The sequence below is a fragment of the Schistocerca americana genome, chromosome 2, assembly GCF_021461395.2.
Source record: "Schistocerca americana isolate TAMUIC-IGC-003095 chromosome 2, iqSchAmer2.1, whole genome shotgun sequence".
Taxonomy (NCBI): domain Eukaryota; kingdom Metazoa; phylum Arthropoda; class Insecta; order Orthoptera; family Acrididae; genus Schistocerca; species Schistocerca americana.
Genome location: NC_060120.1, coordinates 1,103,875,730 through 1,103,947,818, shown reverse-complemented (window position 1 = coordinate 1,103,947,818; position 72,089 = coordinate 1,103,875,730). Strand labels below are relative to the sequence as shown.

Sequence of the window (72,089 nt, the reverse complement as noted above, 5' to 3'; positions counted from 1 at the left end):
ATAAAAATTTGTTTTGCGTGTGAAAAAGTGCGTACTAGGTTGGGTACCTTTCGTGTAACTGTCGTAATTTTGGGGGGATATATTTATTGTGATTAGTGTGTTGCGTACTGGGTATAAATTGAACTAATGCAGACACGTAATCAAGCTAAAAGTAGGCGGTCCAACAACTTAAGCAACATGGACAAAGGGGACAATTTGATTTCGAATATTAACGCGTCGGTCAGTTCCGAAAATGCAATGGGGAATACTTCAGACGAAATGCAAAACAGGACGAATGGGCTTACACCAGAGCCAGAAATTAATTTGCCTCCTACTAACCAAATTGATTTGGCAGAACTCATGAAAGCCTTATTGCAACGAAATAAAGAAAACGCAGAAAAATCGTTCCGAGAACAAAAAGAATCATCTGAAAAATCGTTCCGAAAGCTAGGCGAACAAATGACGCAGAAATCTGAAAAATCGATCCGTGAGCTAGGCGAACAAATGACGCAGAAATCTGAAAAATCGATCCGCGAGCTAGGCCAACAACTAGACGAAAAACTAATCCAGCAGACAAATAAAGTCGACAAGTCGATGCAGAGAGTGTCCGATGATATCTCACAAAGAATAAACAATCTGGAAAGTGAAATAAAAAGTGATATTATGAAAGAATTAGGCCATACATTTGAACAAATCGATGACCATCTGCAAGCCTTAGAACAGGGCAAGGTGAGTCGCGATGGGGAATCTAAAGAGAGCGAAGAACAGCTACTTAGGAATTTCCAAGCGCTGAGAGAAGCATGCCAAAGAGAACACCAGCAGGTACTCTCGTGGGTCCAGGAGGCGGAAACGCATTGTCCCGCATTCGTTAGCAACACAGTAGCGGACAACAGTCAAGCGATTCACGCACTCGAACAGCAAGTAGAACAATTGAAGCAGCCTGGGGCGGAGGACAACAGACAAATACATGAGAAGATTGCGGCGTTAGCGGACATCGTAGGCACGATGAAGGTGATGGAGAGCGATAACAATACTGCACAGGTAGCGGCCGCAGAGACCGAAGAAGTGCGTTCGCTTCTTAGATTTCAGAAGGGACAGTTCGAAGTGAACAGGCGGCACAGTGCTGTAACAGGCGAATTACAAGAACGCGTGGCGCATCTGGAAAGCCGCATTGGGTGTGATTCCGAACTCGCCAATAGCACTAAAAATAGCCGTACGAACAGTGCACAAAGGGACTCCGGCCACGAGGGAGATTTTGACGACAGGGAAGAATGTATTTTGAGGGGCAGACATGAGAAAAACAGAAACATTGAAGGGCCTCGCCGGGAGGAAATGCGGGGATTTGATTTCAAACATTTCCTTACGGTGAGAAAGTTTGAGATATTTCGAAATTCGCAAAAAGGAATACATCCACGAGCATGGCTCGAGCAATTTGAATTCTGTCTTCCCCCCGACTGGGCAAGTTCACATAAGATAGAATATATGTGTGGCTATTTGGAAGGCGAACCGGCGATTCGCATGAGGTCGGCAGCGCGTCACTGCAACTTCATTCGGGAGTTTCGACAAGCTTTTCTGTCCGCCTATTGGTCGGAAGCGGCACAAGATAGGGTCAAGCATGGCATAATTATGCTGCCAAATTTGAACCAGTTTCGGCAGCCCAGCACGCCTGTTCGAGCACATGCTGCAGGCAAATCAATTTTTATACGACCCATACGGGCCTGCGGAAATAATTAGGATATGCATCACCAAATTGCCGATGCACTTGCGCCACGTCATTCTTGCGGGATGATGCAAAGAGGACGTGGAAACGTTTAAGACACTTTTCCAAGAGTTGTGATACAGTACAGGAGAATGCCCGCCTAATCAGACACAAAGTTATTACGGAGCACAGCAGCGCGATCGCAGTCGTGGCCGTAGTACTAATCAACAGCATGACTGGTCGTCGCGACGCGAACGGAACAATAATCGGGACCGGCTCTATAGAAACAGTCGCGAACACAGGTGGAACAACGGAAATGATCGAGGACGTGGACAGGATCGTGAACGCAACAGTTCCGGCAACCAGAATCGATACTACGGTGAACACGGTGGGCATAGGACTGTAGGCAGAGCACCTCATGATGTTGAAATTCGGCCGGCTAACCCTAGACATAATCCAGCAAATGGAAATGAACAAAACCGGCAGTGACAAACGATCAGCGCAGAAGGCGCCCAATCGGAACAAATGAGCGACATGGCAAATGAGTGCATACGGTATATAGAAAGGGAAGATATTAGAGAGGATTTGTTGCAAGAAACTAGGAGTGCTAAAATTTCTGGTATAAATCCAGTCGTGACAGTTGCATTAAACGAAATATGTTTTAAGTATGTCATTGACACTGGAAGCCCTTTCTCCATAATGAGCGAGGCAGCACTTCAAAAATGCGAAGGGACTGGGACGTGGCCCGTTTTTCAAGTTCGAGGAATAAAGGTGAAGGGCGCAATCTACGGTAAGAGCGTAGAAATCTGGAGGCAGACACGGCTTAATTTTACCTGCCAGGGAAGAGAGTTTGAGTACAACTTATTTGTGCTCCCAATGCCGAATGTGGCAATGATTATGGGAAATGACTTCATGAATGCCCACCATGCAGTAATTGACATGGGTGGAGGAGTAATGACAGTTCAAGTTGGGGATCAGCCAATGAATTTAGTATTTGATGAATGCATATTACATGCCGAGTCAGAAATTAGTTGCCTAAAATTTCAAGCTCAAACCGAGTCGCAACCCAGACTGGAGCTACTCGTGAACTATGTAAGTGAGTCGTGCTCTACGTCTTGTGAGCAGGGGAAAGATGTTTTTGCTGATGCACTGAGAAAGAGCATCGCGGGTGTCAGAACCACGGACAGGGAAAAGGAGAAATTATATTGCCTACTTAGGAGTCATGAACGGGTATTTTCTGAGGCTCCGGGGGCGATTAAGGGTTTTACTTACCAATTGAGAGTACGTGACCATCAGAAGTTTTCTGTTAGACCATACCCTATTCCCGTGGCGTATAAAGCCCAGGTGGAGAAGGAAATAAACAAGATGTTACAACAAGGAATAATTGAGCGGGCAGTAAGCTCGTACAACTCACCCTTGCTTGTCGTACCAAAACGCGACAACTCGGTTCGTTTGGTACTAGACTCAAGACAGATAAACACAATTATTATGTCGGAAACGGACAGGCCCGAGAGCCTTGAGGAACTCTTACAACGTTTCCACGGGGTAAAGGTACCATCATCTGTCGACCTCCGTTCGAGTTTTTGGCAAATCGTGCTACACCCATCTTGCAGATTATATACAGCGTTCCTGTGTTATGGAAATTGTTTCCAATTCCGGCGTCTCCCGTTCGGACTAAACGTCTCATCATAAGGGCATTAAATAGCATTTTGCCTGATGATTTGAAACAGCGAGTGACAATTTACGTGGATGACATATTAATTGGGGAAAAGTTGTGGGAGGATCATAATGACCTTCTGAACAGACTACTGGATGTTTTTGAGAAAGCAGGTGTAACAGTCAACTTAGATAAGTCACAGTTCGGACGAGAGAACATAAAATTCTTAGGCCATATTGTCTCAGCAAATGGAATACAACCTGACCGGGAGAAAATTGCGGCGATAGCGGAGTGTGCAATGCCGACAAATAAAAAACAGTTGCGAGCATTCTTAGGCCTGTGTAGTTTTTATAAGCGATTTATAAATTTTTGTGTGCTTGGTACACCCCGTCTATTTGGACTAACAGGGAAGAACGCTTTGTGGGTCTGGGATCAAGAGGCACAGGATGAATTTTATAAATTGAAAAAGGCATTGGTATAGGCTCCCATCCTCGTGCATCCCGACCTGACACAAGAATTCTGTTTAATGACGGACAGTTCCTTGTCAGGATTAGGTGCGGTACTGTTTCAAACGGAAGGAAAGGATGATATTATAACTTGGAAAACAATCTCGTTTGGGAGCAGGGTGCTCTCTCGATGTGAAAAAAATTATTCCGTGACAGAACTCGAAGCACTGGCGATAGTTTGGGCATTCTCAAAATTTAGGTATTTCTTATTTGGGAAGACCACCAGGGTGTACACTGACCATCGGGCACTATACCTACAGGAATATAATTTCACTGTAGAATACATTCCTGGACAGAAAAATGTAATTGCTGACGCTTTGTCGCGCATTCCTATAGGTTTGGTTCACAAAGAAGAAGGGGAACTCGGTGAAAATAATTTTAGCATCCTATACTTACAGAATGTAGCGTTCGAGAACTTTGTTACCACCTCTTTAGGGAGTATAGTGGACGAACAGGATAAGGACGCAGTATTGAAAGATATGAAGAAGAAGTGGGAGGACAAGGAGAATATAGGAATACGCCAGTCCTACTTAGTGCGCAATGGAATACTATTGAAGAAACGAGCCCCGGACGACTCCAGATGGGTGTTGGTGATTCCGGAGGAACTCGTAAACAAAATTATATGGTACATACATTTGAGTTATGGTCACTTCGGAGCACAGAAATGTTGTGAAAAACTGAAAGAGACATGCTATTTTAATAACATGCTACGGCGTGTTCTTTGTGTACTTAGAGTGTGCGGACCTTGCAAGCGAGCAAAGGCGGCCATAGTGATGTATGCTGCATCCTTGCACCCGATAATACCAAGCAAACTTTGTGACCCCGCGGCCGTGGATCTATTTGGGCCACTAATACGATCTTAAGCAGGTTTTGCATATGTTTTCGTAGCGGTGGAGCTAACCTCCAAGTTTGTGTGTCTGACTCCGTTGAGGCGAGCCACAGGAAGTGCAGTAGCAACTGCATTTGCAAAGCGGTTTCTGCATGAAGTCGGGCGTGTGAAAAGGGTTATCTCGGATAATGGACCAAAATTTAGATCGCAATACTGGCAGCGGATGCTTCGAAGGAGAAGAATTAAACCTATATATATATTTCACCCCAGCTCGAACCCCAGTGAGCGTATTATGCATGAATTAGGAAAATTATGTAGGTTATATTGCAGTCGTTATCACCGATCGTGGGACATATACCTAAAAGGATTTCAGAACATAATTAATGAGTTGCCTAATACGTCAACAAAGCTTCCGCCAATCACTGAGCTAAAAAACAACGAGCCCCCGAGAAAAATCAAAGAGATGGTGCCTTGGCCACTAGAGCCGAGACTACGCCGGAACGCAATTGTTGACTTAGCTTTACGCAACATCAAGCGTGCAGCAGAAGCCGGAGTCAAGGCGTATAAGAAAAACGTGAGAAAAACAGTGTTTCATGTAGGACAAAAAGTTCTTATCGGGTCACACAAGCTGCCTAACAAATGGTCAGGTGTCTGCAAGAAATTTTTTAATCTCTTTAACGGCCCATATCGGATAAGGAAGATTCCCCATGAAAACGCCGTAGAAGTTGAAACTCTTCGATTGAAGAAATCAAAAGGGCTACACCATGTGCCAAACGTAAAACCATACATTGAGTAGAAAGGACAGTGAGGAGTAGAGAGGACGGTGAAGAGAAACAATTGATTAGCTTACATTTGTGATAAATGCATTTTGAATAATATGTTGAGAAAAATAATGATAAAGATGTTTCTATGTGATAGATTCAAGTGACGTTTTTAGTTATTTTTCTTTCCTTGATATATTAGAATTTAGGTTGGTTCAAATGTGAAGATAAAAGGTTTCTTTGTGAACGAGTGAAATGCTGTTTATGTATTTTTGTGTAAATTGAAGAGAGTCGCTCCTGAGAGAAGCAAGATCTGTGTTGAATTAATGCAAAACTCAGGGGAATATCCGATTTGTGGGTATTATGGGTCTGGCAAACCCAGGTCCCCAGCTGTCAGTAGCCTTGTTTCCGATATTCTGCTTTCAGTACTACTATCTATCTATTACTATTCTATATCTGTCAGTGTAAATGAGGATCTCTTACTATAGTATGCGTGCTGTATGAATATTTTAAGATAGGAGAACTCTGAGAAAGGAATGAGTAAGTTTAGAATCTTGAAAACAGGATACGATAATACGATTGTTTAACCATTGGCTTCCCAATATGCGATGATATGTTTATATTGATGATATATGTCTTTTTTGTTCTTTATAGCTGAGTATGTGAAGTGCTGTCTGTGGATTTCGTCAGTATATTGATTCCCGTCAAGGTGAAAGAAGAATTGTGGTTTGTGTAATTTACGTGGCCCTGAAATATTATTGTGGTAGTCAAATACGAGCAGTTTTTTCAGCAAATGGAGAATGGAACGGAAATATGGATCCTTTTTGTAGTCTTGATTGATGTTGAGCCAGAGCCTAAAAAATTATTCTGCGTTAATACTTGTCCTAGAAAAGCGACGTTTATCTGTTTTGCTGATGCTGTGAGCATTACAGCTTACTGTTTTCGCTGGTGCGGGATGCACTGCAGCCTATATGATTTGTACTGAGGAAATTTCCCTCTTGAAGGTAGAGGAAGATTAAATAATTTTGATTGTGGGACCGAGGGAAAGCTTTGTTTAAGGTAATAAGGATGAAGCAAAACATTTGTCATTTAAACTACAGGAGGATTCGGATATTTTGTGTCAGTTGTAAGTTCAATAGGATGTTAAGATGAAACTGTTTTACAGAATAGAGGAGACCACAATTTTGCCATTCATGAGCAATGAATCCAGAATAACCACCACAGGCGAAATAACTGATTTGGAAGCGAAAGGTAACTTAAAGAAGGAACGAAATCGCAGCAAAATGGGTAAGAAAATGTAGTATAACTTGTATAATGAAAATATTTTTACCCTTCTCAGAGTCATCTGTGTGATTAATTCTTGTGATAACGTAATTTTAGATGAAATTGTCTTACTGTTTTATGTGTGAATATATGAGTATGATAAATGTATAATTGCGAGTCTCTTATCAGGTGTGTCAACTAGTATAAATGTTTTGGAGTGTAAATAACCATTGTTCTTTTTACTATGTATGTTTAACGAAAGTTTCTCCATATTTATCATGTGACAGGACATATGCCGCAAGCGTCAAGAAGAGGACGAATTAGAACAATGTTGTAGTGGTGTAAACGCTGTGTTGAAGTAGCATTGAAGTAGCTTGTTGGATTAACTAGTAGTGGATAGAAGTAGAATTTTGAGTAATACATGTTTATGGGTAGTTAGTTTGTAGTATAGACAACAGGTGTGCATGTGTGTGTGTGTGTGTGTGTGTGTGTGTGTGTAAATAACATGTGAACCCTATGCTGCCCTGACATATACTTGCACAAGGCATAATCCTATTCATTTTAGTGAATTAATAAGTAGCATTTGACTTATTAAAACGGAAGTGAACCACATTAATGATATGGATTTAGATATTATATTGTCAGTTCATTTAATTTTTATGTTTATAGTGTCAAGTCATTTCACTTTTATTTTTTATATTGTCAAGTCATTTAACTTTTATTTTTATATTGTCGATTCATCTAACTTTTTTTATTTAAAAAAAAATAAGTCTCACTTTTGTTCTTAAAAATTGTGAAAGACAATACTAAGTGGTATTATGTATGACATTTTGGAATCACGTAACTATGATGAACAATTTCTGTGAATGCAGTTGAGAACGTGAAAGCGAACCGGCTAAGCTCTTACGCGACGGCGGGAGCAGCGAGGAGGAGGGCTAGTTGTAAACTGGCAGGTTTCCCAGCAGGACACACTGTCAACCGGGCCATTTCAGGAGCGCGGCCACAACAAAAGAAGGGTACGGGACAAACACTTTCCCTTGCGCCCGGAGCTAATGGCCGGCTGCACCAGTGCGACCCTTCGTGGAGGTGATGACCTGAGATGGCCGTGCGGTCCACCATGCGGAAATCCATCTGCTGGCAACGCACCACACGCACGCGACCGTGACGAGACGGCCGCGGTGAAACGACAGAAGACAGGCGATAAAGGGGCGTGGAGCCTTTTGACACATACTGTCCAGAGAAATTGGCAGACTTCAACGACGCCTATCAACATTTCCTGACGGATGCCCACTGTCAAGCGACAGTAAATCATGGTTCGATGTTCTCTGGTCGCTAAGGGTGGCACAAAGAAGAGCCATTAAGTGTCATCCTTGCCCAGGAATATCAACCTGGTGTGTCAAACGAGGATACCGCACGAATTTGACAACACAAACATGGAACCAAATCGAGATGTACGTGACACGGGCCACCAAGAGAAACTTCATGAGAGGGCAGAGACGGCGGGATTGCACGCAACAGATGGACAAAAATCCCTACTGACAGCTGTGGCGACGAACCCCCCCCTCCCCCCCCCCCCCCTTCACCTTATATTGTGCCTCGGAACAGTGGAACTACTGAGTGTGTCAGTGAACAGTGATTATACGGTTCTTAGTTCAATGCATATGTGTGTTTCTGTCAGAGAAACTTTGACACGTGTGTTTTGCAGGGGTTCGATTTATTGGTGTTTATCAGACTGACTCTTGTATTTTGCAGGTGTTCTATTTATTGTTTTTTTTTAGACTTTGACTCTTGTATTTTGCAGGTATTTTATTTATTGGTGTTTTTTTTAGATGTTGACTATTGTACTTTCAGAGCTGTTTTATTGATCAATGTTTGTTCTTGTGTGATGTATTAGATTTGTGATATTTTGTTCCGTGAATTCATTCCTGTGGCATTGTTTCGTTTATCAGTCAGATAGCTATTCATTCTCATTGGACTGTGATCGATTAGCCTTTGCATGGGGCATATTTATAGTGAAAACCCCATAAGGGTAACAATCACATAATTATTGTAGTTTTAGTATAATGACACAGTGCTCATTGTTTGCTAACCAACTGAAATATAGTAGAGTGATTAAATTAGTGGCACAAAGTTATTTTAGTTCTACAAGTTATTTTAAATTAGTGCCAAAAAGTTATTTTAATTCTACAAACTATTAGTTTTATAAGATATAGATTTTTTTTGCGATAACCACTTTGTAAAACATGTTTTTTCTCTTATCTTTTCTTTTTTTTTTGCTTTTGCGGATTGTACATTGTAATGTTCTGCTTTATAATACTGATGTTATTTTCATGGTTTTTTTAATTGCTGTGGCACCTTTGCTATTTTCATAAATTTTACTTGTTAATAAACAGTCATAAATTTTCTTGTGATCAGTTGACTTTTGCAATGAGCAAATAGTGGTGAACTCCATAAGGGTAACAACCAGAAATTGTTTTCATATTAATGACACAGGAACCATTGTTTTTACTTGCTGACTGAATTAGGTCTACACTATCCTTTAAATAGGTGTCACAGATCTTTTTTTTTTCTCTTTGAAATTGGTAGATTCTAAAGATGTGTTGAAATTATTGTGTTTTAGCAAGTAGCTGGTGACCGTTTGGCTTTTCTTTACATTTTTGGTTTAAGTTGGGTGTGAGAAGCCTGCTTGGGAATGTCCTAGCATGGCCAGAAAATTCCCTGCGCAGTCTTTTCCCGGAGCGTTGGGGTTATGAAAGGTCTCTGTTGGATTCCTTTCATGTTTGATTCTTTAAATCTGTTGTCGTTTACGGCATAAATTCCTCTTCTAAATTTACTGTGGCGTTTCTGACTATCTGGGAGGAGACAGAGTAGTGGAACGTGTTACTTTTACACATAAACGAGAACGATCTGTCACACTACTACACTTTAAAACACAGTGTATATGTAATTCATGTCACACAATCTCATACCGAACCTACATCCGCTTTCTTTTATATACTGTACATGATAAGATACTGTCATCCCCCATCCCTTCTGTGTGAAAGAATGAATGAGCAAATGTATTTCTAGATGCATGCTTGAGGATAGCAGACGAGCCTGTCGGCTAGAGAACAGTAGGACCAACGTCGGAACAGGTAGCTACGCTTTCTAAAAGCAGAGAGGTTTCTATTCTTCGTATGGTCCTGTCTGTCCCTTGTCATGTTGGTATAGGAAGCTGCCCCTCTGGCCACTTCCGTTTGTATTTGTGAGCCACCCTCAGGAAGGGACCACGGCAGTCTGTCTGCGGCGAGCGTCTGAAGTGGTAAGATCTCCGGTTAAGCGCGTGTCTGCTAAGTCCGTAGGACAATGGATTTCTTAAGTTCAGCCTAATTGAAAATTTCAGGTTTAGCTCTAAAATATCTAATGTTATCTTAAATTGCAACGCAGTGTATTTCGAGTGTGAAGTTCAGAATATCTTCCAGTAGTTACTTTGTCACTACTTTGTGAGTAAAGTGGAACCACGTGTTGATCAGTAACTCTAACTACGATCATCAATCTTAAATGCGAATGTGCGTGACATTATAACGTCTCGCCTTGACAATATTTTTCAATATAGCAACTTTTCTTTATGTTCAACCCACGTGGGGTGTCCTTTGTGAGACCAGTACCACGTGCTTATACAAATGTTTGACCCATCAGGTTAATAGTAAGACGATAGTAACCAGTTCGAGGTTTTTCTTTTGTAAATTGCTTTTCGATCTAATTTATTTTAATTATCAAAATTATTGTGGAGTTACACTCTTTGTGTAAACCAAGTTGACCACGTGAAGCATGTGGTGTAATCATCAAAGTAGCCGTCAGCTATTCTTTTCGGGAAGATTTCACAGAGAGTTAGTATGAATTTAGTATACCAGTGTGTGGTAATTACATGACGGACAGGATTGCGCTACGAACGTAACTTCTTTGGGTGAAAATTGAATCGGTTGGTTGTGGTTAATTTCCTCTTGCATATGTTTCAACATTCTTCGTGTGTTATTTTATGAATGCAGTGTTGTATGCAGTCTCCCAATCTTGACTCCATATTTAATGTGTTCCGTAAGATTACAAACTCACATTTTCCAGTCCTAAATAAGGCACCAGCTTAGTTATGATTCAAGTTTAATATGCTGAAATTTCAATGATTAATGTTAAAATAAATTTCCAAATGTAAAATTATTTATTTCTTTTTATTTAAATTCTCCTATATATATATATATATATATATATATATATATATATATATATATATATATATATATATATATATCACCGGTTGTCGTATGCCTATAAAAAGATTACAATTAATGTTAGTCTGGTTGGGAATTTGGTATGCTAGACTGGATACTTGGTGAAACAGGTGCTCAGTAATGCAAGGTTAACTTCCCCAGACAGCTCACAGCTTTTAACCCACTTTTGTGGTCTTGAATAGCAGCACCGCTTGCAGATCAAATTAAAGCAACAACGTTACATTGGAACGTGAGGATAGATGTATTCGTCGTCAAGGCTCTGGTTGACCACATCCGACCACCACGAGGGATGATCGCCACGTGGCACACCAATCACATTGCCACTCTTTGACACTGCTCCTGCCATCTGAGAACAATTTACTGACTTCATGAAACACCCTCTGTCATCCAGCATCTTTGGTCTGGGACTAGCAGCAACTGCACTAGGCAGTTACCATCCCTTGTGCAGGCTGCCGTTAAAACCACAACACAAACAGTAGAATCTGGAGTGCTGTCGCGACCGGCAAGCATTGACTTTTCATGAATGGCGACGCATTATGCTGGGCGTTGACGGTTCAAATGGCTCTGAGCACTATGGGATTTAACTGCTGTGGTAATAAGTCCCCTAGAACTTAGAACTACTTAAACCTAACTAACCTAAGGATATCACACACATCCATGCCGGAGGCAGGATTCGAACCTGCGACCGTAGCGGCCACGCGGCTCCAGACTGTAGCGCCTAGAACCGCACGGCCAGTCCGGCAGGCCCTGGGTGTTGAACAGCGGTTCTGCACTATCCTGGATGACCATGGTCGGTAAGTACGATGATGATCTCTGGAGAGTTCATATCCCACAGATGTATTGCACGGGCAAAGTGGTTATACTCTTTGTGTCATGGTGTGAGAAACCGTAGCCTATGACTTCAGGTCACGGATCGTAGCATTTGCGGGAACTCTGACGGCAAAGTGGTGCGTCGCGGAAATCCTGCTTGTTACCTCTCATGCGACTACCGTAGTACGACTTTTCAACAAGGACAGTGCTTGTACACACAGAGCACGTGTGTCTACGAACTGCCTGCGTGATGTTGAGACTCTCTCGTGGCCAGGAGGCTTCCCAAATCTGTCCGTGATAGAACATGTGCGGGGCCAGCGTGGACGTCAAATCCGCCGCAGGGCCAGTACACAGGGTTTCAAGGACGAGTTACAACAGCGTGAAATGTAATCGCAGTCGCGAGTATGGACTACCGTCAGCTGTATAATGGAGTGACGACACCGAAAATTTTTTCCGGACCGTGGCTACAACCCGGATTTCCCGCTTATTCGGAGCGGTCGCCTTAACATTTGGCTACCCCAACACAACTCACGGCCAGATTCAAACTTTCATATGTCGTTAACCATGTGTCAACAACCTATACTCGTACATTCGTTACGTATATTCCCGTACAGGGGAGACATTTTACTTGAAGTTTTTGTATGTCCATCCTTGTGACTGGAGGTCTGGGGGACTAAAGTCGTTCACTACTGTAAGAAAATAAAATACCAACAGCGTTCCTTATGGTATCACTTATTGTGTACCTACCAGTTTTGGCGCTTCAGTGCCCCACCTTAAGACGTTAGTTGATGCCGAAGGGGTTAATAACATCCGTATACGTGATGCACCAGTCGCCAAAGTAACTGGTTTACGCAGCCTTACTATAACTGTGCTGCCGTCTCTCCAACCATCAGCTGTCAACTGTTGAGAAAGTCGATGGTCGGAGAGACGACATCACAGTTACAGGTAGCCTGCGTAAATTAGTTATATTGGCCACTGATGCATCGTTATACCGATGGTGTTAACCCCTTCAGCATCAACTAAGGCCTGAAAATGCTGCACAGAAGAACCGAAACTGGTAGCTTGACAATAAGTGACATCATAAGGGCGGCTGTATGTGTATGATTTTCTTACAATTTTACTTGAAAGTTGCTTGCCCGGTGTCGGCGGATAAATACGTCATTGCACTGCCTGCTTTGTTGAGAAATGCACTGCAATGATCTTCGGACATGCGTGCAGTCGCAGCAGTGCCTGTTCCTCCGGACATGCAAGACTGGAAATGATGTTTCTTTAAATTTATGGATTGCGCATTCCTGCCAGTTTTGCGAGCCCATGACATATGTGCACCCATGGCCAATGACATTTGTCAAATATTTTTCGTTTCGAGAATAGGTGAGGTTGCAGAGTTAGGCGGGACACCCTGTACGTTTCACCGTATTCCACTAACTGCAGTCAATGAAAAGCCCAACAGGTTCCTCCTAGCATGACTCATAATCAAATCATACATCCGAAAGTTTATCAGATAACCTCTCCAAGTATGACATCACCAGAACCGACAAGTCCACCTGAAAATGGTACCTGACACACTTAAGATGTGTAATATACTAATTATCGGGCTACAAGCTCGAGGATACTATTAACAAAAGAGAATAAATTGCTTTTATTCTCCATGATAAGAGGTTTGAATGCTGATGTCCACAGTATTCCACCACTACAGACGCAAAACTTTATTTTTGTATGGTGCTTTGTAATCTGATTGTGGCAATGACGTTAAGGATACACATTCGCACATCCACGCTTTTGCTATTAGCATTATTCTCTTGCTGGACATCCTTTCTTCACCACACGTCTGTTTATCATCTGAACTTTGTAACATACTACGGTAGCACGGGAGTGTGAAAGTGAGGAGATGATGAAAGATGAGGGGATGGAATAGTCTTCTGGGGATGCTGTGAGTGGGAAATTATTTCTTACGCAACGAGAATTATTATACAATTTATCCATTGCACAAGTCTTGCGCACTTATTTGTTTGTTTTCTGTAATTCTGGTAATAATAGGTTTCTTGTTTATCCTGACTTATGAGCGATAAGGTAACTTCTTCCTACCGCTAACTCCTTCCTGCCGCCGTTATTCATCAGAATAAAAACTGATAGTTATAAGAGTAAACCACATAATAGGAATTTGTGGACGTCTGCAGAAGTGACAGCATATTTGAAAATGAACCGTGATCATTACATTATAGCTGAAACCTAGCTGTGGGAAAAGGATGCCATGAAATTAACTGGAATAATACTTTCTGAGGCACACTCATATATTTTGCATGAAACCTAGGAAGAAAACATTGTTCTTCTCCAGCTACTGACCTCAAGATGCATTTTATCAAGAGCGTAACCAGTGTTGGAAGGTTGGAGTATGCAGCAAGGGCAGGTAATGATGAGATGGGTTCATCTGATGGGAAAAGACACGATGACATGGCAGTGTCCATCGAGACAAACTGAGAGTGTCGGCGTAAATAATTCACTAGTTACAAGACAATGGCGGCCTTATAGCTTCTGTTTTCAAATCGGTCCATTGTATGGCTCTCCAACCGCATAGACTAATTGATGAAAAGTATCCGAACACCTGGCTGAAAATGATTTAGAAGTTGTTGGCGCCCTCCATAGGTAACGCTGGAATTCAATATGGTGTTGGCACACCCACAGCCGTGATAACAGCTTCCACTCTCTCAGGCATACGTTGAATCAGGTGCTGGAACGTTTCTTGGGGAATGGCAGCCCATTCTTCACGGAGTGCTGCAATGAGGAGAGGTATCGATGTCGTTGAGTGAGGCCACGCACGAAGTCGGCGTTCCAAAACATCCCGGTGGTCTGTAGGATTCAGGTCACGAGTCTGTGCAGGTCAGTCCATTACAGGGATGTTATTGTCGTGTAACCACTCCGCCACAGGCTGTGCATTATGAACAAGTGCTCGACAGTGTTGAAAAATGCAATCACCATCCTCGAATCGCTCTTCAACAGTGGGAAGCAAAAAGCTACTTAAAACATCAATGTAGGCCTGTGCTGTGATTGTGCCACGCAGAAAAAAGATGGGTGCAAGCCCCCTCCATGAAAAACTCTACCACACCATAACACCACCGCCTCCGAATTTTACTGTTGGCACTACACACGCTGGCAGATGACATACACCGGTCATTCGCCATACCCACACCCTGCCATCGGATCGCCACATTGTGTACCGTGATTCGTCACTCCACACAACGTTTTTTCACTGTTCAATCGTCCAATGTTTACGATCATTACACCAAGCGAGGAGTAGTTTGGCATTTACCGGCGTGATGTGTGGCTTATGAGCAGCCGCTCGATCGTGAAATCCAAGTTTTCTCACCTTCCGCCTAACTTTCATAGTGCTTGCAGTTGATCCTGATGCAGTTTGGAATTCCTGTGTGATAGTCTGGATCGATGTCTGCCTATCTCACATTACGACCCTCTTCAACTGTCAGCGGTCTGTGTCAGTCAACAGACGAGTTCGGTCAGTACGGTTTTGTGCTGTATGTGTCCCTTGACGTTTCCACTTCACTATCACATCGGAAACAGTGGGCCTAGGGATGTTTAGGAGTGTGGAAATCTCGCGTACAAACGTATGACACAAGTGCACCCAATCACCTGACCACGTTCAAAGTCCGTGTGTTCCACGGAGCGCCCCATTGTGCTTTCTCACGATGTCTAATGACTACTGAAGTCGCTGATATGGAGTACCTGGCAGTAGGTGGCAGCACAAACGTATGTTGCTGGGGGTGTCCGAATACTTCTGATCACGTAGTGTAGCTCAGGGTTGCGCCAGAAGCGGAGGTGGGGTGAAGGAGCCCCCAGCGACAGTAGCCTTGCACAGGACAAGGAAGAGCGCCTCCCACAGCTGGTAAGACGCGGCCACACAGCGCCAAAAACAGCCGACGCACATTTTGTGCTGTGCTCTTGGAGCCGGGCTGTAGGGAATGTCCCTAAGCAAAACGGTCATACCTGGCACTCTTCTGCTCTCACCAACAATCTCTTAGCAGCGTTAAGGGAAACTATCGCAACAATCATGCTGAATTAAATAAGTGTGTTATCGGTGTCGCACTTAATGGGAGAAAAGTGAAGGGTTGGTGTTGGGAGGTGCGGTGAGCAGTATTGTGAGGTGACATCTGTTCCAAACATTTTCATACGGGATACTCTACCTGTGCTGCTAGAACATGTGCCTCTACAAGTACGACACAACATGTGGTTCATGCGCGATGGAGCTCCTGCACATTTCAGTCGAAGTGTTCGTACGCTTATCAACAGATTCGGTGACCGATGGATCCTGCACGTTTCAGTCGAAGTGTTCGTACGCTTCTCAACAACAGATTCGGTGACCGATGGTTTGGTAGAGGCGGACCAATTCCATGGCCTCCACGCTCTCCTGACCTCAACCCTATTGACTTTCATTTATGGGGGCATTTGAAATCTCTTGTCTACGCAACCCCGGTACCAAATGTAGAGACTCTTCGTGCTCGTATTGTGGACGGCTGTGATACAATACGCCATTCTCCAGGGCTGCATCAGCGCATCAGGGATTCCATGCGACGGAGGGTGGATGCATGTATCCTCGCTAACGGAGGACATTTTGAACATTTCCTGTAACAAAGTGTTTGAAGTCACGCTGGTACGTTCTGTTGCTGTGTGTTTCCATTCCATGATTAATGTGATTTGAAGAGAAGTAATAAAATGAGCTCTAACATGGAAAGTAAGCGTTTCCGGACACATATCCACATACCATATTTTCTTTCTTTGTGTGTGAGGAATGTTTCCTGAAAGTTTGGCCGTACCTTTTTGTAACACCCTGTATATCCAGGAATGGTCAAAGTTAGAATGCAGCCATTGTTTTATAAACTCATTCTGTCAATTTTAGAATATTTAATGCCGCAAGAATAAAAGTTTGATAGCGTATACAGAAATTTCATTGTGTATGAAACGGTTTCTAGTTATCAACTGATAAAGTATTTCATCAGTACAAGCAAAGAATAGCTTTATACTATTAGATTATATCCACCTTTTTGACTTAACAATCTGAAATGACCTCTTCATGTTATTACACTCCTGGAAATTGAAATAAGAACACCGTGAATTCATTGTCCCAGGAAGGGGAAACTTTATTGACACATTCCTGGGGTCAGATACATCACATGATCACATTGACAGAACCACAGGCACATAGACACAGGCAACAGAGCATGCACAATGTCGGCACTAGTACAGTGTATATCCACCTTTCGCAGCAATGCAGGCTGCTATTCTCCCATGGAGACGATCGTAGAGATGCTGGATGTAGTCCTGTGGAACGGCTTGCCATGCCATTTCCACCTGGCGCCTCAGTTGGACCAGCGTTCGTGCTGGACGTGCAGACCGCGTGAGACGACGCTTCATCCAGTCCCAAACATGCTCAATGGGGGACAGATCCGGAGATCTTGCTGGCCAGGGTAGTTGACTTACACCTTCTAGAGCACGTTGGGTGGCACGGGATACATGCGGACGTGCATTGTCTTGTCGGAACAGCAAGTTCCCTTGCCGGTCTAGGAATGGTAGAACGATGGGTTCGATGACGGTTTGGATGTACCGTGCACTATTCAGTGTCCCCTCGACGATCACCAGTGGTGTACGGCCAGTGTAGGAGATCGCTCCCCACACCATGATGCCGGGTGTTGGCCCTGTGTGCCTCGGTCGTATGCAGTCCTGATTGTGGCGCTCACCTGCACGGCGCCAAACACGCATACGACCATCATTGGCACCAAGGCAGAAGCGACTCTCATCGCTGAAGACGACACGTCTCCATTCGTCCCTCCATTCACGCCTGTCGCGACACCACTGGAGGCGGGCTGCACGATGTTGGGGCGTGAGCGGAAGACGGCCTAACGGTGTGCGGGACCGTAGCCCAGCTTCATGGAGACGGTTGCGAATGGTCCTCGCCGATACCCCAGGAGCAACAGTGTCCCTAATTTGCTGGGAAGTGGCGGTGCGGTCCCCTACGGCACTGCGTAGGATCCTACGGTCTTGGCGTGCATCCGTGCGTCGCTGCGGTCCGGTCCCAGGTCGACGGGCACGTGCACCTTCCGCCGACCACTGGCGACAACATCGATGTACTGTGGAGACCTCACGCCCCACGTGTTGAGCAATTCGGCGGTACGTCCACCCGGCCTCCCGCATGCCCACTATACGCCCTCGCTCAAAGTCCGTCAACTGCACATACGGTTCACGTCCACGCTGTCGCGGCATGCTACCAGTGTTAAAGACTGCGATGGAGCTCCGTATGCCACGGCAAAGTGGCTGACACTGACGGCGGCGGTGCACAAATGCTGCGCAGCTAGCGCCATTCGACGGCCAACACCGCGGTTCCTGGTGTGTCCGCTGTGCCGTGCGTGTGATCATTGATTGTACAGCCCTCTCGCAGTGTCCGGAGCAAGTATGGTGGGTCTGACACACCGGTGTCAATGTGTTCTTTTTTCCATTTCCAGGAGTGTAAATTTAGCTTGTGGAACGAATAGCGAAATAAAGCTAGGTAATCTAAGGAGTTTTTTATACACCAAAAACGTTGGCTTCACTCTGAACACTAAGAAACCCCAAAAAATTCAGGCCCATTGAGAAAATTCTATTGGACAAACAACAAAAATATCAATAAAAATGCTGTCGTAATATTCCTCAAATCGGAAAACAGAAAATAAATTCAGAAAAAGGTTTATTCAGTTGTGATATTATCTACAACATTGAGGAAATTTCCATCAACTATAAATTATAAATTTTTTTCCCGTCTCTCCTAAACAAAAGGTGAGATACTGTAATGAGTACGTCATGCGACAGGAGGAGGGGGATGGATTTCTGGCAACGTATTGTAAACATGTTTATTTAGCATCACGAACTAGGGATGAAAACCGTGTGCCTGCGTGTTAGAAGTCTTTTTCTGTAGACCAGTAAGCTATACGACATACCGATAGACAGAACTTCGTGGAGTGCGTTTCGGCAATGCTGTGCAAAGAGTTCGATCCACCTGGGCCAGAGCACAGTACCGCAAATGAACGTGTGCCAAGGAAATGGTACAATCTTTCGTGAACGCCCAGACAGACAAATATACCCATGTTACGTAACGGTGATCAGGCCACATTACTTCCCTTTCTGCTCAGCAATGGAAGTCTGCAGTTAAGTAGAATCACAGACAGACGTTTCCAGAAGTTCAGAATAACTCTGTACTGTATAAAAAGCATGTGTTTCACATTCCAAGAGGAGGCAAATGACTCGTCTTGTTTCTCACAACCTTTGCACATGCCTACGATTTTCTGCATCGTAGTAAGCAACTTTGCCTGCTACGCTACATTGTTATCTCCTTTTTTGGTTTATGAGATTTCATTCGGGCAGCATGTGGTCGGTAATGTTTTACTCTGCCTGACCTTTGATTAATGTGACTATTTCTTAATCGGTACTGCAGTGAGAAGCAATTGACATACAACGGTTGCAAGTGTTGAAAAATACTAACCAACAAAATTTTACTTTTTCCGTAATTGCCATGATAATAGCTAACTTTATGTTCTCGAGTGTGCCGATAACGAAAATGTTAACGAAAATGCAAGTTTAGCTTTCGTTTTGAAGTTACAAGCTATAAGTTAACGTTGTTGCCTCTATAAGCTTATGCCTGTTTTTACCTTGGTGTTACCCCTCTGTGGAACATCAGTGAAGCCGCTACCACTTTGCCTGATGTTTGTAGTTTTCTGCTGGAGATACCCTGATTAGTGTTCAGAATATTCGCCACAACGTTCTTATAGTTTCCTGCACTCTTATTTTCTAGAAAGTTTGTTGACATTGGAACAAAGGCATCCCAAGCTAACTTTTCATCAGCTGCCAGGATAGTGTTTAATGCTGATCTTTGTACAGTTTGCTTAACTGGGGACGCACGATAATCCCCTCTTTTATTTTCGTCTCACTGTGGCCGAGAGGTGCTAGGCACTTCAGTCCGGAACCGCTCTGCTGCTACGGTCGCAGGTTCGAATCCTGCCACAGGCATGGATGTGTGTGATATCCTTAGTCCTTAGTGCTTAGAGCCATTTCAACCATTCTGAGACGTAGAAATTTCTCTCGCAAATGGAGAAATGCTTCACTAGTTTTGTTCGTGGTCTTAACGAACTTTCTCATTAGACTCAACTGAGCCGTGGTAAAAATTACTGTTTTGAAGAGCGCGCCGCAGCACGTAGTGTGAAGCAGTCGCCCTCCGTTTCTGGCGGTGGCGCCGCTGTGGCAATCGCAGCTTTGGTGTCTCCCTCTGGTGGGAAAGCGGAAAGGTTGCCTGTTCACGTGCATTTAAGGGGCGCTATCAGCCCGGCAGTGGCCCTCCTTTTAGCGAACATTATAAAGTTGACCCCTCTCGTTCCCCTCCTCAATCCCTCCGCTGCCAGAGGTGCTTGCGGTATAATCCACACATGACATCTGAGTGCCGCGAAGACCCCACCTGCCCGCACTGTAGATAAGCCCACTTCTTACGGCAGTGCCCCAATCTCCAGTCCCCCCCCCCCCCCTCCTGCAATACCTGCAACCTCCCTCATCCTACTTACTCCCAGAAATGTAAAGCCTGACCCCCTCCTACCACTCCTGAACTCACCGTTCCTGTCTGCCCTCTGGACGCACACACCCCTCCCGGCAATTCCCTTCACCCACCCCCTACTGCTGAGGACATCATCAGATTCCTCACCATCGTCCTTCAGAATGTTCATCCTTTTCAGCACCCCCACACCCTCCAACAGATCTCCCTCGAAGCCCGTTCCGTTTTCCACCTAAAAATGTACGCCACCTACTCCAACAACCAGGCCCATTTCACCTTCTCCCATCTTGACACCCTCGTTTAAATCCCTGTCATGGTGCGACAGCACCGTATCCTTTTCAACAACATCCACTCCCTTCCCGCTAACAAGAACTTCTTCCTGCATACCCTTGCCACCCACCGCGTGAATGCCTTCCTCCTCAGTGAAACCTTCCTCCAACCCCACCACACCGTCCACACTTTGCCCTACCTCCTTCACCAATCTGATAATCCCCTCCCAATTGCGAGTGGTGGAGTTGCCATTGGTCACCACCACCAGATCCCCGTTCGACTCCAACCTCTTCTTCCCGACCCCACTGAACACCTGATCCTCAGTCTCTTCTTGCCCGGCCTTACCGTTACCTGCGCCACCATCTATGTACGCCCTAACGCCCCTATTCCCTTCGACTTCCTCTCCCACATTGACCGCACCTTCTCCTCCTACATGATCGCCGCCGACCTCAACATCCATAGTCGTTCCGCCGCCCAGTTATGGTGGTGGCATCGGTTCCTCTCCTCCCTTCAGGGCGACCTCATCCCCATCCCTCAGCACACGTGTCCTGGATCCAACTCCACTGCCGATGTTATCCTCTCCTCCCCAAACCTCCTTCGTCGCATAACGGTGGATGTCCTGGAGCCTATTGGTAGCGACCATCTCCCTGTCCTCCTCACCATCTCAGATAGTCGTCGCTCCCGCCCCGACCCTCGTAATGACCCTCCCCCTAAGTACATCCATGACTATTCCCGTGCCATCTGGAATGCCTACTGGGATACCCTCTCCACCCAGGTCGATAGCCACCCCTTCACCCACCACCACCCTGACGATGTCACCCATGCCACCTCCTTTCTCCAGCAGACCTTGTCTGAGGCCGTGGAGGCCCACGTCCCTACTGTCGCCATCCAACCCCACCGTCCTACCTTGACCCCACAGGCTGTCCTCCTCCTCCATGAATCCCGCCGTCTCTACCATGCCTTCCTCCGCACGCGTGACCCGGACACACTATGACGCCACCGGCAACTCCAGCAACACATTCGTAATTTGCTCGCGGCTAAGAAATGCCAGGACTGGCGACAGACATGCGCCCATTTAAATGCTACCCTACCTATCAACTCGTCCAAGTTCTGGACAGCCTTCTGTCGCCTTACCAGAACTAAACCCTCCCCCTACTATCCTCTTCTCCATGATGATCACCCCTTCCCTGACACCCTTAGTAAGGCCAATCACTTTGCCTCCTACCTCTCCCATGTATTTTCCATCCATGATGAACCCCAGTTCGATTACTCCCTCTTCCCGGATGTCTGCGATTGAACTGACACCTCTGTTCCTCCCCTCACACCTGGTTTCCAGTACTTGGACAACATTGCACACACGGAACTCAATGCCCCTATCACTACACAGGATCTCATAGCTACACTCCGCACAAAACGCAACACCGCTCCTGGTCACGATCGTGTCACCTACCGTCACCTTTGTGAAGCTCCTGTCTCTTTCCTCTCCACCCTGGCCAGGCTCTACAATGTAGTCCTGTCCACCAGTTACTACCCCGACCTGTGGAAAACCTCCCATATCCGAATGTTCCTTAAACCTGGCAAACCGCTGTCCGCCGTCTCCTCCTACCGTCCCATCAGCCTTACCTTGGTCTTCAGCAAGGTCCTGGAATCTATCCTCACCCGATGCATCCACCAGCATCTCCGCCAGCACTGCCTCCTTCCCGTTACCCAGTGTGGCTTTCGGCCGTCCTTCTCTTCCAATGACCTTCACCTCACTCATCTCCTTTCCGACCAGCTTAATTCCCGTCGCTCCGCAATCTTCCTCTCCCTGGACCTCGAACGAGCTTATGACTACATATGGCATTCCGGTCTCCTCTTCAAGCTACAAACCTTCGCCCTTCCCACTAACTACGTCCGTCTGATCGGCTCCTTTCTCTCCCGACGTCCTTCCTATGTTACCATCCATAACACAGATTCCTACACCTTTTTCCCCTCTGCCAGTGTGCCCCAAGGCTCCGTCCTCTCCCCCCTTCTGTACCTTTTGTACACGCCGGACATGCTGCCGCCGTCACCCCCCCGTCCACCTTCTCCAGTTTGCCGATGACACCGCTTTCCTTGCCCTTGCCCCCACCCTGCAGCGCTCCCAACACCATCCCATCTTGACCGGTTCACCGCTTGATGCAACCAGTGGTTGCTCAAGGTCAATCCCTCCAAAACCCAGGCGATCATTGTAGGCAAAACCACCCCTTCCTTCCGCCTCCTTGATTTCTATCTCACCATCTATGGCCATCCTATCGCCCTCACTCCCACCCTTAAGTACCTTGGCATGACCCTCGACCATCGCCACTCCTGGACTCCCCAACTCTGGACAATCCAAGCCAAGGCACACTCCCGACTCCATCTCTTCAAGCTCCTTTCCGGCCGTACGTGGGGTCTGGACCCCTCCACCATCCGCCACACCTATAAATCCCTCATCTGCCCTATCCTTTGTTACGCCCATCCGGCCTGGATCTCCGCCCCCCCCTACGTTTTATAAATCCCTCCAAATCCTTGGACGACATGCTCTCCGCCTCACCTATCGCATCTGTCTCCTCTCCCCCACGTGGATCCTGTACGATCTCATCCCCTTCCCCCACCTCCTCCTTTTCCTTGAAAGGGTACGGATCCTGTACACCTCCCGCAAACTCGTTCTTCCTCATCCGCTTGTCTCACCCATCCTCTCCCACCCCCGCCCGCTGCTGCGCCTGTATTCCCACGTCCCACCTGGTCTCCATCTCTCCACCCTCCTTACCGTCTCCCAAGGTGGCTTCCGCCTGCTCCCCCTCCCTGATGATGTCCTCCTCCCCTCCATCTACCCCTCCTATCAACTTTGATCCTCCCCCCCCCTCACTTCCTGTGTCCTTTCCTTTAGGTACCCTCCCTCCCTTCCTCGTACACAGTTAGTGAACATTCGCGCGCCGTAGATCAACGCCTCGTGTTCTGTGTGTAACGTCGTTTTGTGCTTAAGTGGTTCAGTGTTATTCATTTTGTGCACCTAGGTTCACGTGTGACAATTTTCGTTTCTGTCTGTGTCTAAGTGTCTGAACAATTTTATCTTGGATTCTACGCTCGTGAACGGCACCTTGTATTTTAAAAAGTGTTTGTCTCCGTTTATAAGTCCACCATCTTTTTTCTCTAATTGTCTTCATTGTATCTTTGTGTTTCTCTGCGGCCCAAGAGCGGCGTAGTATGCTGCTGCAGGCCTGCCTGTATGCAGGTTTCAAAATTACAATAAAGAAAAAAAAAAAAATCTCGGCAGTGGGTCAGTCGGAGTGAGGTTAGGTCAGTCTCGCGTCTCGAGTTACTGGTCTGTCCCTCGTTCGCATTTGTGCGACAGTTAGTGTCTGTCTGTCGCCGGAGTGCTAGTATGTCCGTCGTTTGGATAAAAGTTTAAGCCAGAAAATGAGAGTCTTGCCACTCCGCCAGTAATAGAACTCAGCTAGTGGTCGCCCGGTCGGGGCTGAGTTCCTGCATCTGAGTCTGCGCGTTAGACCGCCAGTCTGCTCGAGTTGCTCAGGCAATGGGCATTGGGGGTTCGGTCGGTCGGTTGGTCGGTCGCGCACTGAGACACGGGATGACTGGCCCGCCTTGAGCGTCGGCGCATGTGAGGTCCCCACATGAGGCCAGTGAGCCGCGCCGTATGGAAAGGGGTATTGACACGAGAGCAACAGGAGTGAAACCACGACATCGGGCTGGCCGGGGCGAGCTGCGACGCCTTGAGACGGGAGGTCGGCGCGCCTTCCTGCGTCCGTTGAAGCGGCTCGTAGCGGACGGTTCGGGAGAGCGTTGGGGGTGCTGCGCCAGGTCTTCGCCAGAAATCGCAGTTTATTAGAAGTGACTGGAGATATGTTGTTTCGTTTACTTGTTAAATTCTACTTGTTTTCTTGGTGGGGTCACCAGCTGCTTTGTTTTGGGGTCGTCCCACCATTCTTCTCCGTTTGCCCACCCGCGGGAAGGTGGTTATTTGTGAATTGGGTAGTCCGTTTTTCCCTTGTGGAGTTGGGGAGGGTTACAGCAATCTGTGGTTCGGGTTGTTCAGTAATCCCCCTGTCAATCTTCCATACGTTAATGGCTGCCTCTGTCATGTTTGTTGTATTCGGTGTTAACGAATTTATAGAATTAAGGTGTAAAGGCCGAATTCCTGAAATATATTTTTATTTTGCCTATTATCTTGCGAGGTGGTATATGTGTAATGTAGAACATGTTGTACATTTTATGTAAGTCTGAATTTCATTGGTTTTATTTACATAGTCATTTTTAAAACGTTGGCACCCTTCCACCATAAGAGTCCTTTTAAAAACAAATTGCACTTTCGGTGGCAAGTAATTTCTTAGTGTCAGTGTTTGTACCATTTCCATCCCTCTTACGGGGTGCATAGTTAATGTGTTTGTGTGAGTTGTTAAAATTTTTAGTTTAAAGTAATCTGGAGTGTTCCAGATTGCACCAGTGTAGTCTTTCAGAGGTTGTGAGCGGTCGTGGCTACGGGCGTGTTGAAAGGGAGAGGCAAGCTTCTCAGCCCGAAGGCTCATAATGTCAGTACTGTTTTTTCTGTCTCTAATTAAAATTGTAACTTGATATTTAGAGGGTGCTTTTCTGCTTATAAATTTTAAAATCTGTTTTGAAAAGGCTTTTGTGAATAAAATTCCCATTTGTTAACAGTAATTTCATTTTCATCAGTTACTCCCAGGCAACTACTTCTACGCTCACCTAGTGTGATTAAATGTGTTTATGTTCTTGATGAATCGCTAGTAAATAAAATAAATTCTTTAAGAAAAGATTTTGAAACTAAATTCACTGTTCACCAACTTTATATGAGGAGCAGGGTAAATTATGTTCTTGGATTCGACAAGTGCTTCTTGCATAACATTGTGTGGTCCTAGTTCTAGTGATTGACGTTTAGGCCAATCTTTCTTTTTATAATGAAGTGCTTTGTTGCGGTTGTCCTAGCGGCACAAGAAGCAACAGAATTTGATGTAGCACTGTTGTAGCCCAAGTGATACGCCTATGACTTTCAGGTCCCTGGAAATCTGCCGTTTAAACTTGCCGTAGTTCAATAGCAATAACAACTGTTTCATGTTATGTTTATTTCATGTAAGGCGCATATCCAGTCGAAATCGATAGGAACACATCGCTATTATGCAGTGGCACACACTTGAGCTTAATTTGGAAGAGTCGACGAACAACTACCACTGATCACTTTTATAGTCAATGTATAGCTGTCTTTAGTCCCTGTACATTACTACAAAATATGGCGGTTACGAAACGCAGTCTTATTTACCGTCCTGTCAAGACAATTACTTTGTTGTAGACTTGACGCCAACAGCTTAGCTTTCGGTAATTCCAGATCTTATTTTGTAAATCTCTGTACACTCATCGTTACACAGAAAACTAGGATCTTTCGAAGAACTGGACGTTGAAGGTGACGCTGCAGCACTAGTTTGACTACCGCCCTCGTCACTATCACAGTCAGGTGGGACACGAACTGCCAGGCCGTCTCCGTGAAGCAAGGGTCGCACGGCCGATGGTACGTTAGGATATGCCAAGGGACACTTTTTCTTCTTGGAAATACCGTGTGTTAATGAAGTTACAGCACGGCCGACGGAATGTTGGGATATGTCAAGGAAGACTTTTTCTCCTGGAAACACCATGTGCTAATAGAGTAAAAATCATTCACATGGTTTGATGCTTCTGGCTGTATCATGGGTATAACAAAGCCCGTGGAAGATGTTTTACGATTCAGCCGCGAATGAAGGCCCCAGTTTCGCAACCGAACTACAAATTATAGGCCTTCCGAATGTAAGGGACAGGATGATAGGACATCTGTTAAGAAATGAGGGAATGACTTCCATGGTACTGCAGGGAGCTGTAGAGGGCAAAAACTGTAGAGGAAGACAGAGATTGGAATACATCCAGCAAATAATTGAGGACGTAATGTTGCAAGTGCTACTCTGAGATGAAGAGGTTAGTACTGGAGAAGAATTCGTGGCGGGTTGCATCAAACCAGTCAGAAGACTAATGACCAAAAATATGATTTCGATGGAAACCTGTCCGCATATGTAGCAAAAATTGTCAGGACCTTACACATTTGCGAGGCACACTGAATCACAGGAACTGGAATGACCACATGCACCAACTGCACTTGAGTAACAAGTTCTTCCAGTATACGAACGGAAGATACCTCGTAACGACTGAAACTACGCTTTGCGGTATCGTCCACTATCCATGTTTCCGTACTAGCAGACACGCGCGCCGACTGTTATGCAGCCGAGGGCGCAGCCACGAACGATTACGCCACTGCCAAAGAGACGCAAGCATCACCTTTTGCCAATTGAATAACACTTAAGACTTTCATAGTGGCCAGGGTTCGATTTTTCTGAATATACACTGTATTGAAGAGTGACGTATTTATGAATCTTGTGTATCTGTATATATTTCTAAATTCAGATCTAATGTTAGCAACTGACGCTGGAACCTACACCAACAAAGTTATGCATTATTTTTACAGTTTGATATTAAACCTAGAATAAATTAATATCTTAATTCTCTGTTCATGAACGACATCTGTTCCGTTCTCCGGTATCCACTAAAGAACCACACAGCGTGCAAGGAAAACATAACACGCTTAAATTAAAGATGCTCGGCTTCTCCATACGGCTTCCAATTCCCCTTGTTGCTACGAGGCGAGGCTAAAAATAGCGACAAAATACACACAGCTATTCAGGTTACCTTCCATTCAGAAGGCTATTGCACGCAGCGACTGTTACATTGAATTGTAAATAATATATTTCAGCTATCAGTCGTCCTTTTGTAATTTTATTGGCAGATCTAGATTTCAGCTAGAAACTAGCCATTCTCAATGCTAAGAATACAATAGGTACATAGTTAGATGATGTCATAAAAAAGTTGTTGCAATAATGGCTTAACTCATATGGTTTGTATATTACATACCACTATCATTTTTGATCAGTGCACGTAATACCTGTTGGTGTGGCATTGTTAGCCAGGAGGCCCCTTCTGTGCAGAGTTCGGCGGCCAGGTTGCAAGTCTTATTTCAGGGGACGCCACACTGGGCGACTTGGGGTGTCGGCGATCACGAGCGGAGAAAATCTCCAACCCGGCGGGGAATCGAACGCGGGGCCCCTACATGGTAGGTAAGCACGTTACCACGCAGCTAAGCGCCGGACATGCTACACGTATATAATGTTTTGACTAATGACGTATAGTAGTATTATTTACAGGCTACGTCAATGAGAAGTAGAGATGGGAAAAACCGACCGATTAAAACTGATATCGGGTTTCCGGGTTCGATTCCCGGCAGGGTCAGGGATTTTCCCTGCCTCGTGATGATTGGGTGTTGTGTGATGTCCTTAGGTTAGTTAGGTTTAAGTAGTTCTAAGTTCTAGGGGACTGATGACCGTAGATGTTAAGTCCCATAGTGCTCAGAGCCAGAGCCAAAACTGATATCGGTATTTTAGTTCTGAAAAACCGGCACTTTTAGGTATTTGTTTTGATTTCAGTTGTAGCACGTGCGCCGCGCGGGATTAGCCGAGCGGTCTGGGCGCTGCAGTCATGGACTGTGCGGCTGGTCCCGGCGGAGGTTCGAGTCCTCCCTTGGGCATGGGTGTGTGTGTTTGTCCTTAGGATAATTTAGGTTACGTAGTGTGTAAGCTTAGGGACTGATGATCTCAGCAGTTAAGTCCCATAAGATTTCACACACATTTTTTTATAGCACGTGCTTCCTATTTTTTACTAAAAATCGAAATATCAATCAGCCGTAGCTGCAGTGCTAATTTTATTGGTTTTTGAAGAACCCTTTTAAAAAAAACAAGTAATTTTTTCTCGCACGAAGTTTCTATTGCTTCGAAATATTGCGTTACTACACGAAAAGCGAAAAGCGATAAGTAATATTTTAAGAACAATGCCAACAGAAACGAACACAAACGTATGGGAAACTACTGGTACAGCATTGCTTAGACAATAATGTACGTGTTACCACGCGGCGCGTGCATGCAGTGTGTGAAACTTGCCCCATCTGGTCTGTGTGAGTGTTTTACGATATCGTCGTCGGACGTTAGCTGTGTTACAAAATGATAACATCCCTTGTGCCGAAGTCTTTAACAGACCGCAGTACCAGTGAGGTACAATGCTCAGTTTCCTTCAAAACATCAGCAATGGGAGGAGCCGCAAAAACTTGCGACACTATACAAGGAGAAAGCTTGTAACTTAACAATTCATTCATAGTTTACTATAAAAACTGAAAGTACCTGATCTGTTGCCTGTGTCTATGTAATATGCCTTTTTCTGCTTCTAGCCCTTGAAAAGGGACATATTAACACGGAATATAGAGATCCTCAACATCAGTTTTCACCATTTAGCAGTGACTATTTCAAATGCCCAAATAGTGGTATAATCCCTCATTGCTACATAATTTTTGAGAAAAGTCTCAATAAAAGAATCAATGGAAGACTACTGATGATTTTTTGTTTTATTCAAACACCTATCACATTACGAGAAAAGCAGTGAAAAGTGGATGGAATAAGTTTTCTTTCTGTTTAGCAAGCATTCTGATTCTGTGTGACGTGAATCCAAGGGAGCAAAATTAATCAGTCTTTGTTCGATTTCTACATTTAATACTGGTAATAAAAAGATTTAAAATCGGTTATTTCAGAAACAGGTTTCTTGTGGGCGTAAAACTGGCGTTGGAAAAGCCGATATAACGGAAAATCGGTTGTTTCAACAACAACAGCCGTCCCTAATGAGAAGCCACGGCAGTAAAAGCCACCGGTTGAGACGACAGTGCAGAACACTGCAGCGGAAGGAGGAGGTGCAGTACGTCAGGCGCGGAAGCGCTTTCGGAGGAAATAGCCGTATTCTTGGGCGGAACATGAATGCGGAATTGTAGGCGGGGCGGCCAGAAGAAGCGCCTGCGACGGTGGCTGCCGGGGGCCGCGGCCGCCATAAAGGGAGCAGCTGCGAGAGCGGGGGCCGTTACCGGCGCCCCTTCTCAGCCCCCACCTCATGCCGCACTCACGGCTATCTCTCGCTGCGTTATTAAAGAAAGCTACGCGCCGAGCCGCCACCCCGCCAGGGAATTCCCCGAAACAAGGGCCGGCGACGGCGAGAACTTTTGTCGACTTGCTGGCGCGTCGCGTCGCGTCCCACGGATTACACATCGGCAGGCGTCTACATTGTCTCACGTCCGCATCGCTAACGGAGTACCGCCCTATTGTCCCGTCTCCGTTTAATCCTCCTCCTCGCGCCAGGAACTTACAAACTCGGAAGAGCACACTGCTTTGTGTGTTTCATCCGGAAAGTGTCTCGGCCTTCGCTCCAAGCTCGATACAACATTCTTCTGTATCTACTTGCAGTGTGAAGCCGAACCGTACCGACAAAATTTCGGAGGTTATTCAGGGATATTTCTGAATATTATGGTATCTGCTGTTGCTATACATCTATAAACATACTCCGCAAGTCCACAGCACGGTGCGTGGCGGAGGGTACCTTGTACAGCTCCTGGACATCTCCTTTTCTGTTCCACTCGCAAACTAACGAGGGAAAACGACTATCTATATGGCTTCATGCGAGCCTTTATCTCTCTTATCTTATCTTCATGATCTGCACGCGAAACGTACTTTGACAGCAGGAGAATCGTTTAGCAGTCAGCCTCAAACGCCGATTCTCTAAATTTTCTCGATAGTGCTCGTCGAAAGAAAAGTCCCCTTCACTCCAATGATTCTCAACTGAGTACCCGAAGCATCTCCGCAATACTCGCGTGTTGATCGTACCTGCCGGTAACAAATCTAGCACTCCGTTCAACATTAGTCAACAATGGGTCACTGTATGCGGTCTCCTTTACAGACGAACATCACTTTCCGAAAATTCTTCCAATAAAGCGAAGTCGACTGTTCGGTCTCCGTACTACAGTCCTTACATGCTCATTCCATTTCATATTACTTTGCCATGTTACGCCCAGATATTTAATCGACACGAATGTAACATGCAGCGCACACTACTGATACTGTATTCAGACATTATGGTTTTTTTCCCCACACATTTGCACTAACTTACATTTCTCTACATCTAGAGCCAGCTGTCATTCATCACATCAACTAGCCTAAGTCACACCAACTTGTCCAAGTCATTTTGTATCCTCCTACAGCCACACAACGACGGTATCTTCCCATACACCACTTTAACACCAGCAAACAGAGGCAGACAGCTGACCGCCAGATCATTTATGTATATGGAAAACAGCGGTCCTATCACAGTTCCCAGGGGCAATCCTGAGGATGCCCTTATCTCTCACAAACACTCGCTGTGGAGGACAAATTATTGGCTTCCATACGTTGTTGTTGTCATTGCTATTGTTGTTCTAGTCTTCTATTCCAAAAATGGTTCGATGCAGCTCTCCACGCTACTCGATCCTATGCGCACACCCTAATTTTTGTACAACTTCTTCAGCCTATATCCATTTGAGGCTGCTTACTGTTCTCAAGCCTTAGTCTTCAACTACAATTTTTACTTCCTGTATCCCTTAAATTACGACAGTGACAAGTCCTTGAGGCCTTGAGATGTGTCCCATCAACCGAACCCTTTCTCTAGTGCAGTTGTGCCACACATTAACCCAATTCCCTTCTCATTAGTTATTCGATCTATGCCTTTTATCTTCAGCATTATTCTGTAGAACCACATTTATGAAGTTTTTATTCTCTTCTTCTGAACTGCTTACCGTACAAGTTTCACTTCCTTACGAAGCTACACTCCAGACGAATATATCCACAAATTTAAACTTATAAAAAGTTAAAATTATATTTGATGTTAACAAATTCCTGTTTTTCATACTTGTTTCTCTTGCTGTTAACAGTCTACATTTCATTTCCTCTCTGATTTGGTCATTATCAATTATTCTGTTGCCCAAACAGCAAAACTCATCTACTGCTTTTAATGTCTAATTTCCTAATCTGATTCCTTCAGCATCTCCTGATTTAATGCGACTTCATTCATTGCCCTTGCTTTTCTTTTCACCTTGCAATCTCTTTTCAAGACACTATCCATTCATTCAACTGTTCTCCCAAGTCCTGCCCTATTCTGGCAGGATTGCTATCTAGGAATCTGGCAAACCTCAAACTTTTATTACCTCAAGCTGAACTTAAGTTCTCTTCCAAATTTGTTTGTATTCGTTTACCGTCGGTTCACTCTACGTATTAAAACAACACCGAGGATAGCCTACAAGCCCATCTCACTCCTCTCTCGAGCACTGCTTGCGTCTCGTGTCCTTCCACTTTTATAAATGGAGTCTATTTATTCTACAAGTTATTTTATTTTTTCTACCGAATGAGACAGCGCAGTGGTTAGTACGCTGGACTTTTCTTCGACGGTTGAAACCCGCGTACGGCCATCCTGATTTATGGTTTCTGTGATTTCCCTAAATGTCTTAAGTCAAATGCCGCGATGGTTACTTTGAAAGGGCACGCCGCTTTCCTTCCACATCCTTCCCTATTACGAGCTTGTGCTCAGTCTCTAATGACCTCGTCGACTGGACGTTAAATACTAATCTTCTCCTCCTCCTTCCTTGTCCTCACTGCCCACAAAATCTGAAGGAGAACACTGCTGAAAGCTGTCTTTAAATCAATAAATGCTACAAAGTTACGTGTGTCTCTTTTGCATCCATGTTCTAAGACAAGTGTTGTCTCGCATGTTCTTGCAGCTCTCCGGAACCGAAAATAATACTCCCTTAGGTCAAATTCTACTGGTGTTTCTAGTCTGCTGCAAATAATTCGTGTCATCATTTTGTAACCATGGATTATTAAATTGCTTAATACAGTTTTCGCTTCCATGCACATGTCTTGTTGTAACGTATTTGCTTTCGCTATCGATGTTTTTGGAGATACTAAAGTAATTCATACATATCTATCATAGAATTCTAAAACATTTTGTTTATCAATCAGTTCCTCTGTTCTACTTCTTCAGTGTATTAATCTGTTCCTCTATTCTACTCCGAGAAAATCTTGTCATTAGTGTATCTAACATTCTATCTGTTACATTATGAGTCTACTAAACACCAATAATAAGTAAGGCGACTTAAATTAAGCAGACGTAAGACCAAAAACAGTTTACAAGTTACAGACACTTTCAAACAGAAGCTATTGATAACAAACACGTGCTTCTACTTTAAAAACATGAAGAATTGTTATGACATTAAAGAAACTCAGGGTAATGAAATTTTGGAATACATTTTTCTGGGTAACATATGTAATGTAAGCGCGAGATAAGACATTGCAAACGTGAAGCGCTAGTTGTTGTCGTTGTTGAATGTTGAATGCAAGCACGCAAATTGTGTTCATTGTTTTGTACAGGTGCAGTATGTTAGTTTGTGGGATCGAGTTCCATGCCTGTTGTCATTGGTCAGACAATACAGGGACCCTAAATGCTGTTTGTCTATGACGCTGGAGTTCACGTCAGATGATGTTACATATGTCTTCGACTGCAAACAGAGATGGCCAAGGCAACATGTCGAACTCCGTAGAGCATGTTGAGTTACTACAGCGATACGTGGAAGAGCGTTATCCTTTTGGGAAACACCCCCTGGAATGTTATTCATGAATGGCAGTACAACTGGTAGAATCACCAGACCAATGTACAGATTTGGAGTCAGGGTGCGTGGGAAAACCACGAGAGTGCTACTGTTATCGTACGAAATTCCACTCCAGACCACAACTCCAAGTGTAGGTCGAGAGTGTCTAGCACGAACACAGGTTGGCTGCACGTTCTCTGCTGGCCTGCTTCTAACCGACACACGGACACGGCCACCGTTGGCACAGAGCTGGAACCAGCTTTCATCAGAAAACGTGGCAGACCTCCACCCGGTTCTCGAATCAGCTCTCACTTGACACAACTGAAGTCGCAGATTGCGGCGGTCTGGGATCAGTGGAATGCAAGTTACAGAGTACCTGGCTCAGAGCTCTCCTTGAAGTAACCAATTTGTGAAATTGTTTGTGTCACTGTGGTGACAACTGCTGCTCAAAGCCGGCCGGGGTGGCCGAGCCGTTATAGGCCCTTCAGTCTGGAATCGCGCGACCGCTACGATCGCAGGTTCGAATCCTGCCTCGGGCACGGATGTGTGCGATGTCGTTAGGTTAGTTAGGTTTAAGTAGTTCTAAGTTCTAGGGGACTGGTTACCCCAGCAGTTAAGTCCCATAGTGCTCAGAGCCGTTTGAACCAATTTTTTGCTGCTCAGATTGCTGCTGCAGGTGCTGTACGCCACGCCAGAGCCATACGCCGAACACAGCCTTCCCTAGCCACGTGACCGTCCGGAGGCCGGTCTTCTTGGAACGGTGCCTTCTCGTGACCGTCGCTGCTGGCAGTCACGTTCAGTGGCTATTCCTGCCAGATCTTCCTGTAATATCGTAGCCCTGATACACGACCTCGTTTAAACTCAGTAAGGTGCTGATAATAACGTCTATGTCGCCTTAAAAGCATTCTTCACTGACGTCATCTCACCGCGTCCAATCTCAAAGTTAAATAACGCCTACGATCATTACAGCGTGTATTTAAATCATCTGCATCCTCGTAAAGGCGATACTAACGTCACTCTTATACAACTAGCGCGAAATTTGAGTAGACGTAGGAACACGCCTAATAACTTCCGTTTATGTCACACAACTCTTTCTTGATGTTGTGATTCCTTTTTCCGTAAGTGGAAAATTGTACATACCGTAAAATACTGCAGCTGAAGACTTAGCAATATCTTCCAGATACCTTATATATATATTATACAGCACTTAAATGTGTACCAGCATCATATTGTCTGTTCTACAAGATTATGGAATAGGAGGCAAACTTTTGCAAGCAATTAAAGGTCTTTACATGGATAGTCAGGCAGCAGTTAGAGTTGACATGGTTCAGAGTAGTTTCAGGGGTAAGACAAGGCTGCAACCTGTCTCCACTGTTGTTCATATTATTTATGGATCATATGTTGAAAACAATAGACTGGTTGGGTGAGATTAAGATATGTGAACACAAAATAAGCAGTCTTGCATATGCAGATGACTTAGTTGTGATGGCAGATTCGATTGAAAGTTAGCAAAGTAATATTTCAGAGCTAGATCAGAAATGTAAGGACTATGGTATGAAGATTAGCATCTCCAAAACGAAAGTAATGTCAGTGGGAAAGAAATATAAACGGATTGAGTGCCAAATAGGAGGAACAAAGTTAGAACAGGTGGACGGTTTCAAGTACTTAGGATGCATATTCTCACAGGATGGTAACATAGTGAAAGAACTGGAAGCGAGGTGTAGCAAAGCTAATGCAGTGAGCGCTCAGCTACGATCTACTCTTTTCTGCAAGAAGGAAGTCAGTACCAAGACTAAGTTATCCGTGCACTGTTCAATCTTTCAACCAACTTTGTTGTATGGGAGCGAAAGCTGGGTGGATTCAGGTTACCTTATCAATAAGGCTGAGGTTGCGGATATGAAAGTAGCTAGGATGATTGCAGGTACTAGTAGATGGGAACAATGGCAGGAGGGTGTCCACAATGAGGAAATCAAAGAAAAACTGGGAATGAACTCTATAGATGTAGCAGTCAGGGCGAACAGGCTTAGATGGTGGGGTCATGTTACACGCATGGGAGAAGCAAGGTTACCCAAGAGACTCATGGATTCAGCAGTAGAGGGTAAGAGGAGTCGGGGCAGACCGAGGAGAAGGTACCTGGATTCGGTTAAGAATGATTTTGAAGTAATAGGTTTAACATCAGATGAGGCACCAATGTTAGCACTTAATAGGGGATTATGGAGGAACTGTATAAGGGAGTCTATGCTCCAGACTGAACGCTGAAAGGCATAATCAGTCGAAAATGATGATGATGATGATGATGATGATTAAATGTGTACATTTTAAAGTATTTACAATCTCTACAGAAAACACAACCACATCTTCCACAATAACAAAAACAGAAAACGGCAGAAACTGCTTATGGTGCTATGTAACAAGCATTCACTCATGCAATTTTAAAACTGGTAGTCAGATGGCCACACCGACAAGGAAACCCCACATGTTCCTAGGTACACTATTGTCATAGTGAACACTCTGCCCTGCTCATAATTTTCAGTCAGGTAGCTTAACCACCGAACTGTTCGTGCTAACGTCACTGGGCACAACGTTGCTAGGCAAACGCTTCCGAGATGCGTGTCGTCGGAGTCTGTTGTTACAACACAGTCGACAGACATGAAGCAGTTTTCCACTCTCCCTCTGAGATTTCTGATTGCTACAATACATAACTGTAAGCAATCTACGTCCACGATTTTGGTTTACACCCGATGCTAAAACCACCAAACTTGTATGTGTATTTCTGCCATGAACCTAGCTGCTATTTTTTTTTATTGGCTTTCGAAATGTGCTCATAGACCCATTTCAACACCGAACTTGTTGTAATATAGTTTGTTTTAACAATTCAAAGTATATACTAGTTTAAGTCGTTTCTTTAACGAAGGAAAGGTTTCAACATAAAACAAATTTTAGATCCACAGTACAGTGAAACGAATAACAAAAGGAAATGTAACGCAGGATACACAGAGGTAGTATGCTATAAAAATTCTGCTGGTAACACAATTAGACAGGACAAATCACCATTTGTAAACATTTGGGATAATCCCTGTTCAGTCCATATAAATGACTATGTATCTCCATAAGCAATAAAATGTTATTTTGTGTATCGTGGAAGAATAGTTTGAAAAGCTGCGGTTAGAAAACTGAATATATGTGTAGGCATGCAAGTACCATCTAGACAAAAATTGAGAACGATATGAAAGAACCACCAGATCTGAGCATTGCAGCCATACGTATAGATACCTCAGTATTCAATCACATAGGATGTACGCAACGACTATCGTGGTGTCACCGCCAGACACCACGCCGGCCGAAGTGGCCGTGCGGTTAAAGGCGCTGCAGTCTGGAACCGCAAGACCGCTACGGTCGCAGGTTCGAATCCTGCCTCGGGCATGGATGTTTGTGACGTCATTAGGTTAGTTAGGTTTAACTAGTTCTAGGGGACTAATGACCTCAGCAGTTGAGTCCCATAGTGCTCAGAGCCAGACACCACACTTGCTAGGTGGTAGCCTTTAAATCGGCCGCGGTCCGTTAGTATACGTCGGACCCGCGTGTCGCCACTATCAGTGATTGCAGACCGAGCGCCGCCACACGGCAGGACTAGAGAGACTTCCTAGCACTCGCCCTAGTTGGACAGCCGACTTTGCTAGCGATGCTACACTGACAAATACGATAGTTAGCATAGCCTTCAGCTACGTCATTTGCTACGACCTAGCAAGGCGCCATTATCAATAGATATATAACTTGTGATGCCTGTACCGTCAGACCGATGTACACCACTTCTGGATTAAAGTTAAGTATTAAAGCAACTGCGTCCGTTTTTCTAAGTTCTCAGTTCCTTGTAATGTTCCAGACCTCACGCCAATCTGCGTGAGCTTAAAAGCGTTCATTTCGGCCTCCTCTAGCAACACGGTGTTGGCTCTTCTGCCAACACTTCATATGGCAACGAAGATTTAGCGTTTGTATTGCCCTAATTTCCTTGTGTCATGGCTTCGCCACAATCTCCAGATGTACTGTCCGAATTTTATCGCTTGCAGAATCAGCAGACGCAGGCCTTATTGGATGCCCTTGGACAGCTCGTCCAGGGTCAACGTGCAATGCAAAACGATGCGGCCGCCGCCGCTTCACCGCTACCGCAGCCACAACACGCAGTTGCACCACCTTTTCGTCCTTTTGATGTGGCACTGGAAAGCTGGACGGAGTGGTCACGCCAATTTGGATTCCATCTCGCCGCCTACAGAATTCAAGGTAATGAGCGGCAGCCTCACTTATTATCGTGTGTCGGCATCCAGACGTAGCGTGTGATAGTGAAATTGTTTCCCCAACGCGGCATAGCAACTCTGTCCTACGACGAAAATTTGTCTGCATTAGATGCATATTTTAAAGAATCAGTCAATGTAGTTGCAAAAAGGTATACTTTCTTTCGTACAAAACGTATGGCCGGTCAAACTAATCGGGAGTGGGTTGCAACTTTGCAAGGCCTTACTAGGGATTGTGCTTTTGAGTGTGAATGTGGACTCCCTTAGTCAAATACTATGGTACGTGATGCAATTGCACAGAACGTTTCTGATGTTCGTATCAGGGAACAGATTTTGAAACTAGTCAATCCCTCCCTTCAACAAGTGATGGACATATTGGATAGGCAAAACACACTTGACTTTGCTCAGGAATCATTTGAAACTTCGCCAGCCGTGTGTCACGTTAACCGGCCCGCCGGGCGAGCTGCACGGAACAGTAAACAGCCCTCGCGCCCGTCCGCATGGCTGCCACCAAGCTCTCCGCTACGTGTGCCGCGCAAGCACGCAAATGCAGTGCTAAAATCATGCCCGCTGTGTGCTACTAGACATTCGCGTGCGAATTGCCCGTCACGCCAAGCTATTTGCTTTTTCTGTAATAAACAAGGACATGTTCAGAGTGTTTCCCAGAAAAAGCTCCGATCGGACACTCACAACCATTCCAGGCCCTTTGCTTCGCGCCGGAATCGAACCACGAATACTCAGGCTTGTGAACCTTCGCCCATGGACATTCATGTAGTTCATTACACTCCGCCCAGTGCCACTCTCTCTAACAGTGACTGTGTTCGTCCCACAAATAGTGTGCGTCGACATCGCAGGAAATCGCGTCAAGTCGCAAGTGAAACTGTACCAGTGTCTGTTCACGTTGCACGAGACAGTCGCTCTTGTCGTCAGCAGGACAATAAACTTTTTGTAGACTTGGACTTTAATGGCAACGTGTTCCCATTCCAGCTCGATACCGTAGCTGCAGTTTCACTGATCAATCACGACACGTACAAACAACTGTGCACACCTCCGTTGCGTGCCGCAAATGTTAAGTTAACTAGCTATTCCGGTCAGGATATCCCTGTGTTAGGACAGTGCAGCCTTCTTGCAACATACAAGAGACAAACGAAACTTGTGTCATTTTACGTCCTTCGTTCTTCTTCTGCAGTGAACTTGTTTGGCTTAGATTTATTTCAGTTGCTTAACTTGTTTTTAGTCAATCGGGTCCTATCAGTGAACCAATCTGTGCCTTCAGACAGTGTTTCTCGTCTATGTGAAGAATTTGCAGACATTTTTGCACCGGGCCTAGGTTGCGCTAAGAACTATAAAGCACATTTGGAACTGAAAGTAAACGCACAACCGAAATTTTTCAGAGCGCGCAATGTTCCCCACGCATTGCGTGATGAGTTCGCACGAACATTACACGATTTGGAATCACAAGGTGTAATTGAACGTGTGAAGGCTTCTCTCTGGGCCTCACCCTTAGTAATTTTGCCAAAACCTTCTGGAAAATTGAGACTTTGTGTGGACTTCAAGGCAACAGTGAATCTCAACTAGTGATTGCAACTTTTCCTTTACCCCGCCCGAAAGATCTTTTTGACAAACTGTGCCAGGGCCAATATTTTTCGAAGTTGGACCTAGCAGATGCGTACTTGCAAATACCGGTGGACGAAGAATCCCAGCGCGTTTTTGCGGTTAACACGCATCTTGGTTTGTATCGATTCAAAAGACTGCCAGTCGGGTGTGCATCCGCCCCTGTATTGTTTCAGCAATACCTGCAAACTGTTTGTGCGTCGGTCCCTACTGCAGCAGACTATCTGGACGATATTGTGATCTCCGGAAAGACAGAAGAAGAACATTTAGCCAATCTCCGAACATTATTTCAGGTCTTGCGACAAAATGGTCTTCGATTGCAGAAGGACAGATGAGTGTTTTTTGCTCGTGACTTACCATATTTGGGACATGTAATCAGTGCCCAAGGCATACATCCCAGTCCCGAGCACCTCCGTGCCATACAAGACTTGCCTTCGCCGCAGAATTTGAAGCAGCTACAGAGTGTGCTGGAAAAAATGAATTATTACCATCGCTATGTGCGCCACGCCTCTTCCATTTCAGCTCCGCTTCATCGCTTACGCCGTAAAGGTGTTCCGTTCGTCTGGACGACGGAATGCGAACGCGCCTTTCGCCAGTTGAAATCGGCGTTGCTTTCTAATACTTGCCTTACGCCATTCGATCCCCAGAAACCCCTTTTGATGATGGTAGATGCATCGGATTTCGGGATCGGTGCTGTGCTTGCGCACAAAGATGGTTCGCACGATCGCCCTATTGCCTTTGCGTCCAAATTGCTATCGTCTGCACAAAGAAATTATTCACAGATCGAGAAAGAAGCTTTGGCTCTCGTATTTGGTGTTACTAAGTTTCATGATTTCTTGTATGGTCGTCACTTCACCGTCATCACGGACCACAAACCTTTGACATCGCTTTTTCATCCGAACAAGCCTGTACCTCCACGTACAGCGCAGAAATTCATTCGCTGGTCAATTTTCCTCTCGCAGTACCGCTACGATATCTTGTATCGGTCCACTGCTAAGCACGGAAATGCCGATGCGTTGTCCCGTTTGCCTGTTGCTGGGGACAGAGCATTCGATTCTTCCGAACTTGCTTGCATGTTCATTGATGCGGAAACGGATGACGTGGTCGAATCGTTTCCGATTGATTTTCGTCGTGTAGTTACAGCCACAGCTGCTGACCCTGTCCTTGCTACCGTTTTGCGTTTTGTTGCTACGCAATGGCCCTTGTCAAAGTCACGGATCGAGGATCCGTTGGTTCGCCGATTTTTTGCTCACAAGGAGAGACTTTTTGTACGTCATGGTGTTTTGCTGTTGCGTTCTGATAATGATCAGTCCCGGGTCGTGGTCCCACGTTCGTTACAGTCCTCTGTCTTACCGCTTCTCCATCAAGTACATTGGGGTATAGTGCGAACGAAACAACTTGCTCGTCAGCACTGTACTTGGTTCGGATTCGATTTTGCGAATGCGAAAATGTGCTCTTCTTGCCTGGCGTGTGCCGAACAACAATCTGCACCACCGCGGAAATTCTTTGCATGGCCGAAAGCCACTTCCCCTTGGCAACGCCTACGCATCGATTTTGCTGGTCCCTTCTGGAATGCTCGATGGTTGGTTGTAGTAGATTCATTCAGTAATTTTCCTTTTGTTGGTCCGGACTTTCAAGTCCCAGATGTTGAAGCTTAAAGAATCGCATTCTCGGGAGTATGCGTTATTGCTCTTCTTGTCCTCGTATCGCTCTCAGCCCCGAGATGGTCGCTCGCCGGCTGAGTTGCTCCACGGTCGTCCTCATCGAACCTTGATGTCTTTGCTGCATCCGCCGCATCAGGTTCCTGTGCAGCGGCAGCCACCTGCTTTTGCTCCAGGCGACGTTGTATACTATCGCAACTATCGAGGTTCACACCGTTGGCTCGCAGGGCGCATTCTTCGCTGCCTCGGCCGCGCTATGTATCTGGTTTTGGGGGCCTCTGGTGAGGTGCGTCGGCATCTCAATCAGCTGCGCCTCTGTCGTCGCACGGGTTCTGCCGCTCCCCGTCTGCTTTCAGCGACGGTGCCGTCCGGTTAGCGCCCTGGGGACCCATCTACTGGCTCGCCTCAGCCCCAGGTGTTACCGACGCTACCTTCCATTTTGCCCCATGGCGACGCGCCGCCGCCGGCGACACCCGCAGTGGACGCTTCGCTGCAGCCGCCAAGCGCCTCCCTGGGTCACGCGCCGCCGATCGCTTCTCGTGACCAGCTATCCTCCGACATGGACCTCTTGCCCGCTCCGGACCAGATGTCGTCTTCGCCCGTCGGCTTCCCCGCCCCGATGGAGGTCGAATCTTCGGCCCCTCCTGTCTCTTTACGGGCGCATACACCGCATGTTGGCATGCACCCTGGACTAGGTTTTCAGGCGTTTCCTAGCTCCCCTCGGACCGAATGGCCGGGTGCGGGTGGCACAGCCTCGCCTGTTGTTAGGCTCCCCACCTCGTCGCATACGTCAACATGGGGTCCTCCCCACGGCGGGCGGAAGCCTTATAACACAACCGTTCGCCGATTTGCGGGGGAGGAATGTGGTGTCACCGCCAGACACCACACTTGCTAGGTGGTAGCCTTTAAATCGGCCGCGGTCCGTTAGTATACGTCGGACCCGCGTGTCGCCACTATCAGTGATTGCAGACCGAGCGCCGCCACACGGCAGGTCTAGAGAGACTTCCTAGCACACGCCCCAGTTGGACAGCCGACTTTGCTAGCGATGCTACACTGACAAATACGCTCTCATTTGCCGAGACGATAGTTAGCATAGCCTTCAGCTACGACATTTGCTACGACCTAACAAGGCGCCATTATCAATAGATATATAACTTGTGATGCCTGTACCGTCAGACCGATGTACACCACCTCTGGATTAAAGTTAAGTATTAAAGCAACTGCGTCCGTTTTTCTAAGTTCTCATTTCCTTGTAATGTTCCAGACCTCACGCCAATCTGCATGAGCTTAAAAGCGTGCATTTCGGCCTCCTCTAGCAACACGGTGTTGGCTCTTCTGCCAACGCTTCAACTATATCGAGCATCAGTTGGGAACAGAGCAATGCAGTACTTCTATGATCGAATAAATTTAGGGAAACTGGCTGTTGCGTGTGTGTGTATGTGGGGGGGGGGGGGGGGGGGTGGAAGTGGGGTGTGTTCACTGCTGGATCCATTATAGTCACAAAGGTAAAGAGTCTGAGCAAAATTCTCTGTACCATGTGAACAGAGTATCACATACGTACCCCTCGACTTACTAATATCAGATACATACTTTGGGGTGAATTGTTAAAGTGACATACGAGTTAAATATCACGCCGATAGTCTGCCGATGAACTAAAACAGAAAGAATGGAACGTTATGCCCGTGAAACGAGCCGTGTTCTCAAACATATTATTGGTCAATATTTTATTTGCAGCCAATGATAATGAAATACAAATATTCTTAGTATTGACAAATTCAGCACTATACGACCACCTTCAGATGTATAGATGGGAAAGAAAACCCAATGTACACTCACAAATTGATACCGAAATGAGAAATGTGATATAAGTTTTCTGTAAATAAAATTGTTATCATAGAATATATAGTTCTCGGTGGAGAATTCGAACATTTTTAGTTTATAAACGCATTAGGTTATGATACCGTCGCGCAGCCTTAGATTATATGCCAATCATCGCATCTGAATCGCACAAGGACACCGAAGAAGCTGAAACAATTTGTAGAAAGAACGAAAGATTCGTATCAGGCTCTTCTGCCCATTGCTTGAGCAATATAGAGATGTGCTGAGAACCTGAATGGGAGAAGGCCCAGAATAAATGTATCCAATATGATTTCAGGCGATGCGCCTTATCTTGAGAGAAGGCATCGTTCAGCGAATTCGAAGAACATATTTCCGCTTGGTTCTCAGAACTTCCCGTCAAGACGCATCACGATTTCCTACATCTGTGTCCCGCTGGTCGCTGCAGCCCGTGTGGTAGAGAATAAACGGGGAAACAGCACTACTGTGCCGTTTCTTACCCGACACCAGCACGGTGAAAGATAGAAATGACTGTCTATTCAAACAACTTCTCCATATTTGAAGTGCGGCAGCCATTTAATCAGTATTGTAGTAAAATCTTCAAAGTATTGCAACCAGCTTAGCTGCTTTATTCTGTTTACGCATGTAGTCTTTTATAGAACCTGATGCCATTACAATCCTTTGCTTGGCCGTCCCTACGCCTTCTGACAAAAACTATTGTGTCTCATTTTATTCTGTTAGTCATTACTCGACAAGTAGTTGAGTGGAAACAAAAATGTTCTTGTCTTAAAAATTTGACTCACTGAATTAAAAAAAAAAGAACAGTGTCTGTACGTGATACACCATATTTCGCGTTTTGCTGCAAACAATGGAATAGTTCTTTCTTCCACTGAAAAAATCCCACAGTGAAGAAACGTACAACCCTTCTTCATATTTTGTAGTGCGACGAAAAATACTTTTCAGCTACGTCGACACTGCAAATCGCTTTGAAGTGTATAGCAGAGATCAGTTCTCATTGTATCGCGTTTTAATTGGGGTTTCTTACAGTTCCATCAGCATATGGCGTGCAAGAAGAACGACTGACTACTCAAAAGCTTTCATGTGCGCTATAATCGATCTAATCTTGCCTTCGCAGCCCATTTGTAAATTATATCGCTGGAGCTCACGTTTGATACTAGTTCCTCAAATTTTGTAAGTAGTTAGTTGAGGTCTGTCTACAAGGATGTGCACAGTTTAGGTTTTTCAGAATTTCTGTAACTCCGTAAGTCAAACAAACCTGTGAACATTCGTGCTGCTCTACTCTGTATGGTTTCGATATCCCTGTTACCCCTACTTGGTATGCGTCCCAAGCACTTCTACACTTGCGCAATATTGCAGTATGGGCCGCACGAGTTTTAATAAGGAAGTCTCCAAAATCTACGCCTTCATCTATAGTGTGGAGTCCACCTTTCAGTGTGTGGTAGAGGGTACTTCTGTTACCACTGTCTATTCCCCCATTCCCTGTTCCATTCACGAATTGAGCTTGGGATGAATGAGTGTCGGTAAACTGTATTGCCTCTTATTTCTCGAATTTTCTCGCTGTGGTCATTTCGCAATACGTATGTAGGCGGAGGTAATATGTTGTCCGACTCTTCGCGGTACGTACAGCCTACAAAGTTTGGTAGTAAACCTGCCTGTGATGCACGAAGCTTCTATTGTAAACGATCCCATGACGAAATGCGTTGCTCTTCGTTGGGTTTTGCCTGTCTCTTCTATTAATCCAACCTGGTGAGGATCCCAGACTGAGGAGCAATATTCAGGAGACAACAGAGGAAATGATTTGTAAGCCACTTCTTTCGCGACATTAAGATTATCCGTATGATTCTCAATCTGGTATTTACTTTTCCTACAGTTCATTTTAGGTGGTCACTCCACTCAAAGTCGGTCCCGATGGTTATTAGTGCATGTTTTGTACGTTCAGGATGAACTGCCAGACCCTGTACTAATCATCAAACCACTGAAGGAGGTTAGCTGGAGGAAGCTTCCGACGTTGCCCACTACTTTATTCCTATTTATTGTACACGGCAACCGTCCTATTACACTTCCTCGGGTGCTCAGGAAATTACCTTCACGTTTGTTGATTTTGTTCCATTAAGAGCGCCCTGTTGAGTTCCCTCTATGAGACAGTCTTGAATCCAGTCGCAAATCTGGTGCGATACGCGGTAATCTCGAGTTTTATTTTTTCACTGACCGACACTGTGGAACTGTATGAAACGCCTTCCTGGAGTCACCTGGACACCGGTGTACAGGCGCTGTGAATCTCATAGAGGAACAGAGTATGCTGAGTTTCGTGAGATCTCTGTTTCCGGAATGCATGTTGGTTATCATACGGATATTGCCGTTCTCCAGAAATGTCATAATAAGTGAGGATAAAACATATTCCATAATTGCACAACACATATGTCCATTATTATGTGCACCTGCCCTGCAGCTGTAGGTGATTTCAAAAGCAACTACTTTATTCTGCATATTTTCACTCGCCAATCACTTTTCGGGGAACCTCAACGGAATATCCTGCCGAGAGCTCATTAAAAGTCCACATAAGTGCGAGAAGGGCTCACGCACCGAGGATTCCACAAAAGCTCAACCGTGTACATAGGCAGTTCATCTCGCCGGGGAATCAAGAATTATTTCGACAGTTTTTTTCCTATTATAAATAATATAATGGAAAAATGTCAAAATCTGTGAACCAGATCTTCGTATCTTTCGAGTGAATTTATGTAGAAGGTTAAATTTTGTACTGCACCAAGGGACCATAGACTTTATTATGTGACATTTCAACATCATGCGTCTTTTTCTTCTTGTAATTCAATAACAGATTAGCAATTTTATGATTTTTCCCTTCACTTGTGCTATAAAACGTTGCTTCTTGCCAAATCTCATGACTCTAGATCAACGGGAAGAACCCTATAGCTACTGACAGGTGAGTTTGCAAGTATCAAAATATGTGACATAAAAGGCCGCATCTTTTGATTGCATTTACTTGGAAGCTTAACTTTTGTACATCGCCAGCAGACTATCGGCCTTAGTATGTGACATAAATTGCAATTTCATACGCCAACTGTTCCACAGAGAGACGGACAGACGTATAACAAATGACAAAAAATTATTTTCGTGTGAAATAATTACAAGTTAATAATTTTCGGATTATTTCCTTTACTTGTCCTGTAAAACTTTGCTTCTTCTACTGTATTCTCTAGAAGCGCTACACAGTCTCAGGGAGGAAGCTAAAATTTGCCCTCTGTAAATCCGGAGATCTATAAGACAACGTTCGTATTCGGAACTAATGGCTACGTAACAGACTGGATGATACTGGGCGTTTGACAATATAACCAGAAGTTCTGTTTCATCTAGAATACATCGTGAATCACTTCCATTCCACAGAGGTAAAGTAAGAGTACCATGTAGGTATGTTTCACAAGTGCTTGTGGTTTTGTAACTTCTGTTGCGGTGAAAGAGGTGGGACGTGATCAGCTATCAGTTTGGCACCATCTATTAAATACTATTAACTTCATTTTTATTAACTGTAGTTACTGTCTCACTTTAAATGCGATTGATTTCGAAGGCACAAGGTTCCACATTCAGCTATACAAAGCAGAAAGGAAGCAAAGAATATCAAAGTTTACCTTCACGTCTATAAAAGATCATTAGAGACACAGGACAACCTAGAGTTTGGAGAAGGACGGCGAAGGAAATCGGTTGTGCTCCTTTCAAGGAACCATCCCAGCATTATACTAGAGCAATTTAGAGAAATCACGCAAAAGTTAAAATCCGTTGGACTGGACGAGGTTTGAACCGCCGACTACCCTACTGCGAGTCTAACATCCTCGCTTTGTCACAAAATTCCAGAATCGATACGAAGTGTAACCACAGATATATAGTACGAGCATGAGGCAGTCCATCCATCCATTATCAAGCATGAAGAAATATTCCTCAGCTCAGATGGACTTGTTAGATGAGATGTTAGCGTACCTACTGATGCGCCGTGAGTAAATATATGTGACTGGAGAAATTTCTTTTGTGTCCTAGAGAAAAGGTGGATGTTGACAGTTTGTCCGCTCAATGATTGTTCCTGTAAAGAACTGAAATTACCTCGACTTGCTGCGCTGGTAGTCGCTTATCTGTTGTTAAATCCACAAAACGCACTCGTAGTGTTCTGTGTCTTGTGTTCTGGTTAGTCACTGAATTTTTGGTTCAGTTTTTAAGTTAATATAATAAGTAATTGAATCCTTATGAAGGTTTCCAATAATTAGTAGCTGGATGAGCTAAGAAAGCAATGAGAATAATCATGACGCTCGCGAAGCTGGCAGTAGCTGCAACGGTGAGTCATCTTTACATTCGTCCCGGGAGCGTCAGGTGCAATGTGCAGAACATAGGGACACAGAAGTTGATGATTTAAAAAATCGGAGCGACAACGACATAAAAGTTGAGACATAAAAAAAAGACAGTTGTCAACCATCTTGTGAAGTATTATGTTGTATTACTCACTTTAAAAAGCACTCCGTCTTCAGGCCACAAGTGGCCTACCGGGACCATCCGACCGCCGTGTCATCCTCATCGAGGATGCGGATAGGAGGGGCGTGGGGTCAGCACACCGCTCTCCCAGTCGTAAGATGGTCTTCTTTGCCGAAGCCGCTACTATTCGGTCGAGTAGCTCCTCAATTGGCATCACGAGGCTGAGTGCACCCCGAAAAATGGCAACAGCGCATGGCGGCCTGGATGGTCGCCCATCCAAGTGCCGACCACGCCCGACAGCGCTTAACTTCGGTGATCTGACGGGAACCGGCGTATCCACTGCGGCAAGGCCGTTGCCCATTACTCACTTTAAGAAGTAAGCTTATAGCCTGTTCCGTCTTCACATAAGCCACATTTTCGTTTTCTGTGGTCTTCTTGTATCTCTCTTTACTTTAGGTCTATAGTCTATTACATGTCTGACTATTCTATCTGCCCCCACTTTTTAAATACTCTTCTTCCATTTTGTTATTCCGTGCTCTACTCTTTCATTAATGCAAAATATATTTAATCCTTTCCATATTTCAGAATTCTTTATTTAATATCTCAGAGTAAATCCATTTACTTTCCTTAAGCCACTCATTTCAGCTGATTGTATCCTGTTTTGGTCTTTCTAAGCTACTGACCGGTTCTCACTTCCGCCTGTGAACATAGGTGTTGCGAATACTTCGTAGAATTTTGTCTTTGTGTCTTTTCTAACGTTCTACGCATAGTATCACATGTCATTTGAAACTTGAATTAATGCAGATGTCATTATCGTAATGTATATCACATACTAATAACTGAAAGTGAGACATTTGTTCAACTGATTTTCTATTTAGCATTATTTTAGAATGTACTCGGTATATTGCTTTACAATCCATAACTCTGATGTTTTTTCTGATATTTTCAAGTCATAGATTTAGTCTCTTACATCAAAGTGATGTAGAGGAAAATCATCCTCCGTTTCTTGCAAAAGTTTTTCGTCATCACCAAAGAGTACAGTATTTAAATGTGTTTCTAGGAATTAATTTTATTCCTGGACTTAGGTCTTGTTCCAACCGTCTAACAATGAAGTTACTATAAATATTAAATTAAGTGGGTGACAGACTGCTACCTTGCCGTAATCCTTTGTTAAATGCTGTTGGACCTGTTCTCACATTTCCGGAATTTACTAAAATTTTCTTATTTAAATATTTCGGACAATCTAGTCTTTCCATTGTATTCCATAGCATATACCTATGCACTCTACCGAAAGCTTTTTCATAATCTACAAATGCAGTATGGGTCTCCTGTTACGTTCTCGTCTCTTTTCTTATAAACAAACCTGGTACACTGCTTCAGTTGTACTCAAAAGTTCTATTGCGTTCACCAAAAGTACCACTTTAGACTGGAAAAAAATTGTGAAAAATGAAATTAGAACACACACATAAATTCGACTGAAAAAAAAATCAGTAGTACAAAAAAGAAAGAAAAGGAAATGTATGCTTTGCGTCTCAAGAATTTTCACATAAGATAGGCAGATATTGAGGCTTGTTAGTATACGGTACTTAATATACCCACCTAGCATGAAGGTTCAAGCAAATTTTGTGTTTACTGTGTTTCGAAATATAAATACACTCCTGGAAATGGAAAAAAGAACACATTGACACCGGTGTGTCAGACCCACCATACTTGCTCCGGACACTGCGAGAGGGCTGTACAAGCAATGATCACACGCACGGCACAGCGGACACACCAGGAACCGCGGTGTTGGCCGTCGAATGGCGCTAGCTGCGCAGCATTTGTGCACCGCCGCCGTCAGTGTCAGCCAGTTTGCCGTGGCATACGGAGCTCCATCGCAGTCTTTAACACTGGTAGCATGCCGCGACAGCGTGGACGTGAACCGTATGTGCAGTTGACGGACTTTGAGCGAGGGCGTATAGTGGGCATGCGGGAGGCCGGGTGGACGTACCGCCGAATTGCTCAACACGTGGGGCGTGAGGTCTCCACAGTACATCGATGTTGTCACCAGTGGTCGGCGGAAGGTGCACGTGCCCGTCGACCTGGGACCGGACCGCAGCGACGCACGGATGCACGCCAAGACCGTAGGATCCTACGCAGTGCCGTAGGGGACCGCACCGCCACTTCCCAGCAAATTAGGGACACTGTTGCTCCTGGGGTATCGGCGAGGACCATTCGCAACCGTCTCCATGAAGCTGGGCTACGGTCCCGCACACCGTTAGGCCGTCTTCCGCTCACGCCCCAACATCGTGCAGCCCGCCTCCAGTGGTGTCGCGACAGGCGTGAATGGAGGGACGAATGGAGACGTGTCGTCTTCAGCGATGAGAGTCGCTTCTGCCTTGGTGCCAATGATGGTCCTATGCGTGTTTGGCGCCGTGCAGGTGAGCGCCACAATCAGGACAGCATACGACCGAGGCACACAGGGCCAACACCCGGCATCATGGTGTGGGGAGCGATCTCCTACCCTGGCCGTACACCACTGGTGATCGTCGAGGGGACACTGAATAGTGCACGGTACATCCAAACCGTCATCGAACCCATCGTTCTACCATTCCTAGACCGGCAAGGGAACTTGCTGTTCCAACAGGACAATGCACGTCCGCATGTATCCCGTGCCACCCAACGTGCTCTAGAAGGTGTAAGTCAACTACCCTGGCCAGCAAGATCTCCGGATCTGTCCCCCATTGAGCATGTTTGGGACTGGATGAAGCGTCGTCTCACGCGGTCTGCACGTCCAGCACGAACGCTGGTCCAACTGAGGCGCCAGGTGGAAATGACATGGCAAGCCGTTCCACAGGACTACATCCAGCATCTCTACGATCGTCTCCATGGGAGAATAGCAGCCTGCATTGCTGCGAAAGGTGGATATACACTGTACTAGTGCCGAGATTGTGCATGCTCTGTTGCCTGTGTCTATGTGCCTGTGGTTCTGTCAGTGTGATCATGTGATGTATCTGACCCCAGGAATGTGTCAATAAAGTTTCCCCTTCCTGGGACAATGAATTCACGGTGTTCTTATTTCAATTTCCAGGAGTGTATATTCAATAAATTTCCAGTGACTGAGTTAATTAACAAAGTCGCTGGACGTTGCACACACACAGCTGAAGGTCACGTACCTCCGGTGTGTTGTTCCTCACTAAACACTAAATCGGCGAACGAGGAAGTGTGCAGGCACGAAGGGCGGTCACCGTCAGCGATCGGAGGCAAGGTAGTAATTGGCGCGCCAAGGTAAGTCCTGGCGGGCCCGTGAGCGTGTGACGGGAAGACTTGGCACAGTGTTCAGAAACACGGGAGCGGCTGCAGTAGCACAACGGAGGAAGTGGCGCGGCTGACTGTTTTCGAAACGAGCTGACCCTGAGGCGTCCTTCCAGTTCGCAGCCTGATCGCGACCTCCTGGCGCACCGTGTTCTTTCCAGGTTTCGCCATCGACCCGTTCAGAAACTCGCTTTCGAATTCTAACGTGCTCGTCGACTATGTTCTAAGCGAGTACGCATTATATTTCGAAATGACATCTGTGCCTTACAGCCGAAACATTTATAGCTAAACTTGAGGCTTACGCGGTACATCTTATGACACCCCTAAAAATCGGGACATCCCGGGAAAATCACTGCTGCTGGCAACCCTCGCACCAGGTCTCATTTGGAATTCCTCTCGATTCACCTGTTAACAATAAAACGGTATCTCTCACTGCGGAAAGCAAGCGAGTGCCGATACGTGACTCGGTTACGAATTATCACGAAAAGGATACTCTAACCAGGCTTCGTGGTTTCTGCTGCTCTGTTTCCGAAGGGCTGCTTCTACCAGGCAGTATCTTTGTGCTGTTCAACCAGGCCCAATACACTCTCACTCGCTACACACATATAAGATACATGTAGCCAATAATAGCCTGGACACAACCGACCCCGATTCGTGGCTGATTAACCTCCTATGCTTTGAACTGTATGGGGAAACGAATCAGATACGAAGCTTGGTGTCTTGACACGATTGTGAATTTCATAAGAGCCCAGATTTGCTAGAATTGTCGCACAATCATCTTAACAGCTCATGCATCCAATTTGCTGACAAGAATATTATATCGAAGAATGGGAAAGAAAGTTGAGTATGTGTTAGATGACGAACAGTTTGACTTTAGGAAATGCGAAAATACCAGAGACGCTGTTCTGACGTTGCGGTTCATAATGCAAGAAAGATTAAAGATAAATCGAGAGTTGTTAGTAGGATTTGGCGACCTGGAGAAAGCTTTCGACAATGGTGCAAGATGTTCGAAATTCTGAGAAACATAGGGCTAATCTATAGGAAAAGACGTTTAATATGCAATATGTACAACAACCAAGAGGAACAAGTAAGTGTGGAGGGCCAAGAAGGATGCCTAAGACGGGGAAGTTTGTGGTAATTTCCTATCTGACCAAAGTGCTGGGGTCATAGGTCCCCAGGCTTACACACGACTTAATCTAACTTAAACTAACTTACTCTAACGACAACACACACTAAAACACACACACACACACACACACACACACACACACACGTGTGCCCGAGGAAGGACTCGAACCTCCGACAGGGGGAGGAGCGCGAACTGGGGAAAGTCCCCTAGACCGCGCGGCTACCCCGTGCGGCTTTTATTCTTCAATCTATACATCGAAGAGCAATGCCGAGAAGAAAAGGAAGTTTCAAGAGGGAAATTAAAATCCAAATTAAAAAGATATCAATTATAAGATTCGCTGATGACATTACTATCCTCAATGCAAGTAAAGGAGAACTTCAGGAACAATTGAAAGGAATGGATAGTTTAATAAGTACAGATGATGGACTGAGAGTACACCAAATAAAGACGTAAGTAAATAGAAGTAGTAGAAAGCGAGAATTGGTGATCATGTAGCAGATGAAGTTCAGGAACTCTGCTACCTAGGCAGCAAAATAACTCATGATGGGCGGGACAAGGAGGACACAAGAAGCATAGTAGCACTGGCGAAAAATGTATTCGTAGCCGAGAGAAGTCTACTAGTATCAAACATAGGACTTAATCTGAGGAGGAAGTTTCCGAGAATGTTCTACCGAAGCACAGAATCGTGTGGTAGTGAAACAGGAACTGTGACAAAACCGGAGAGGAAGAGAATCAAAACATTTGAGATGAGGTGCAACAGAAGAATGTTGACAATTAGGTATACTGATAAGGAATGAGAAGAATTTCCGCAGGATAGGCGAGGAAAGAAATATGTAGAAAAAACTGATAAGAAAAAAGGTAGTATGACAGGACGTGTGTTATGACATCAGGGAATAACGTACGAAGTACCAGAGGGGGCTGTAGAGGGTAAAAACTGCAGGGGAAGACTGAGATTGGAGTACATCCAGCAGATAACTTGGGACATAAGCTGCAAGTGCTGCTCTGACAAGGAGAGGCCGCCAATTGTGAAATTCAGATTCGATTCATACTGCGCGTAGTAAAAGCCCATGGCCAGAGGTGTAATGTGGCAAAGCACCAAGATGCACTTCTCAGCCGTTGTCGACAAAATCGACAGTTAAAAGAAACCGTTGCGGTGAAATACTCTCTACGATTAATAATTTTCTACAGCGTCGTGGCGCAGCGGTAAGCGGTCGGGTTCGTAATCCGAATGGTGCCGGATCGCGTCTCGCGCCATGCAACCTTTTTTTTAGTATTTGCTTTTTGTAATTCAAATGTATATACATACACACACAAACACACACACACACACACACACACACACACACACACACACACATATATATATATATAATTCCCGGCAGTCAGTTGCAGCAATTATGCATACAATAAGTTGTTGAAGGTCGTTTGTCGTGGAAAAACTGGCGACTTCGAACATCATCATGTTTTCCACAAACAAAGTTGTATTCCACAAATGTTATTAATTGTTTTCATAATGTTTACCACGTATAGTTAACGGAAGACGTAGAAACGATATTCCGAGACGAATACGTGTAGTGTAAGTCAAACGTTCGAATTAGAATAGAGACCCCACGAACACAAATTTGCTGTGGCAGGTATGAAATATAAACTCCGTTACTCGCTCGTTACACTTGAAGGACAGATGTTGAATGGGTCGAAACGAGCCGCCGCATAACAGCGTAGTAGCCTGCTAACTTCGAAAGAAGGTAGATGTGGTCCCTAGCGCAACTTATAACATCGTCGAAAATTAGTGCGTACGTGAGAGCTTTGGTACACCCTGTTAAACAAACGGAAAAATGGAGGCGGTACAATTGGAGAGCGATCCGGGCCCTTAGCATGAAAGTGATGTAATCGAAGAAGATTTTATACACAGTGAAGTGGCGAAACAACAATTGAAAGATGCGTTGGTGTATTTTGAAAGCCTCCTTCGCAACAGTAATCGCATCGCAGCAGAACCGTCTTCATCAATCAACGAAGAAGCCCCCCCAGGGGGTCCACAACTCTTTTGTGGATACGTGCGTAGCGAGCACGGGACCCCGAGCTAATGTGGCCCTCCTTCTTTTCTGGGCTGCATACCTTCCTCTTCCGCATCCTTCCCTATCCCCCATCTTCGCCCCCGCCCCTACCATCACCTCTGGCTCTTTCCTTCCCTTTCTCCCCCTCTGGGAGTATGGTTTCTGCCAACGTCTGGAGACGGACGCTCGTAAATGTAACGCATTCTTTGCCTTCTCTGCTTGGATGTCTTCATCCTTCCTTTGTCCCTCTCTTTTCCTTACTTCTCTTTACCCTTTTCTCCGCTGCGGCATTTGAGACCTCTCTTCTTTCCTTTCTCTTTCTTTGTTTTTTCCCTTTCTTTCTCTTTCTTCCTCCCTGTGCATGTCTGAGGCCGACCCACCCATTTTCATGCATAGCCGGTGACGGGGTAACGCGTAATTCCCCGCCCTGGGTAGACAAGTAGGACACATACGTACCCCCTGGTAATGGCCAGGCCCAGAGAGAGGTGATTACCCGAGCTGATACCTTCCGAAAGTGCCGATTGGTCCCTCCGTCCGTTTCTCAGGAGGTGTGACCTGAGGTGTGAACAATCACCTAAGGCGGGAGTGCCCTCAGAGAGGGCCCCCACAAGGGAGGAGCACGCCATCGGAGACGCCGGTAATCATGGGGGATTCTTCCGCAATGGTTTCCTCGTCTTCCACTATGTCTGCTCACAAGTGTAAGTTCACTGAGTCTCAGCCACAGACAGTTCTTCCATCGTTGCCACAGTTCCTTGTTGTTTCTCGGTCTGACAAAGGTCACAACTTCTCCACGGTCAACCCTTTCATTATTCAGAAAGGTGTCGACGCAATTGCAGGTCCTGTAAAGTCTTGTTCCAGATTACTGAATGGCACCTTGTTGTTAGAAACAGTCAGTGCCCTCCAGGCACAAAAATTGCTGCGTACTTCACTGCTCCACACTTTCCCTGTCCGGGTGGAAGCACACCGAACTTTAAATTCCTCACGTGGAGTCGTTTATACACGCTCCCTCGACGGATTCTCTGATGAGGAAATTCAACACTACCTGTCTGACCAAGGCGTAACGGCTGTTCATAGAGTAATGAAAAGGGTTGACACAAACATCGTTCCAACCCGTACTGTCTTCTTGACATTTGACAGAGTTCAACTCCCATCAAAAATAAAAGCGGGCTATGAGATAATTTCCGTTCGCCCCTACGTCCCAAACGCTATGCGTTGCTATTGGTGCCAGCGGTTCAATCATACCAGCCAGTCCTGTTCCGACCCGGCCAAATGTGTTACATGTGGCAAGGATGCCCATGAGGGTGCTTGTCCACCTCCATCCCCTCGTTGCCTCAACTGTATGAGTAACCACGCTGCTTCCTCTAGAGATTGCTCCATTTTTAAAGATGAAGAGGCTCATTCAGGAAATCAGAGTGAAGGAAAAGGTGTCGACCTTTGCTGCTCGAAAATTATTCGCAAGTCGAAAGCCCAATGTGCCTCAGACAGGAAAATACAGCACTGTCCATGCCTCTCCTCGGCCAACAAAGGAGGCGGCCACGCAGACTTGTGATCTCACCTTTAGTGACACGATCGTCAGATTGGCCAGCGCAAAGATCGCCCGTTCCATCTCCCCACTTTCGCCTGCTCAATCTATGGCTCACCCTTCATCGGGTTCTGCTAAATATCGATCCCAAAAGTCAGACACCCGGACTTCCAAAAAAGAGCATACTTGTGAAGATTTTTTACGTGCCCCAACTTCACAACCATTGGTTCCTCCTTCATCTAAACATCATGTTTCTAAGAAGGCTAATAAGAAACGCAGTTCCTCTACTTCTCCGCCATGGCGTGTCTCATCTACAGCACCACCTGGCGGTAACCGCTCTCAGCCGTCTTCTGTGTCGCCGAGGCGCACTGCTGGCGGAATATCAACCGGCCAATCGCTGGTGGCAGGAGCTACTCCTGAACAACCCATGGATCAGGATCTTCTGCCTTCGGCCGAATGCCGTTCCACGTTGTCGGTCGCAAGCTCTGAGCAGTCGTTGAGTTGACGGCAACCTTGGTCACATTCCTCCATTTTCTGTTCACCCTATGTCCATTATCCACTGGACAATCCGCGGCATTCGAGCCAATTGGGATGAATGGACGATCTTCCTACGATCCTATTCGCCGGTCATCTTCTGTCTTCAGGAAACAGAGCTGCGTCCCCACGACTGCTTTGTCTTCCCCCATTTTCAGTCAGTCCGATTTGATCTCCACTCTGTTGAAGGCACTCCAGCACATGGAGGACTCATGATTCTCCTCCATAATACTCTCCCTTATCACCCAATCCCCTTAAACACTTCCTTCCAAGCAGTCGCTGTCCATCTTTCCCTTTCTGGATACACCTTCTCTCTTTGTACTGTATACATTCCATCGTCCACATCAATTGCACGAGCTGATCTCCTTTATCTTCTTGGTCAGCTTACACCCCCCTATTTGCTGGTTGGGGACTTCAATGCCCACCACCCGCTTTGGGGATCTCCATATCCTTGTCTGCGTGGCTCACTATTGCTAGACGTCTTCCACCAAGTGGATCTTGTTTGTCTCAACGCTGGGGACCCTACATTTTTGTCTGCCTCCACGACAAATTTCTCTCATTTGGACCTTTCGGTCGGTACTGTTCCGCTAGCTCGGTGCTTCGAATGGTTCGTCCTTACTGATACACACTCGAGTGACCACTTTCCATGTGTCCTTTGATTGCAGCCACAACTGCTATATATGCGCCCGAGACGCTGGAAGTTTGCCTAAGCCGATTGGACACTTTTTTCGTCTCTAGCGACATTCGATGACCGTCACTTTCCTGGCGTCGACGATGAGGTCACTCATATTACAGACGTTATTCTTACAGCTGCGGAACCTTCAATACCTCGCACCTCCGAATTTCCCCGGCGCCCCCCAGTTCCTTGGTGGAACGAGGCATGCCGTGATGCAATACGTGAGCGGCGGCGTGCTCTTCGCGTTTTCAGATACCATCCTACATTGGCCAACTGTATCCGCTATAAGCAGTTCCGTGCGCGGTGTCGTCGCGTCATCCGCGATAGCAAGAAGGCAAGCTGGGACTTCTTTACTAATTTAACACCTTCACTCCCTCCTCGCAAGTTTGGAGTCGGATTCGACGGTTATCAGGCGCACCTAGTTTCTCCCCGGTCTCTGGGCTCACTGTCACGCATCATACATTAGTGGACCCCGTTGCAATTTCTAACTCATTGGGTCAACACTTTGCTGAGGTTTAGAGCTCTTCAAATTACCCGCCAGCGTTTCTCTCGAAGAAACGTGGAGCGGAAGTGCGACCTCTTGCTTTCTCCTCTCAAAATCGCGAAAGCTACAATACTGTTTTCTCCATGCGGGAACTCCAACATGCACTCTCTTCTTCTCGCTCCTCCGCCCCAGGACCGGATGGTATCCACATCCAAATGTTGCTGCATTTACCACACCATAGTCTGCGTTACCTCCTTCGCCTTTATAATCGAATTTGGACCGGCAGTACTTTTCCCAGACGATGGCGGGAAGCTATCGTCGTTCTTGTTCCGAAACCTGGAAAGGACAAACATCTCCCCTCTAGCTATCGCCCCATTGCTCTCACGAGTAGTGTATGTAAGGTTTTGGAGCGTATGGTGAATTGCCGTTTAGCTTGGTGGCTGGAGTCCCGTAATCTTAACACCTGCCCAATGCGGTTTCCGAAAGCATCGTTCTGCAGTTGACCATCTTGTTGCTCTCTCCACTTATATCATGAACAATTTTCTCCGGAAACGCCAAACAGTAGCAATATTTTTGATCTGGAGAGAGCATACGATACCTGTTGGAGGACAGGCATCCTCCGCACACTGTTCTCTTGGGGCTTTCGCGGTCGGTTGCCCCTTTTTCTTCGCGAATTTATGGCAGAGCGCAAATTTAAAGTGCGGGTGAACACTATTCTCTCCCGTACTTTCTCCCAAGAAAACGGGGTACCCCAGGGCTCCGTGCTAAGTGTTGTACCGTTTACCATTGCCATAAATCCAATTATGGATTGTCTCCTTCCTGATGTCTCGGGCTCCCTCTTTGTGGACGATTTTGCGATCTACTACAGCTCTCAACGGACCAGCCTTCTTGAACGACGTCTTCAAGGCTGACTCGATCGCCTCCACTCTTGGAGCATCGAAACAGGCTTCTCCTTTTCTCCCAGTAAGACCGTTTGTGTTAATTTTTGGCGTCGTACGGAATTTCTTCCACCTTCCTTACATCTAGGACCTGTCCACCTTCCGTTTTCGGACGTCGCTAAATTCTTGGGTCTTATGTGTGACAGAAAACTGTGCTGGTCCTCCCAAGTTTCCTATCTTTCGGCTCGCTGTCTGCGATCCCTCAACACCCTCCGTGTCCTGAATGGTACCTCCTGGGGAGCGGACCGAGTGGTCCTTCTCCACCTCTATCGCGCCTTCGTGCTCTCGAAATTGGACTATGGAAGCATAGTTTACTCCTCTGCTCGGCCGTCTATTCTTCGGCGTCTCGACTCTATCCACCACCGTGGATTACGTTTAGTGTCTGGAGCTTTTTACACCAGCCCTGTGGAAAGCCTTTATGCTGAGACTGCTGAACCTCCGCTGTCCGCCGGCCGCGGTGGTCTAGCGGTTCTCGGCGCTCAGTCCGGAACCGCGCGACTGCTACGGTAGCAGGTTCGAATCCTGCCTCGGGCATGGATGTGTGTGATGTCCTTAGGTTAGTTAGGTTTAAGTAGTTCTAAGTTCTAGGGGACTGATGACCACAGATGTTAAGTCCCATAGTGCTCAGAGCCATTTTTGAACCTCCGCTGTCCAATCGGCGAGCAGTCCTTCTGAGTCGTTATCCTAGCCATTAGTCTTCCATGCTTGCTAATTCGGCCCATGACATTTTTTTCGACGCCTCCTTGGATTTAGGGTATGCAGGCCACCCTTCCTCCCTACTACCACCGGGAGTCCGCTTCTGTCAACTGCTCCATTCTCTTTCCTTCCGCTTTCCTAAAACTTTCTTGACAACTTGGGGTACAGTACCGCCTTGGCTCCGTCCCCGGACCTGCCTGCTCCGTGACCTTTGTCAGTTTCCCAAGGATGGTACCCCTTCACTTGTTTATCGTCGGACATTTTCTGCTCTATGTGCACAAATGAAGGAAGCCACATTTATTTACACTGACGGCTCAAAAACATCGTTTGGTGCCTATATTGTTGGCGACACCCCAAATCGATTTCGGCTTCCCGACCAGTGTTCGGTTTATACTGCGGAGCTTTACGCTGTTCTCCAGGCTGTCCAATACATCCGTCGCCATCAGCGGATACAGTATGTTATCTGTTCAGATTCTCTCAGCTCTCTCCTCAGTCTCCAAGCTCTCTACCCTGTCCACCCTCTGGCCCACCGGATTCAGGACTGCCTTCACTTGCTCTACATGGGGGGCGTCTCGGTGACGTTCCTCTGGATCCCAGGACACGTTGGTATCTGTGGAAATGAGGCGGCCGATATAGCGGCCAAGGCTGCAGTCTCTCTTCTTCGGCCAGCTATTCGCACGATTCCCTTCGCCGATCTACGGAGTGTTTTATGTCGTCGTGTTGTTCTTTTATGGCATGCTCATTGGTCGACACTTCCCCATAATAAATTGCGGGACGTGAAAGCTCTCCCCTGTGCTTGGACCTCTTCCACCCGAACGCGTCGTCGGGAGGAGGTAATTTTAACTAGACTCCGAATAGGGCACTGTCTTTTTAGCCATCGACATCTTTTAAGCGGTTTTCCTCCCCCACTTTGTCCCCACTGCTCTCAGCTGTGGGCGGTAACACACCTTTTACTTGAGTGCCCCTATTTTACTCCTTTACGCGCCCGTCTACAGCTGTCGCCTGTAATATCGTCCGTTTTAGCAGATGACACGCGCTCAGCCGATCGCGTTCTCGAGTTAATTAGTGCCAGTGAGATGACGTCACTCATTTTAAGCTCTTTTTGGGGACAATAAACTCCTTTCTGTATCGGGTTTTTTCAGCTTTCCATCTTCTTTTAGTTTCTCCAATTTTTTGAGTTTCGTTACCATTGCTGCTGGTTTCCATTTTCGTTTTTTACCTTTTCATAAGTCACAGACTGGGCGCTGATGACCATAGCAGTTTTGCGCCCTAAACCTATAACAAAAAAAAAGATCGAAGAAGCCAGGGTAATTGGGGAAGAAATTTTCCAGAATACACTGCAAATGCTCGCCGAAAAAACCTCGTTCATGATGAGGAACTGATAGACATTAATGAAATCGACGATAATAATTCCTACGAAGACGTTGAAACGAGTCCCATTGCCAACAAATCATCAGACGAATACGAGCCGGACGAGAAGAAAAAAAAAAAAGGGTGCGACTATATTTCTCTGGATTACAAAATCTGGCCAAAGAACATCCAGGCTGGAGTCTCAAAATTCTACAAAAAGAGGGGTGCTTTCGTTTGACAAATATGGGCTACTTATCCAGGTGGGAAGAGCAAATCAAACGTGGCGGTAGCAAATTTGATAAATATTGTACCATCGATTCATGGGTGCATGATCGCTTCGTAGAAGCTCGACAAAACTTCCAGCAAGTTACTACCAGAAACCTGCAGCAGTGGGCCTTGGGCGCTGCAAGTCAGTTCCCAGATTTCAACTTCAAAGCTTCAAAAACATGGGTCACCGAATTTAAAAAGAAGCATGGGATTCGGCAACGGAAAATAACAAAATTTGTTTCCCGGAGAGAGACGGCTACCCAAGACGAAATTTTGGCCGCAGCGGACACATATCGGATCCAGACGCGAACGTTGGTAACTAACTTAGACAAAGATTTCATAATTAATACTGATCAAACAGGTACGTAAAGCGCTGTTCACAAATGTCATATGACATGATGATAGAATATGATAATCTGATATATGATAGACAACACAGATTTCGTATATTTCTTATATAAACGATATTTTTATATTTTGTTTGTCAGGGTGCCAGTACCAGTCCACGTTCAACAGAACTCTCGCCGAAAAAGAGTCAAAGGCTGTCCTGGTAACCCGACACGACATGAACAAGGTGACATGACGCTTACAACAGAAACATAACGAGCGAATAACAACTAGTGGAGTTTAACACATTCTACACTTCAGCACTGCAGAACGTACAGTAAAACTCAGTTGCAGATCCAGACGTAACGAGACAGAAATACCGCCCCTCTTGCAGGAGTTCCAGCTGCGGAATTCATGCCCTACCGCCTGGCAGTCGTTTCCTATTCCGCCCACATTAATGGGGCCAAGCCGACGCCCTTCGAGCAGGGTTTTCCTCCAGACAGCAGTGCTGCTAATGCTCGCGCCGAACACGCCGCCTGCCGTTACCACGCGGGCGCCAGATGTATCGCGCGGCAACCGATCCTTGCTGGCTCTCCCGGATACTGCGTATCCCGCCCGCCCTCTCGGTGGTGCCACTGCCGCAAGCAAAGGATCTAGGGCACCCGGCATCGTCAAAGGCAACGTGAGCATAATAAATATATTATATTGAACTGAATTTTACAAGTATATCATTAATATTATAGGTGTGCGCATGTACTGTTTTGTCATATGACTCATTCAGAAGCCTTTTTAATTGCTCATCGCATCGGTTTAGCTAACAAATGGAAATCAGTGAAAGTAGCAACATACCGCGTGGCTTTCGAAGCATCTGACGCGATCCTACTTGCAGGCGTGATTCAGGCAATCACTTTGGACACTGGTTAATCGAAGCTCATTGTAGAGATGTTTGTGGAGGGCAGCACCGAAATCATAACAATGGGAAAACTAATTAGGCTTCTTCAATGCGATATATTCTGCAGTCAGTATTCACAAAACAACCAAATATAAATATTAAGCACTCAGATCTGGAGGAGAGAGTACACTATCTTCAGTATCAATTCACAAATTATCACGCTGTGCCGCATGCCGGAGGATTTTTAGACCACTCTGTACCATTACGCGACTTATAAACATTTCCAGCTACATTAGTTTCGTTAGACAACGTAGCTGCGCCGTCATCTGCTTCAATAACATCACTCTCCTCACTTCCAGCTGATACATTATCAACGTCACTTGAACTATCAACAGAATGTTGAAAATCTGAATCATTGACAGGACATGCGTCGTAAGGGCGTGTCTAACACGGTAGGTTATCACAACTGTGGTCTTGGATTCGAAGCTCAGTTCGGCCATAGCTGATTTTTGTAGTAGGAAAAGAAATGTGCTGATTGTCTAGAAAGATGAAAAACTTTATCTCCCACAATCTCTTGGGCCCTGTGTGAATACCCGACCGTTATTTCAAATAACTTAGTAACGGTGCTCTCGGGCGCCGCCTCCGTTGCGTGTGTAAATACCCATTAGGCAATAGCTGTTTGCCACTTGTATTTTGCGAGCATTTTGTGCAAGGCCCTAAGACTAATCAATCTCACTATATCCGAGACTCTTGTAACTGTGAAACAAGATCACAGTGGGATTCCTTAACCTTCCTATTGTGTTTCAAACAGAAACACACATATTGTGGATGGATCTGTTAGACCCGCAACTTAAAAAAGAAATGATTCCTCAAATTACATTTTGTATTTAGTTTTTATGTAGAAAAACTGCAGTTTGAACTTTTCAACATTTATTGAACATATTTAATCAAAAAAATGTTTTATAAACTTTTAGTTTGAGAAGCAAATGTTCATACTTGGTACTTCAAAATAGTGTCTGTATCAGGGTTTTTGCATGTACGCCCATGTTATAGCTTAAATTTTAACTTTTGCTATACACAGTAATTATTTTAAAATTTAAATTTAATTAAGATATTTGATTTTGAGGAACTATATTTAAATCAGTTTCTATACGTATGGAATTAGCGTACGCAATTATTGCAGTAAATATTTGTATGATTTTGGCGGGGGGATGATTGACAACTGTCACACTTTTTGTTAGACTTTCGATCTTTCTTCGGTCCACCCTCTTTGACCAGCCCCTCTTCTGTTCTCTTGCTCCTGAACTCATTGCAGCAATAGTTTCCAAACCTACACTGATTTTGTTAGGAATATATTTAGTCATTCTTTCCTCTAGCATTGTTTTTTTTTAGCTCATATCCAAGATCTCTTAGGAATAGCCGTCTTTTTTACAATAGATTGTAGCCAAGATGAGTGTGTACATACAACACATAAGCATTTATTCCAGCAATGTCTAGCATGTCATAGAACAAACAAACACGCCAACTCTTAGTACACCTTTTACAGGAATAACTGCTGGCAAGTTTATCTGTTGTGTCAACTTCTCCTTTGGTTTTGTTGTAATGCAGTATTACTTAAGGCTTCTTATGCTCTTCTGAAGACAAGCCGCAGTCATGGTGCATCGTAAAGAGTAATACTAATGCTTTATTCTATTTTGGCACGTACGAAACCAGCGTTACATCCCTCTGAAACCAAAAGATGGTTGAAAACACTGGTCTGCTATTGTTTGCCAGCATTTCCTTCGGAATCTCAGCATTGATCTTTCTGGGAGTTCTAACTAATGCTAGATTTTTCTTTAGAAGGATGTAATACGTAAAGAAATTATCGGTGGTAACGTTTCGTCCAATTTTCTCAATACTTTCCACAAGCCTCAATACAACATTTCTGCCTCGATTCGTTTCTCGTGGACCGTTATCCGGCTTTCCTGTACACAATTCTGCAGCACAAACATATGCTGTTTTTGCATCAGATAACAACCATAAATTTATTCCATATTTTTCTCTCGGTTTTGAACGCATGTACTGATGGGACACCTTGGTCTAAATGGAACCAATTGCTCGTCCAATGTGACATTTTCGTAAGGAAGTTGTTCCTCAGACATTTAAAAAACAGTCCTTAGAAGCCACTTTATCATGGCGTCGCCTAGCTAATCGATCTTCTTTGTTGTCAAATCTGAGAAATCTGCTGATTGTATGGAAACTCTGAAGTGACATCGTTGCACGAAAATCTGGTCGACCATTCATGTTGTCCCATAGCCCTTCAAGAGATTCTCCAGCAGATCTGTACACGCCAGCCGATATGAGAATTCCCAAATAAACCTTCAATTCGTGATTTGTAATAGATGTGAATGTCGCATCTTTGGCTTGTGATACTCGAGTCATTTCTCTGTTGGTTTCATTCAAAATCAACGCCAACATTTCTTCACTCATAAACAGTGAAAATGAGGATACTTTCGTTTCGATAATTCACTGAAGAGGGAACCGGGTAGGTCCTGGAGCAGGATGAAATGTGTCTCCAGCCCTAAAGAAATGGAAAAATATAAACTAGTCGAAAATTAACAATAAATCAATAAGATAAGCTGCAAAGAAACACAAGAAAAGTCAATATGGCATTTGGTAAAAAGTAAAGATATACACACAGGGCCCAAGAGATTGTGGAAGATAAAGTTTTTCATCATTCTAGACAATCAGCACATTTCTTTTCCTACTACAAAAATCAGCTATGGCCGAACTGAGTTTCGAAACCAAGACCACAGTTGTGATAACCTACCGTGTTAGACACTCCCTTACGACGCACACCTATAATAATAATGATATACTTGTAAAATTCAGTTCAATATAATATATTTATTATGCTCACGTTGCCTTTGACGCAGGCGGAGGATTTTTAGACCACTCTGTACCATTACACGACTTATAAACATTTCCAGCTACATTAGTTTCGTTAGACAACGTAGCTGCGCCTTCATCTGCTTCAATAACATCACTCTCCTCACTTCCAGCTGATACATTATCAACATCACTTGAACTATCAACAGAATGTTGAAAATCTGAATCATTGACAGGATCTTGTACTGTTTTGTCATATGACTCATTCAGAAGCCTTTTTAATAGCTCATCGCTTAGAAAACGACTAGCCATGTTGGCACACTAAATCAGACTGACGGTGCAGTTGCTATACCGATTCTTACCACAGTATGAAGTACCTCTGAGCCATTGTAGGCCATACAACAACAGTCGCGTGTATTATAAACAATTTGTTGGAAGAATTCAAATGAATATCCGGCTGGCTCTAAAAGACCCATTCACAAAAAGTGTGTCACAGCTATTTCTCTCGAAAATTTTGACGTTTTGAAGCAAAAACTAAGGATAACATAGATTATTAAGTACTTTAGAATTACATATTGTCCTGTCACAAAATAATTATTAACCGCGGATTTATGTTAATTTTAATAAACGAACTGGGTCATTCACATTTCCAGAGCTAAACTAGTTTCTATGTAAACTGTCTGAGGCCTTGTTGTGTACATTGTAAAGTGTCTGTGCCAGTTTGGATTGTAAATGTAACAGTGACGTAGTTCAATTGCATATTGCGCCGTCCAGTAACGGCCACTATAGTCTGATTGAAATTACTTTATAGTTCACGTCTGTCACATACCAAATCTGCTGCCGGCTACCGCACAGTTATAAGCGACACATCTCTGCCTCGTGATGACTGGGTGTTGTGTGATGTCCTTAGGTTGGTTAGGTTTAAGTAGTTCTAAGTTCTAGGGGACTGATGACCATAAATGTTAAGTCCCATAGTGCTCAGAGCCATTTGAACCATTTTTATAGGCGACACAGAAACGCGGTGTGTCACTTCACAAAGGCTGTTAACTCGTAACGCGGCGCAATGTTTGAAGCGGCAGCCGCTAAGTATGCTGGAAATGCGAGATAAACTTACAACTGCTGATTTTCAGAGACCTGTGACTGAATTGATGCAGACGACGCGTATTTTAGCGCTGAATCTATACTCACATCCTAGTCCCTTTAATCCCACAAACCAACCAACCTAATCTAAGCACAAAGTCGTGATGTGCAATGTATATGAGAAAACGCGCTAAACAATCTGTGGCAGAACTAAAATCACAATCGCTTTGCTCTCTGCGATTAAAGCTAACCCCTACCAGCAAACTCAAGACAGAAAAATTCGTTTCAACACTAAAAAATGAACTGTAATTTCTCGCTGTCTTTCAATGACTACCTGAAGCTATCCTTACACTGGCTACAGGAACTGCAGCCTTACCAATCCATGAGCAGTGCTGTTTGGCACTTGGTTGTTGATTACAGACGATACTGGCGCATCTCAAATGAAAAAAGAATGACAGGAAGAAAAATAAGGGCAAATAAAGACGTCAATAGGACAGTGAAAATCACGTGGCAAAGTATTAGAATTTAAAAATTTCCTTTAAATCAATTAATGAGTAAAATAATAATGAAAGTCTTTTGATTAGAGTTAGAAATAAAAGAATTTCGCTAACAGTCACGTGTTTCGAACCTACGACCCTCTACACAAGTTAATGCGCTAACCACTACGCTAGAACACTACCATGTTAAAAGTTGTTAAATTTATGCTCTTATTCCAATAGCAACAATAAATTGCAGCCTCCAAACATTTGGCTTTGCGTAATGTACTTGTAGTGCGACACTTTTCTAATGTAAGCCGATCTCTGCGATCATAATATCTGTACGAGTGACACTGAGTCGCTCCAGTGCTGTTTGGTTGGTGCTGTTCGAAACCCGTGTATTTCATGTGTGATGAAATACGAAATTAAATGTTGAGATTCAGGATTCGGGTTCCAGACACAGGAAGAAATAAAGGCGGACAAGGCGAACTGACCAGTTGTGGTAGTTCATCAACGGCGAACAGCTTGGGCATGACGCTGAGCGCTCAAATCGGAGGAAACCAGCTCCAACCTGTGAAGTGTCAACTACCAAGTTATTTCAGTCAGACTGTAGACGTACGCTGAAATGCCAGATTATCAGTCTCGAAGGTGGATCAGCTGATTAATATATTGTTGGTTGTTATTGTGTTACTCTTAGTTGCTGGATTATGTTTTTTCCAATTACTTAATTTGCTGCTAATTTACCTATTAGTGTATGCCCTTCCAAGTAATGATTCTGGAGTTGCTTTGTTTCAGAAAAGCATTAACCGAGTCGAGCATTTGTCCTTAACGATTTCTGAATTTGAATTATGCTGCAGAATTAAATTCTAAACGGCCACAGGTAAATTTAATTGCTATGGGTGACGGTTGATTTCCTTTTAATCTTTAGATTTATTCGATTCTGAAATTTTGTTAACGATCTGTTTTGGGTATTCACTGAAGTACCAGCTAAATTATAGCTCATTAAATTCGGTGGCCGTTAAGTGGCCAAATATTGAATTAACTTTCATCATTTGTGGTTTATTGTTGTTCATCTGTTGTAAATTCGTAAATACTTGTTTTAACCTTTCTTAAAATTCAGTAAAGCCTTCAGCTGTACTGCCCCTCTATGTAAATCAGTTCTTTTGCGGGTCTGTTAAGATTTAATGATAAAAGGTTTCTTTTTTATTTTTTTTATTTACAGGCAACAACGGTTATAAAGTGTCAAAGAAACTTAATCGCAAGAAACTCAGAATAGCACAAAATGAGGATGTAAGCATATAAGCCGGCGGTGTGGCCGTGCGGTTCTAGGCGCTTTAGTCTGGAACCGCGCGACCGCTACGGTCACAGGTTCGAATCCTGCCTCGGGCATGGATGTGTGTGATGTCCTTAGGTTAGTTAGGTTTAAGTAGTTCTAAGTTCTAGTGGACTGATGACCTCAGATGTTAAGTCCCATAGTGCTCAGAGCCATTTGAACCATTTTTGTAAGCATATAAACAAACTGTTAAAATGAAATAAACGCGCAGTTAGACACGCACCAGAGAGCCGACGGTAGTGACGACAGTGACATTGGAGCAGAACTGCAGACAGCATTATACAGCAACATTAAGACAAACATACAAGCCGCGCGGGGTAGCCGAGCGGTCTCAGGCGCCTTGCCACGGTTCGCGCGGCTCACCCCGTCGGACGTTCGAGTCCTCCCTCGGGCTTGGGTGTGTGGGTGTTGTCCTTAGCGTAAGTTACGTTAAGTTAGATTAAGTACTGTGTAAGCCTAGAGACGGATTACCTCAGCAGTTTGGTCCCATAGCAACTTACCACCACAAACATGCATATGCTCTTATAGAAAGTACAAAACATTAAAGGAAAAACACCGCACATCACACAAGAAGTACAACAATAGACGAGGAACAGAACTACAAACAAAATCATCTAACAATGTGAGAATTATAGTATACAGATAGACATAATTAAAATAAAAGAACAACCCAAAGTGACAAACACAATGCAATCAACGACATGTACAATAGTGGCATTAGAATGGTGACATAAAATGAACAAGAGACCAACAATGAAAAGGTAATGTACAAATAGAGGCCAGTGCGCAAATTAAAACACAAAATTAAGCACCCGTTTACGAAACGGACTGATGCCATTTGAAAAGGAAGACCTCGGCAACTCATAAATTAAATTGAGATCCGGTGGCTTTCAAGTAGTCTCTGAGCTAGTTGCATTTATCAAAGCGGTGAAGTTAACGACGAAGATTGGTGGGGAGGGGGTAACGTCTCACAACTAATTTTTTACACAAGTCTGACTGTGCAGTCGTGTACTTGGAACATACCAGTATGATGTGGTTAACATCAGCTACTGTCGTTGTGTTCTTATTGCAGCGTCCAGACGTGATAATCTTCAACCGATATATGTGCGTGGTAACACCCGTGTCCCGGCCTCTTGCGAATGATAGAACTCACATGACATCTACGAAGCTGCCCCGAGGCGAACCACTGTCGGGGAGAGGTGTTCGGTTGTTTGGCCGCCAGGTGGCCGCCCTTGGAGTGCTGAGAGACATGCCTGCCATTCACAGTTCCAAGCGTGATAAGCAGCCTTCCGTATCGTCATTGGCGTTGGGTGTAATACTCCTTTTGGCAAGGCGATCAAAAGTTTAATTATGAAGAAGCCCATGACTCTTACGGCCGCCAAGACGTCCAGAACATACCTGATCATTTGTTTATCAAACGCGGGATGTTACAATTTCTGCTGCTGACTTTGAGAGTCTGTAAGTATGAGGACGAACTTGAGTGTGCGGATACCATAACGAATAGCTACGATGATTGCCAAAAGCTCCACCGTGTAGATAGGATATTCATGTGGAACCGCAAATATTTGGTAGGAGCCGCTAGAAGGGCAAAACAAGGCGTATCATACACCCGCTTCAGATTTAGATCCGTCCGTATAGATTGGACTGTACTGCGGCCACTGTATGTTGAGAAAATTCATACAAGGTTTTCATCATTTTCAGTGAGTTGCCTTTGTAGATTAACAAGCTTTGATCAAGACAAAGAGAGTATAATGTTGCTTGTGGTCAGCAACGTAACGTGCATTTCATATATCTTGGCTTTAATAAACGTATCAAGGTGGTATTGTGCACCTTATTCGCGCAAACCTCGCTCCTCATATCTACGTGATAAACACATTAACTAATGTAAAAGTTAAAAAGTTACAAAAATGTAACCATTGAATCCTTTATGAGGTTGAGAGGAGTGAGTGAGTGAGAGAGAAAGAGAGAGCAACACTACCAATGAGAAGCAACAGTGTAGCACGACGGCGCCCTACCCAGCCTGTAGGCTCCAGCATCTCTCCATCTTGTGCCGACGGCAGCCGGCGGTAACCCACGACGTCCTCTGAGACCGACACTACATGCTGACTGTTCCGGAACACCACAGACAAAACTAAGACTGGGTTACCCTCTTGTGTCCTGTTTCAAAACTCGATCTCAAAAAAAAAAAAACAAAAAAAAGCAGCCAACTGTCAGGGTATAGACTATTTTCTATTGCTACCGTAAAGGAACCCTCGCACAAAAGCCTGTGCGCCTCTTACCAGTTGATTCTGTGGGAAGTCTCCAAGTCTGACGCCATTATCTGTGTGGTTTTAATCGTGTAACGCTACTCATACTTAGGCGAGGTAATCGGCCGCCCAGTATTCGTACGAGGTAAGACGAATCTTTTGTACGGCTCACCGCTAGCGGGCCCAGGCCTCAGACCCTGCTTCCGGCTAGACGACCGGTAGGAACGAGTCGATATACAAAGACTAACAGCCTCGACAGAAATGAGGAAAATCTCCGACACTGGGCATTTGGACGGCTGTTATTCGCATGGCCGTTTTGGAAGAACTGCTCAATAAATGATGAAATGACAATCTTACAGGTGGCTAAACTGTGGTCCTTTGAGATTTCACAATAACTCACATCAAAAGATTAACACAAATCTGAATACATCTGCCAGCTCAGAAAAATGAGGCGCATCCAGTGATACAACAGTATCTCAATGTGTTTACAACGGCAGAAATTAATATATCACAGCCAATAAACATTTTCATAATGACCCTCTGAATTCACAACTTTTAATCACTTCATGCGATTTCAACAAACGTTCTCTCTCTGAGGATAGCGCTGCACGGTAGCTATAACTCTGAAAGCTACATACAACGAAAAGACAAAGAAACCGGTACACCTGCCTATTATCGTGCAGGGACGCCGCGAGCAAGCAGAAGTGCCCCAACATTACATGGCATGGGCTCAACTAACGTCTGAAGTAGTGCTGGAGGGAACCGACACCATGAGTCCTGCAGGGCTGTCCATAAATTCGTAAGAGTATGGTGGGGTGGAGATCTCTTCTGAAGAGCAACTTGCAAGGCATCCCAGATATGCTCAATAATTTTCATATCTGGGGAGTTTGGTGGCCAGCGGAAGCATTTAACCTCAGAAGACTGTTCCTGGAGCCACTCTGTAGAGATTATGGACATGTCGGGTGTCGTGTTATCCTGCTGGAATTGCCCAAGTCCGTCGGAATGCTCAGTGGACCTGAATGGATGCAGATGATCAGACAGGATGCTTACGTACGTTTCACCTGTCAGAGTCGTATGTAGACGTATCAGGGTCCCATGCCACACTAACTGCACACGCCCCACACGATTACAGTGCCTCCACCGGCTCGAACAGTCCCCTACTGATATGCAGGGTCCATGGACTCATGAGGTTGTCTTCATACTCGTACACGTCCCTCCGCTCGAAACAATTTGAAGCGAGACTCGTCTGAGCAGGCAACATGTTTCCTGTCATCAACACTCCAAGTCTGTGTTGACGGGCCCAGGCGAGGTGTTAAGTTTTGTGTCGTGCAATCATCAAGGGTACACGACTGCAACGCCGTATCATATGTGTTTACATATCTCTGTATTTGTACATGTATGGGTATGCCAGTTTCTTTGGCGCTTCAGTGTAGCTTTATCTACTTTATTTCTTGATTCATTACGTTTTCATATCTCTCTTTTTTTTCCCACATTTTCACAGCGAATGAACAATGCACCTTTTATTTCGTCATACTTGTGTTTTCATTTAATGAACAATGTATTGTTTTGCCAGTAACTTTATTTAAATTTTGATTGTTAGTGCAATTAAGAAACCTCTGCTAATTTACAAGCGCATGTATTAGCGGACACCGCAACTGAAAAGAACTAGAAGACGCTTCTGTCAAGAAAGCATAAATAATTGTTTAAACACTTGCACAAGAATGCTGGCTTATTTATTTATGAACTATTTATTACTGACATATATTGCAAATGATTTGAGCGTGACTGAATGTTTTGACATGTCTTTATGTAAATATTGTTGTTATTTATTACTCTAGTCCAGGAAGTGGTCAAATTGTTCCAAACCATGTCCGTAGAGCTTAAGGACGATATATTTTTGGTGGGGATTGCATTCAGCCAATGGAAAAGCAGATAGCAGCAGAACGCAACGGGAGTCAAGTAGAGACTGGAACTTCTCGAATGGACAGCTCAAGGGAGTGATTCTGGACACTTCGTGGTGAATTCTGGAAGAAGGCAGACCTGTCTAGAGTAATGTTCACAACTGAATCATATAGATGATGAAATGAAATAATCGTGTGGCATTTGTTGCCGGCCGGTGTGGCCGTGCGTTTCTAGGCTCTTCAGTCTGGAATCGCGTGACAGCTACGGTCGCAGGTTCGAATCCTGCCTCGGGCATGGATGTTTGTGATGTACTTAGGTTAGTTAGGTTTAATTAGTTCTAAGTTCTAGGCGACTGATGACCTCCGAAGTTAAGTCGCATAGTGCTCAGAGCCATTTTGGCCATTTGTTGGCTGGGATATTCCCTTCGGAGTTCGGCCGCCGTATTGCAAGTCTTTCTAGTTGACGCCACTTCGGCGACTTGCGTGTCAATGATGATCATGAGGATGATGAAAATGATCATGAGAGACAAAAGACAACACCCAGACCTCAGCCGGTATTCGAACCCGGGCCCCTTTGTGTGGTAGGCGGTAAAGCTACCGCTGCGCTATGGAGGCGGACATATATAGATGATTGTTTCTGGTTGGTGAAAGACCGCTACAGTACTGTAGCTTCTGAAGGGTCTGAATGTGTTTCAGAGTTAGTTATATGTGGTGACTTCAATATTAATTGTATAAGTGATTGTGCAAGGAAGAGGATGCTGGTAGACCTCTTTAATTCATATAATCTTATGCAAACCGTATTCTTTCCAACGAGAGTGCAAGGGAACAGTAGAACAACCATAGACAATATTTTTGTTCATTCGTCATTACTAGAAGGGCATTCTGTTAGCAAAAAGGTGAATGGCCTTTCAGATCATGATGC

At 45.0% G+C, this 72,089-nt stretch overlaps 1 pseudogene; it reads right to left on the bottom strand.

Annotated features, from left to right (window-relative positions):
* Window positions 1–47,340: 47,340 nt before the first annotated feature.
* LOC124597552 lies at window positions 47,341–47,458 on the bottom strand (annotated as a pseudogene).
* Between the last annotated feature and the right edge of the window lie 24,631 nt (window positions 47,459–72,089).